We start from the raw sequence: 72089 nt of genomic DNA, 5'->3' as shown, positions 1-72089 counted from the left end.
CTCACAGTTCAGTCCCATCAAAATAAAATCCCAAAAAGTCCCCAAGCAAAGAAACTAGGGCAGAAGTTGTGGTTGTTGCAAGAAATCTGATTCCAAAAGTTGTAATTTTGAACCCACTTGAATTATTTTGAGCCTTTGATACCCTTTCTTTCTAACCCTATCCAAAAGCCCACATTACGGTCCAAAGAAAGACCTTTCGATCAATTTCGAGAAATGCCAAGTCAAGCAAGGAAAGGTAATTCATATCAGGGGAAACACTCTGGTCCAAGCAGAAAAATGTTAAAAATGAGAGAGCCTTATTGGTGAAAACCCTCACGGGCACCATAAGGCGATGGGAGGTGAGAGAAATAAAAAATGAGAGAGTCTTATTGGTGAAAACCCTCACGGGCACTGTAAGGCGAAAATGAGTTGAGAGATGAACAAATGAGAGAGGCTTGTTGGTGAAAACCCTTCAGGGCACCGCATGCCGAGCAAGGTCAAGGTTTTGGAAAAAAAGTCGGGTTATGGAAACTTCGGGGCAACAAAGTATGGCAACTGAAAGTTGATTGGTTGGACAAATTGGGCCGATTAATCCGAAATGCATGTCATGATCATTGGTACCAGTTGTTCCACTCAGATAAGTCTCTTTCCTTTTTCCTTTAGCTAGTCATCCAGTTTTGGATTTTCTTTATCCTTAACTCTTAGAGTCATTGCATTTCATTTCTTTTGGGTTTCATTCCTCTAAGATGTTTCAATGTTAGTCTTAGTCAAACAAGTAAGAAAGGGTTTCAAAGCTCACTACTAACTTCAAAAAATTGCATAGCATAGTGTGGCTAGAACATACCAAAGATAGTATGATGTAAAGTGGGATATGAAAGTGCCAGCGAAAGTTCCATCGGCAGAATGATTTAGTAATCTCATGAGAAATTCAGAGGTTCAGATAAAAGGGTCAAAGGTGTAAAACAATGGTTCGGTTATAGAACACTCGGGTCATCCGAGATCATGTGGTTTGAAAGTCAGTCGGGAAGTCAAGCGGTTCTTGGCCATGTTCAGGGGAAGTCAGTCAAAACAAAGCACGACAACGGGAAGGCCACTTTCAGCAAGAATGCCACAAACTAACCACCACATTTTAAACTGACAAGATTTTTCTTTGATTGAAATAGGGGCAGAAAGTTTCGATTGTTTCGGAGAAACCCTCCGTAGGGGAAAAGCAAGCACCAGACAGGTTTGGCTATTGATTCTCAGGACTCTCCTAGAAAATGGGACCTAGTTTAAAATTCAAAACAATCATGAGTAGAAAAATCTAACATAAATGTACCCCAAGGAATATAAGTTGGTTTCAAAGTTTGCATGTTTAAGATAGGGTTTAATTTAGAGTTATTATGACCCTCCTGAATAATGGGACCTAACTTTAAAATTTTCATTGGATAACAAATTTAGCGTAAGTTCTGGTGTAAGGTAATATAATTTAGCCGTAAAATAGTCACTCTTAAGATAAAACTTGACTTTTGATTTTCAGGAGCCTCCTAGATAATGAGATGTAGCTTTAATACTTTCCTAGATAACAAGATGTAGCGGAAGTAATACCTTAGAAGATATAACTTAGATTAAAATTGTCGTTTAATTAAGAGTTGTCAGGACCCTCCTGGATAATGGGGTGTAGTTTTAAGATCGACTTAGATAACAAGATGTAGCGAAAGTAATACCTTTAGGAGATATAATTTAGATTTAAAACGGTCGTTTAACTAGGAGTTGGCAGGACCCTCCTGGATAACGAGATCTAGCTTTAAATTTTTTAGTAATATTTGGTAATATGATTCAGTTTAACACTCATATATGTGCCCAACTACCAAATTGGGGCAGAAAAATTTCTTTGTTTCGTCTATTTTTGTTGGAATCAGGTACCCGCTTGGAGAATAGGGAGAAACAATTCAAGTTCAGCAATCAGGCGCCCACCTGGAGAGCAAGCGAATACAATTCAAGTTCAGCAATCAGGCGCCCACCTGGAGAGCAAGGGAATACAATTCAAGTTCAGCAGTCAGGCACCCACCTGGAGAGCAAGGGAATACAATTCAAGTTCAGCAGTCAGGTGCCCACCTGGAGAGGGGAATGCAATTCAAATTCAGCAGTCAGGCGCCCACCTGGAGAGCAAGGGAATACAATTCAAATTCAGTAGTCAGGAGCCCACCTGGAGAGCACGGGAATACAATTCAAATTCAGTAGTCAGGAGCCCACCTGGAAGAGCACGGGAATACAATTCAAGTTCAGTAGTCAGGAGTCCACCCAGAGAGCCGGGGAATACAGTTCAACTTCAACAGTCAGGCGTCCACCTGGAGAAAAGGGCAGCATCTCAAAGTACAATTCGAGCTCAGCAATCAGGAGTCCACCTGGAGAAAGGGAAAACATCTCAAATTACAATTCAAGGCGGCAACAAAGGAACTTCACCGGGAGAATACAAGTTAACATGGCAACAGGAGCTGCAAGATCAAGTTTGAGGATATAGATAGAATTTCTTGTAATTCATAGTCATTGTCTAGTCTAGCTTTTTCTTATTTGGAAACGGTGTAATAAGGGGTTCAGTAGGCAGTAGCAACAGTGAATTCACAGCTTTATGGTAGTCCTAGCTGCCAAACATTCCCGAACTACACTAACCTGATTCCTTTATAGCCAAGGATATGTAGGCAACCTCGAAAGCAGGGTGCGGTCAAATCTTTCAAAAATGCTTCCCACGGAGTATTCAAACGGGCAAAAATCGCTCGTATACGCTCACTTTATCTTTGCGCGAAAACTCTGCGTGTTTCCGAGCAAAGAGGGGCAGCTGTGAGCACGTGATTTTTTTCCTATATAAATTACTCCCATAAATTCAAAGCAATATAATTTCTTTCATTATTTTCAATCTTGTGGATTTTTGAGGCATTCTTCGTTAATTGTTCGCATTTTTGTCTAGGCATTTCAACTAATGAAAAATACAAAAAGGTGTTGCATATGCATTTAGGAGTTAATTTTGCATTTTAAGAATTAATTAGTAATTAAGTTATTTTACAAAAAAAAAAATCACAAAAATAGTTTAATTTGCATTTTTTTAAATTCTAACTTCAATTTTGAGTAGTTTTTCCTTTAAATTTGTTGGTCATGTAATTTTGATAATTTTTATTTAGGTTTAATTAGTGTTTTTCAGGTTAATTTGGTTTTTAGGATTTAACTTTGATTTTAGTTTAATTTCAAAAAAAAAAGAGAAAAAGAAGAAGAAAAGGAATTAAAATTAAAATAGGAGGAAATTAGAAAAGGGAAAAGAATTAGAACCATATTCTGGGCCAGTCTCATATCATTTAAGCTAGGCCCAGTCCGTTTTCCCTTTTAACCCGTTAATCCAAGCCCAACCCGTCCCTGCAACCCGTCCCGTTCCCCAAATAATTGATTAAACACAAAAGAAACGAACGGATGAGCCCTAAGTCCCAAACCCGATGCGTACTATTCTTCTTCTCCAGAGAGTCACTCGAATCCAGCCCCATTTCCGCCCAAATCCATGGCGAGTGAGCATCAAACCCATAACCACGCGTCCATCTACCTCTCCTCTACGTTCTAATGGTTTCTGACGCTCAAGATTCCCCCCTCCTCTCACTCGCTCGAATTTGAGTTAAATCTCATGATTGGAAGGTTCTGGGGACGATATGCTGGATGAGTGTGAGGCGTTGGATTGATTTCACTCAATCCGAGCCCCACATTCATCAGGGATTCATCTTCAAAAGGAGCCTTATCCGATTTTGAAGAGGGGGACTCGGGGAACAAAATTTGGAGAGAAAAAGTTGAAAGGTTTCTTTAATTTCTGGTTTTCTGATTTTATTGTTTGCTTTGAAGAGTTCTTTCAAAGTTTAAGACAAAACATATATACAATTTTTTATTTTCTGAATCCGGATTTGAGTTCCGAGGAGATAAAAAATGAAGTTCAAGCTTGATTTTCTACTGTCGTCTTGCTAATTTGCTGCTGAACCTCGCTAGGATTTGGAGTCGAGAGGTGTATTGTCGAGTCTATAATTGTTGTAAAGGAGATTTGCAATTTCAGGTTCATTTTTCCTCTCTTTTATTCTATGCGACTCTATTTTTGTTTCAGTGCTTTTGAGCTATGAGATTCAGTCTAGAGTGGTCTTCTTTGTGTTATGATCGAATTTTTGTTAAATGAATCTATTCCCAGTAGTGGTATGTGCTTGAGTATACATAGTCAATAAGAGTCGATTTGAGTAGTCATCTTCCATTTCCTATATGCCGTGACTGTTATTCGGACTCGAAGTATATTCTAAATCAAGATGTCATCCCTTTCAAATGAATGGTGTGTTCAAGTTCCGTGATTGCTAAGCGAGCATGAAACTATGACGTTTATTCTCATGATGTTTGCTTTCTGGACTTTTAGTGATTTATTCCTGCGAAATCTTCCTTATTTACCAGAAACTTTGAACTAGAATCACCCTCTTTATTTGAACAGTTGGTTTTTTTTTTCAAAGTGTTATTGGATAGAATTTTTGGTCGTGTTGTTAAGGAACGATCGCTTCATAAGATGAGGTTCTCTCTGCATCTTCTAATGCATATGATATTCTTTAATATTTAAGTTAATTTGCCTGTATCTTCTGTCTTGGTTTCAATATGTTCGACATGAATCACTGAATGGTTTCATCTTTCCCTGATTCCTCGACCATTTTTGCACGTTCTGCTGGTTTGAAATTGCCAAAGTTATCCTTGATAATGTGTGCTCTTTGTGGCTTATCATACTTGAGGGGATTAGGGGGTGTTCGTGATTCCAACATGCCCATTCTATCAGAGAACTTCTTGAACAGGATTCAGTAGAAGCTTGTGTAGTAGCATGATTTGTTTCTTACGAAATTAGTTGGTATTTGCTAGTCGAGTTCTCTGCCATTGTGCCTTATTTTCCTAGCAAGTCCCTGTTTATTTGAGTGAGTTTGTTCAATAAAGATTCAATGGTAATGAAAGGGATAGTACACTTTGTTAAAGCAGACCTACAGCTAAATTCATGATGTAGTTGCAGCTTCAAGACAAGCTTCTTATTGCTGATAGACTAACTTAGTGGGGTTAAGTGTTGATCCGATGTTGTATATTCTAAGAAGCTCAGTCTATATCAAAGAGTCATTTATTTGTAGAGTGCATCAGTGGAAATCCTACTAACAATGACCATGGAATCAAATAGAACTTGTTTATAGGTTGGATCTGATCTCATGAGTATAAAAAACTCTTTGTCGTTGCTTTTTCATTATTCCCTTGGTAGTTGTCTGGAATTGTTTGGCTTGTCAACATTCAATTATTCATTCATAAAATGATAATATTTCATTGTTTCTGATTCTCTTCTCCATTTGTTTTGGGCAAACATGTGAGCTAATGGGAAATATGCAGAAATGATAAGTTTGGAAAATGGCTTTTCTGTTTTTAAAATCTTAATTAGGGGTGTTTTTGTTGATTTTAGTTGGCTCTTTCCATGGAAGTTGCACTGTGAATTTTCATTTTGTTATATGTTTTAAGTTTGAGGCAGAAGTATAAGGGATATTGACAGATCTTATAGTAGTCTGATACAATTTGCTTGCATTGGTCCATAAGGAATTGGAAAGATTGAACTCACTAGTATTATATTAAACTGCATGCTTTAGGATTAGATCGGTTTAGATACATGGAAACGAAAAGTTAAAAGGACACAAGCATTAAAATCCTTAGAGATCGAGGTGCGCCATTTAGTCGAATTTTCATGGCCCTCGCAAAGTTGCAAACGCGTAGCTGCTTTAGGCGCGTATTTTAATAATATTACCTTCCTAAATTCGGTGCGCATTTATGTGACCCAAATCCAAATCTCAACGATGTTAAAATGTGTCAAAGACCACGGGTGCATTTATGTGACGTGGTTCGAGACGTGTTTTAATAACGTTGTAATTTTCTCTAAAAAGGAACAAAAGCGGTTAAAGTTAAAAATGCACATAGGTTTTAAAACTTGTTTTAAAATCAGATAATAGGCCGATAATAATAGTTGAGCGACCGTGATAGAACCACGGAACTCGGGAGTGCCTAACACCTTCTCCCGAGTTAACAGAATTCCTTACCCGGATTTTTGGTTCGCGGACTGTAATACAGAGTCAATCTCTTCCTCGACTCGGGATTTGAACCGATGACTTGGGACACCATAAATTATCTCAAGTGGCGACTCTGAGTATCTTAAATAAATAAATCCCGTTTCGATTGTCACTTAAATTGAAAAAACTCTCTTCCGAGGGTGTAGTAAAAAAAGAGGTGTGACACTCCTGTGCTTTGTTTTTCTACTGTGTTTTGTACCATGCTCGCATGTTTATCTTGCTGTATTTTCCTATATGATCTTTTGCTATGCTTTTCCGGTATTTTTGTGTTCTTCTACTGTATGTATTTCCTACTGAGTTCTTAAGTTTTGTTTGCCTTCTACTGAACTCTGTTTAAGTCCCTTCTAAAAGGTTTTCTTAAACACGTTTCTTTTATTGTCGTGACTATTATCTCATTATGCTCCTACACTCTGTCTGCTTTGAATGTTATTTGTATTTTCTTGTCTTCTCATAAGATTCTGAAAAAAATCTCTAAGCCTGTTGCCTCCTCATCTCTGTATTTGACTCGAGTCGGAAACCCTAGAATTTGGGGGTTTCCTCCAAGTTTGGTCATATGATCAAACTAGGGTTCTGTTTGAGGACCCTCGACTCTTTCAGACTTATTTCTGGGTCTATGAACTAAGTGTGAACTTCTTTTGTTTGCACACAATTCTGATTCTCCTACACTAGACTTTTCTATTGAATAGCATGACAAATATCTTCATGTTTAACGTGTCTGTGTGCTTTTATATATGAGGAATCTTTCTTCAAAATGGTTTTTCAACTTGTGATTGATTCAGAATTCCTTTTAATAAGTTTAATTGATTGGTACTGATTTTCCTTAAGTCGAAATCATTCCCATTTTTCTGAGCTGGTTCATTCATACGAAATCCTCAATTTCTAATTTACTAGCTGTTAACTGATTTCCTTTCCTTATTTGCACAAACCGTGTACTATCAAGATTTTGTCCTTAAATAAACCTCTATGTATTTACCCCTCTTGTATTGCTCTGGAAAAGTGTTTGATTGACCCCTTTCCTTTATTATTTTGCCCGTTTGAAATTAGAATCCCTTAATTAAAGGGAGACCTTGTGTAATTGATTTCTAAACTATTTCCTTACCTATTTATACTTGCTTTCTGCACTATAAAAGGGCACGACCCTTCTACACTTTAGGACACCTTCAATACAATACTTCTACACTTCAGACATCACAATTCTCTTCTAAACTTATAGCATTCTGATTGCTCATTTGCACTTTGGCTTTACAAGACTACTACTTTCTCTTTATTTGTTTTCTCTAAAACTGGTATGTCCTAATTTTAGTTTCAGCATCACCCCAATGTGTTTACTTAGAGTTTTTATATCCATGGCTACCTTACTGCTTATGTAGAGTTCAATATTTAACTTAATATGCCTATGTTCTACTGCCTGTTTCTACTATGAATCTTTGCTCCCTACCTCATTACCCCTATGTGTTTGTAAGTGATGACTTAGGGTATGGCAACATGAGTTGTTGTCCATGACTTGAGTTCTGAACCAGTGAGGTCCTAAACTCTAACAGGCTGGAGGGTGTGCCAGCATATCCCATTGTTGAGTATGCCCATTTGCCTGCTTCTCTTGTGTTCTTGCAAATTCCCTACTCCTCTATACCCCTATATGCACTGATTTTTAAGTTGTTCCCTTTTCCCCCTTTCCCCTTTCAGACTTTCACTTCTGCACTTGCACTCTCTCCTAGCTTCTAGGTTCTGCCCCTCTCTTGTGAGCCTTGCCTTGGGACCTTGAGTTCCCTTTGAACTTGGACATTTGAGGGCTGGCCCTTCCACACTGCACTATGTTCTTAATCTGGTAACATTTGGGTGTGAGCACTGCCCGGAGTCCATATGAGGCTCTTAGGAAACTCTGACACATCCAAAGATGAGAGAAAGGCTTTGGATCATGATCTCTAGAGTTGGTTCATCTCATATTTCAGACATGGAGTCTGAATTAGGCTCCCCTTGGTTGTACTTTTAATTTTGCTTTTCTTATTTCATTCCGAGCTGTAATAACTTGTAATAAGTATTGGGGATGGCTAGTAAAAAGGGAGGGAATCATGCATGCAAAAGGGGTAGATATCATAGGGAATCATTATACTTCTGCACTTCTGCATTTCATATAGATATCATGTTCATAAGGAATTATTATACTTCTGTACTTCTGCATTTCATATAGATATCATGTTCATAGGGAATTATTATACTTCTGCACTTCTGCATTTCATATAGATACTATGTCTATAGGTTTCTGCACTTCTGCATTATATAGAGACCATGTCTATGGATTTCTGCACTTTTGTATTATATAGAGACCATGTCCATAAGTCATTTCTGAAATTCTGCATATCATATAGATTATATGCCTATAGGACTTCCTGCAATTTGCATGTGCATCTATCATTAGGCAAACCTATTTATAGGAGTTAAATAACTAACTGCATATAGATGACTTGCCTATAGGATTTCTGCATGTCAATAACAATGCTTTTAAAGTCAACAACGCCTAGAAAGCATGCCTATAGGAATTAACAACATAGTATGAAACGTTTTCGTTCACCTATAAGTTTAAAATCGGCAATATCAATGTCTAACATCTGCAGAATCTTTTGTCAAAACTCGTCTTCCTTAAATAACTGACGGCCTCTTCTAAAATCAGTACACTTAATCTTTTATGAAACCAGTAGATATCATGCCTATAGGTTTCGTCTAATGCTTAGGCAAGCCTTAGGATAAAAAGTTATGACTGCACCAATTTTTTTTTGTTAATTACAACCAGCGGGCAGGTCTAATTCGGACTTCTTATATGAAAATATGTGATAAATCAGCCTGCTTTCCCCTTTTAAGTTTTAATCCGACCCTAATCAGTACATGCAAGACATGCTAAACTATATGCTTTTCTTTGATTTAAGGAGGTCTGTTTGAGCCGTATCTGCTTATGTGCATGCCCAATACTTGTTATACGTGCTTCTGTTTGTCGCCTTAGTATTTTTACCTTTTGAAACCACAAATAAGCCAACTTTTCCACCATTATAGGATTAGTAGTCCCAAGCACCTCCGGGGCATACAAGACGGAGGAGTCATTCTCCAAGTGATATTCGAGATTCTACAGGCTCAGCAAGCCGCTATTGCTCAGCTACAAAATCAACATAGAAAAGCTGCGAGTGGGGTCGAGCCAAAAATCACTCGTCATATCGAGCCAATGCTAGAGAGGTCGAATGTTAACTAATTGGCGACCGATCCTGCAATAATGAAAATTCTCGAGGAGCTCACCAAAAGAATTGAGTCAGGAGAGAAAAAAATCGAAGGTAGTGATAAAAAAATGGAAACATACAACTCCCGAGTTGATCAAATACTCGGGGCACCGCCAATCTTGAAAGGGATGGATTCAAAATAATTTATACAAAAGTCATTCCCTCTGAGTGCGGCTCCAAAACCCATTCTAAAGAAGTTTTGTATACCGGACATACCTAAATACAATGGGACTACCGATCCCAGTGATCATGTCACCTCCTACACATGCGCCATCAAGGGTAACGATTTGGAAGATGATGAGATCGAATCTGTTTTATTAATGAAGTTCGGGGAAACCTTATCGAAGGGAGAAATGATTTGGTACCACAATCTACCACCAAATTCTATTGACTCATTTTCCATGTCGGCAAACTCTTTCGTAAAGGCACATGCCAGAGCCATAAAGGTTGCGACAAGGAAATCAGACCTTTTCAAAGTAAGACAAAGGGATAATGAAATGTTGAGGGAGTTTGTATCCCGATTTCAAATGGAACTCATGGAGTTGCCATCAGTCATAGATGATTGGTCCATTCAAGATTTCACTCAGGGATTGAATGAATGCAGTTCGATAGCATCACGTCAGCTGAAGCAAAATTTGATCGAGTGTCCGGCTATAACTTGGGCAGATGTACATAATCGGTACCAATCGAAGATAAGGGTCGAGGACGACCAATTAGGAGCTTCTTCCGGTTCAGTGCACCCAAATAAGTCAGCGGCCAAAAATCAAAGGTACATCGACAGAGAGCCAAGATCGAACAAAGATCTATATCAACCGTACACCTCAGATCGCAGGAATAGTGGTCCAGGACGCAATTTCGCCCGGAACGATCGAAGAAGCGATTGAGGATAGAATTCTCAAGGACTCATAAGCAAAAGTGGTTTTGATAAGTACGCCGATCCCACAGAGTCACCTCGATTGTCAGAATATAATTTTAGTGCAGATGCATCAGACATTGTATCGGCAATTGGAGGAATCAAAGATACCAGATGGCCTAGGCCCATACAGATCGATCCTCCCCAAAGGAACCCCAATCTGATATGTAAATATCATGGCACGCATGGTCACAGGACCGAGGACTGCAAGCAATTGAGAGAGGAGGTAGCCTGTTTATTCAATGAGGGCCACTTTCGAGAATTCCTAAGTGATAGAGCCAAGAATCATTTTAGGGAAAGGGACGCCAATAGAAAAAATGAACAGGAGGAGCCGCAACATGTAATTCATATGATCGTCGGAGGGGTCAATATTCCACAATGGCTTGTGTTCAAATGCACTAAGGTATCAATTACTAAGGAGAAATGAACCTGAGACTATGTGCCAGAAGGCGCTGTATCATTCAACGACGAGGAAGTAGAAGGAATTTCTCATCCTCACAACGATGCTCTGGTAATTTCTATCTTATTAAATAAATTTCAAGTTAAGCATGTTTTAGTGGATCCAGGTAGCTGTCACGACCCAAAATCCCAACCCGGTCGTGATAGTGCCTCTCGTGAGGACAAGGCCAGCCAATCAATAAAACAATACATCTCTTTATAATTACTTAGCAGGAATAAGTCTAAATCATGGACAATATAATCTTAAATGCGAAATAAACGTGATAGAACAAGAAAACCCTCCCAACTCAGCTCGAAATCGGAGTGTCACAAGTCATGAGCTACTACAGAGTTTACTAATATTTTACAAAGTTTGGAATTATCATAAATAACAAAGATAAGGGAGAAAACGGGGCTGCGGACGTCAACAGCTACCTCGTTACTCCTAGTCACCGCCTGGTCTGGAAAGAATCAGCGCTCAGGAGCGAATTCAGCTCTGCCTGTATCTGCACACATGGTGCAGGGAGTAATGTGAGTACTCTGACCCAGTGAGTAATAAAAATAAATAACGACTGAAAACATGAAATCTCATAACGGCACAATATAGCGCTATCCCAAGCAGTAAAATCAGTTATACAGTAAAATAGTGAGTATCAGATAATTCTTCTTTTAAAACAGTAAAGACAAATAATTTCCACAGTAAGGATAAATCAAAAGCTTGCCCCTCGGGCTCAATATGTAAATCTCAGTATAGTATCAGCCCCTCGGGCTCACTCCCAACTCACCAGCACACAACATCAGCCCCTCGGGCTCACTCCCAACTCACCACACACAAGCAACGGCCTATCGGGCCCACTCCCAACTCACCTGGGTACCCTACGCTTACTGAGGGTGTGTACAGACTCCGGAGGGGCTCCTACAGCCCAAGTGCAATATCAATAGGCCTGAAAACCTTCACACATCACACACGAGGCCTGAAAGCCTCCTCATATAACACTCGAGGCCTTAAAGCCTCCTCACATCACTCAATATATCCTCACGTATGGCCTCGGCCTCAATCAGTCCAGAAAATAATCATAAGCCTCTTGGGCATCAGTAAAACAATAGTGCTCAGCTCAACAACATTATAAATATAATTAAATCTCGAGTTGAGTATAAATGTAGTTGAGTTCACAAAATAATATAATTCAATTGGACTGAGTTCAAATAATATTTCAATTCGTGAGGAAAATAGTGATGTAAATTCACAAAAGATTTCAGATAATTGGCACGAAGCCCAAATATGGCAATAAGCCCAATCATAGTGAAAAACAATAAATCTTTATCAATTCATGACCACTATCGAGACAACTATTCGTTGGTTCTATACTCCTGGTAAGAACTATCACCTCATTTTGAGCAAAATCATGGTCTTAGCTTCTTAATTTACTTCATATACTCATATTGCACTAATCTCAAATTCAATGATCTCGTCTCACCCAGTACGAACTGCTCAAGTAATAAGCCATCCCAGACATAATCAAAAGTCGCATATGATGCCTCAATATGCCAATAAGCTACCAATTCGAACGCGGTACAAAAGGAAAACAAACTCTGGAAGGAATTACCAATCTCACACACTAATACAGACTTTCCTTAGAAAACAGGAAGCAAGGCACACAAAATAGCATATAGAAAACTATACTCAACATCACATTGTTGCGGCATGCAACCCGATCTAGATAACATACCCATGGCGGCGTGCCACCCTATCCACACATAAATCTCACATAAGGAGATGCACATCGAGCCAAATTTGCTCATTACAAAAAAATACCGAGTATCGGTCGTAAGCATGCTAAGTGCATAATAATATCTCTGAGGGACATATAGCGTTATAAGCTACAAAACTCAAGCACAACGGAGGTGCGATGTACAATCTGAATTTCAAGAGCCAAGATGCTCATATAACGTCATTCCTACACAGATTCTCAACACATAGCAATTTCTCAAGTCGTCTCACAACTCACACGGCGCAATGTATCACTACGCGAAATATTTGACAATGAAACATCAACCTAACTACTCCTCCATGAGGACCGCGTTACTAAAATGCACACATTTGGCCTGATATAGAGCCATTATTCACATTAAATCTATCCATCGACTTCAAGCCGATTATGATCATACTGAACTAGTCTGATAACCTTTCAAAGGTCCATAATAACTCCCATTTTTCTCATAACACACAAGAACAACCATTACAATCGGGGTAATCCTTCCCAATTCACAACCCAATATGCCAAGTGCCCTCCAAGCATGAATCTTTAATTTAACGAGACCATCACAAACTTCATACTTGGTTTACATCTTTAATCAATCAAGTGATCACATGCCACACTTATATAATCTTCCCGTGGGACACACTCCCACAACCTACCACAACAATATCTGGAGAGTACCTCCAAACCATCGATCTCACTAACGCTGAAGAGCAATCAAGAGTCATTAACCGGGACGCAAAACCCTTTTTACAAAACACCGATCTTAGGTGACGCTGAAGACAATTCCAACTTACCGTAAACATCAAAACTTATCTCCTGCTCATCCGAGCTCATGACATCTTGTCAAAACTTTTCCTTCACTCGTGCCATTCTCGGCCTAATTTCCACAACCAGAACTGATTCACCAGCATGCATCAAATTGGAACTAACATAGTACATAACCGTACAATCCGCTAACCAATAGCAAGCTCCCCAACTTGGCTCGAAGCCATAGATCACAACACATATACTCTATTGCTACCGTAATACCATGGTGAGATTAAACTCACTCCTTCATAAGCTTGTGGAAACACGAATCATCGGAAATTTTAACTCTTCTGCGATTTTTGCATTCACTCACACAACAGTTAAGCCCACTTTTTAGGCGACAAATTTTTTTACTAAGTCCCAAATTTTTCAAAAATTTTGGCAGAGTTTCCTTTGTAATTGGGCCTATCCACCTGCCAGAGAATCACCAAAACCATCCTAACAACACGTCCACAACTTGACAAAGCATCACAATGTATATCAACAACATTAATCTCATTATTACATGTATTATATTATCAAAATTGATACATGGACCTGCGTTGCACCTATTTTAATCATAACACATAGAAAATAACTTTCAATCCTCCATTATTGGGCTATTCAACCGAGTAAGAACATATTCTTTCTTTAATGTTTTCGACCCTCAAGGTGGTCTCCTTGACTCAACGATTTCGTCATAATACATTTACAGAAGCGATCTCAGCTCCCAGACTTATCTAACTAGTATGACAAATAGATTCCCCTCATAAGCCAATTACCCACTAGCTTTACCTTTAGTTAATATTTTTTGTATACCTTCCACTGCCATACACATTACACAATCACTTAATCTTCCTGAGTCTAAACTCATACTGTAACATGAAATTTACTTCACTCCAAATAGGAGACATAAAAAGATTCTTCACGCACCCATAACTTGGGACTACACATCCTATCACAATAGAAATCATACACTCAATAGTTCATCTATCATCCAGTAGACCTTTCTCATCACTTCCAAGTCATATAGATACATCTCGCAGTACTATCATACTCCTCACGTAGCTATCCAGCCATGATTGCCACTAATAGGGACAATACCGAACATAAAGGTTCAAAACACTTGCTCGCACAATCAGCAGCTCAGTGCTCAAGCCATAGGCAAGATCCGGCCTCAAGTCCTACCGACTGGCCTAACATCAAACTCACCAAGATCACGTCTCGCCCTTCTATCGGGGAATTACAAGCCATCAAGGTAAATCGAATACTGAGTGCTCGTTCGCGCATACGAACATGTGGAAGGAATCGTAAGAGTTACTTTTCAAGCTGAATCAAGGACGCACGATAAGAATTCAAGAATGTGAAGTTTTCCTAAAGGTTCTGCAGCCTCTCGAAGATAAATACAGACGTCTCCGTACCGATCCGCGAGACTCTACTAAACCGGCTCATGACTCGCGAGACCAATTAACCTAGGCTCTGATACCAACTTGTCACGACCCAAAATCCCAACCAGGTCGTGATGGCGCCTCTCGTGAGGACAAGGCTAGCCAACCAACAAAACAATACATCTCTTTATAATTACTTAGCAGGAATAAGTCTAAATCATGGGCAATATAATCTTAAATGCGAAATAAACGTGATAGAACAAGAAAACCCTCCCAACTCAGCCCGAAATCGGGGTGTCACAAGTCATGAGCTACTACAAAGTTTACTAATATTTTACAAAGTTTGGAATTATCATAAATAACAAAGATAAGGGAGAAAACGGGGCTGCGGACGTCAACAACTACCTCGTTACTCCTAGTCACCGCCTGGTCTGGAAAGAATCAGCGCTCAGGAGCGAACTCAGCTCTGCCTGTATCTGCACACATGGTGCATGGAGTAATGTGAGTACTCCGACCCAATGAGTAATAAAAATAAATAATGACTGAAAACATGAAATCTCATAACGGCACAATATAGCGCTATCCCAAGCAGTAAAATCAGTTATACAGTAAAATAGTGAGTATCAGATAATTCTTCTTTTAAAACATTAAAGACAAATAATTTTCACAGTAAGGATAAATCAAAAGCTTGCCCCTCGGGCTCAATATGTAAATCTCAGTATAGTATCAGCCCCTCGGGCTCACTCCCAACTCACCAGCACACAACATCAGCCCCTCGGGCTCACTCCCAACTCACCACACACAAGAAACGGCCTCTCGGGCCCACTCCCAACTCACCTGGGTACCCTACGCTCACTGAGGGTGTGTACAGACTCCGTAGGGGCTCCTACAGCCCAAGCACAATATCAATAGGCCTGAAAACCTTCACACATCACACACGAGGCCTGAAAGCCTCCTCATATAACACTCGAGGCCTTAAAGCCTCCTCACATCACTCAACATATCCTCACGTATGGCCCTCGGCCTCAATCAGTCCAGAAAATAATCATAAGCCTCTTGGGCATCAGTAAAACAATAGTGCTCAGCTCAACAGCATTATAAATATCATTAAATCTCGAGTTGAGTATAAATGTAGTTAAGTTCACAAAATAATATAATTCAATTGGACTGAGTTCAAATAATATTTCAATTCGTGAGGAAAATAGTGATGTAAATTCACAAAAGATTTCAGATAATTGGCACGAAGCCCAAATATGGCAATAAGCCCAATCATAGTGAAAAACAATAAATCTTTATCAATTACGCGGTAAAAATATCAACTGGGATGGACCAAGTCACAATCCCCAATAGTAAATGACCCCGCACTCGTCATACAACGCGTGTCTCATCTCAACATAGCAGTATGTTGTGCAATCCGGGGTTTCAAACCCTCAGTGCATCATTTAAAATCATTACTCACCTCAAGACGGTCCAATGTCTACTCCGCTATGCCCTTGCCTCTCGAATTTACCTCTTCACCTGTCGAATCTGGTCAAAACCACAACGAATACATTACAATAGGCTAAGGGAATATAACCCAATCGAAAGGACTCAAAAAATATCGAAATTCACGAAATTCGCAAAACCCGAGCCCCGGGTCCACTTCTCGAAAAATTATGAAAGTCACATCATCGGATTCCTCGTCTCGCCACGAGTCCGTACATATAAAATTTACCAAAATCGGAGTTCAAATGACCCCTCAAATCTTCAAATCTTATTTTCAAATCCCTATGCCTAAATCTTCAATTTACTCCTCAAAAACATGTAATCTAGTCGGATTATTCGATGATAATTCAATATTATGAAGTAAAAATAATCACAAGTGACTTACCTCAAGATTTCCCAAGATTTCTTGCTAAAAATCGTCCAAAATCCGAGCTTGGAAGTCAAAAAAATGACCAAACTCAGACTGTTGGACATTAAATCTGTCCAGAAATTTTTGGTACTGTTCACGCGGGGGCACTGTTCATGCGCGTGAGGTCACTGTTCACTGTTCACTCGCACAGTTACTGTTCACGCGCGGGTACTATTCACTGCTGCAGAAAATACAGTAGCTTTTAAGAAATTTGCAGCATAGTCATTTTTCACTAAAATGGCTCTAACTCCATCATACGAACTCGGAATTAGACGATTCTTGTTCCTATGAGTCGCAAATAATAATACAAACACAACCCTTCAATCGAAACTCAATTCGGAGCTCGTTTGCCCAGTTCAATACCCATTTCGCTCGTTAAACAATTAACTCACATTTCACGTCAAAAACTCAATCGCGACTTGATGAAATTAAACCAAAATTTCCATATCAGTCCTATAATTCATGATTTAAATTCTGGAAGTCTCGAAATCAAATTTGGATCTCTAGAACTAAAAATGAACCTTTAGATCATTACATTTATGCTCAAAACGGCAAAAATCTTCCAAAAATGACCCGTTGGGCATCCGAAACACACCCGAGGCCCCCGGAACCCCGACCAATAATACCAACCAGTCCCAAAATATATTACGGACTTGCTCGAGGCCTCAAATCACGTCAAACAATGCTAAACTCATGAATCAACTTCCAATCCAAGTTTTATGAACTTTAGAATTTCCAACTTCTATTTCCGATGCCGAAACCTATCAAATCACGTCCGATTGACTTCAAATTTTGCACACAAGTCCAAAATGACATAGCGAAGCTACAGAAATTCTCGGAATTCCATTCAAACCGTCGGATCAAAATTTCACCTATCAACCGGAAATCGCCAAAATGAGCAAATTTCTTCACCGGACCTCCAAAATTAATTCCGATTGCGCTCCTAGGCCTTAAATCATCCCCCGAAACTAACCGAATCATCGGAATTTAATTCCGAGCCCTCTAACTCACAAGTCAACGTCAGGTTGACTTTTCCAAACTAATTCTTCCTTAAAGAAACTAATTGTCCCATTTCATACCAAACTCGATCCAAATTGACTCAAATTCACCAAGTACACATATTGAAACATGAATAAGCATTTAACGGGGAATACAAGACGAAAATACAAGAAACGATGGTTCGGGTCGTTACAGTAGCTCGACAAATATCATCCGATCAAGGGTCGTGGAGCAGCTCGGCCTATAAGATCAGATTGTGCATGCAACTCGGGTCTTGAACGATTTCAATATGGCCAGTGAAACAACTAAACGAGAGATTATCCTACCGGTGAACGCGACTAGAACTATCCAAGATACCAAGTTTCGCGTAATCTAGGGCGACATGAGGTACAACACCCTGTTCGGGAGGCCTTGGATCTATAACATAAGGGCAGTCCCTTCGACTGTCCACCAAATAATGAAATTCCTGACGTCGGACGGGGTAAAAACAGTGTACGGGGAGCAGCATGCTGCAAAAGAAATGTTCGCGGTCGATGAGGTAATACCGATATCAGCATCGGAAGGATCAGGCATCAAGGGTAAACAGGAAGCCAAATAGAAATCACCGCCACCAGCCTTGACCGAATCGGAGAAGCAGGAAATGGAAGAGGATGATTTTTTGACCCCTCAAACTTTTGTTGTTCCTGAAGATCCCGATGCCACTAAATCAATGGTCGAAGAGCTAGAACAGGTTATATTTATCGAGTACCTGCCCGAGCGAAAGGTATACCTGGGAACGAGTTTAACCCCCGAACTCAGGAAAAAGCTTATTCAATTTCTTATTGATAACATAGATTGTTTTTCTTGGTCCCACTTAGACATGACAGGGATCCTGCCGGAGATAACAACACATCGACTAAGCCTGGACCCAAAGTTCAAACCGGTGAAACAAAAAAGAAGGCCCAGTCCAAGGTAAAACACGCATTCATAAAGGACGAGGTAACTAAACTTCTCAAAATAGGGTCCATTCGAGAAGTGAAATATCCCAAATGGTTAGCCAATGTAGTCGTAATTACTAAAAAGGGAACAAACTTAGGATGTGTGTAGATTATAAAGACTTAAACAAGGCATGTCCCAAGGACTCTTTTCCACTGCCTAACATTGATCGCATGATCGACGCCACAGTCGACAATGATATCCTTAGTTTTCTCGATGCCTGTTCCGGGTACAATCAAATTCAAATGAACCCGGACGACCAAGAAAAGACTTTAGTTATCACCAAGTATGGAACATATTGTTATAATGTAATGCCTTTCGGGCTAAAAACATGCAAAAGCTACCTACCAACGCCTAGTAAATAAAATGTTCGAAGAACATATAAGTAAGTCAATGGAAGTATATATTGATGACATGCTAGTTAAATCCCTGCGCAGAGGACCATTTGACATATTTGTAGGAAACATTCTAGATACTGAGAAAAAAACATGAAGCTCAACCCCGAGAAATATGTTTTCGGGGTCGATTCGAGCAAGTTCTTTGGCTTCATGTTGTCGAATCGGGGAATCAAGATCAACCCCGATAAAATCAAGGTTATCGAAGACATCACTGTCGTGGACAACGTTAAAATCATGCAAAGGCTGACAGGGCGGATAGCTTCCTTAGGCCGATTCATCTCGATATTGTTAGATTGGAGTCATAGATTCTTCTCTTTACTCAAAAAGAAGAACGATTTTACCTGGACCTCGGAATGCCAACAGGCGTTAGAGGAACTGAAGCGATACCTCTCAAGCACACCATTACTTTATACTCCAAAGGTAGATGAAAAACTCTACTTGTACTTGGCAATCTCAGAGACCGCGGTAAGTGGTGTCCTGGTTCGAGAAGAGCAAGGTACGCAATTCCTGTTTATTATGTAAGTCGAACTCTAGAAGAAGTAGAAACTAGATATCCACACTTAGAGAAATTGGCACTTGCACTGATAAGCGCCTCTAAGAAGCTAAATCCATATTTTCAATGTCACCCAATATGTGTATTAACCACTTACCCTCTTTGTAATGTTTTGCATAAGCCCGAATTATCGGGCCGATTGGCTAAATGGGTCGTCGAACTTAGTGGGTACGATATCAAATATCAATCCCGAACGGCCATCAAGTCTCAAACTTTAGCAGACTTCATGGTCGATTTCACGCCAACCCTCGTACCCGAAGTCGAGAAGGAACTCTTATTAAAATTAGATACATCATCGGGGGCGTGGACCCTTTATATAGACGGCGCTTTCAATGTGAAGGCGTTCGGGCTAGGCATCGTTTTGAAGCCGCCCATGGGCAACACTATTAAACAATTCATCAAAACTTCTAAGTTGACTAACAATGAGGCCGAGTACGAGGCCATTATTGCATGTCTCGAACTAGCTAAAAGCCTAAGGGCAGAATTCATTGGAGCCAAGTGTGACTCTTTGCTGGTAGTAAACCAAGTGAACAAAACCTTCGAGGTTTGAGAGGATAGAATGCAAAGGTATTGGGACAAGCTACAAGTGACTTTTCACCATTTTAAAGAATATAACTTACAGCACGTACCTCATAAGCAGAACACTGAATCTGATGCTCTTGCAAATTTGGGGTCATCAGTCGAGGAGGACGAAATCAGCCCGGGAATTGTCGTTCAACTCTCGAGTTCCTTGATCGAAGAAGGTCACGCTGATATAAAATCCACAAGCTTAACTTGGGATTGGAGGTATAAATATATCAAGTACTTGAAAAACGGAAAGCTCCTATCGGACCATAAAGAATCGAGGGCTACTAACAAAAGTTGCTCGATTCACATTGGTTGAAGATGGAATATTGTACAAAAGGATGTTCGATGGACCATTAGCGGTATGTTTGGGACCAGGGGACACCGATTATGTTCTACGAGAAGTCCATGAAGGTACTTGTGGGAACCACTCCGGTGCATAACGGAAGAATTAAATCACGAGGCTATGAGCACAAGCCTCGAATTGTTAGACAAAAAATGGGAAGCCGCCCTCTTTCGAATGGCCGCCCAGAAATAGCAAATCGAAATATATTATAATCGAAGAGCCAATCGTCGACACTTCAAAATAGGGGACTTAGTTCTGAGGAAAGTCACCCTCAATACTCGAGACCCAAACGAAGGGAAGCTCGACCCAAATTGGGAAGGGTCATATAAGGTCTTCGGTGTCATCGGAAAGGGATCTTACAAACTTGGAACAATGGAGGGCGAACAATTGACAAACAATTGGAACATATTACTCCTCAAATGATATTATTGCTAAGGTATGACTTTCTCCCTTTTCATTTGTATTTGATACTAACTTATTGCAGGTGTTCGATCAAAGTCGAGAATCTCTTCAACATGAAGACCTTAGGTTTCAAAGCACATGTTGCACTCTTTTTCCCCTTAGATTGGTTTTTATCCCAAATGGGTCCGGCAAGGTTTTTAACGAGGCAACAATTATATGTGCTACCTGGGGACAATTCAACAGTATCCGAGGCTTCTTTACATTCAACCTCGAATATTGGGGGGCATCACTCTCGGGTGTTTTGTTTTCAAAGAAGATGCTTCGTGTCAATATGGTCTCGATAGAAATTTTATAAAGGGTCAAACAGTCAAACGAACTGTGCCCATGTAGGTTTCCCGAGCCCTAATGACAAATATGTACACATGAATGATCTATTGAAAGAAGTACCTTTTTTCCTTATCAGGTGTTCCATGCCTTAGTAAAATTCCACTTTGCAATTTAGTACTTACGACATTTTACGGAAACCAGCTCAAGAGCCAATCGCAACTAAAGCTCGAGCAATTAACCCCGTACTCGGGGACTATCGTCCGAAAATCGACATGCTCGAATGTTAAACTTCGAAACCTCAAGACCATAAAAGGGCAATCCTTGATTTTATAGGCCACGATCACCCCACTCGGGGACTAATACTTCGAACAAGTTTGAAGTATAATCGATAGACAAGCCCAATGGTCAAATATCAAATTAAAGGCTACGACCAAACCTACACGGTACGGAGATGTCCGAATTCCATAATCAAGCAGGCCTTTAAATATTTTTATAAAACCGGTTAAATAAGGCTACCCTCAGCAAAATTACAAAGGGTTTCGATAACATCAACCCTCGAAAACCTTAAGGGGTACTAAAATTTTCAAACTCTCGAACAAACTTATGCTAAGGCATAACAAAGTTTTTGATAACTCTAACCCTCGAGAATCCTGATGGGCAAAGATTTATCTCATGCTAAGGCATAACAAATTAAAACTTATAAAGCCGAAAAAACAAAAAAGCCACTATTTAGAGGCCATATCGACCCGATTAAAGAGCCTAAGGGCCATTACATTATTGAGCTCGAGAACTTGCTCTCGCTTAACCAAAACCTAGGGGTTTTTACCACTCTGAGTTCGAGCTAAATACTCACTTGACTATAGAAACTATAACAATCAAAATTGGGGTAATCAAGGAAATCAAGGCAATTTGGGTGGCAACAATAATAGTAATTAGGGAGGCAATAACAATAAAGAGGGTTTGAACAACAATAATCAAGGGAATAAGGGGTCGGGCTTTCAAAGACACCCGATGTATGAACAATCGAACAACCCATTCCATATCTATAACAAGGTCCTAGTTTTTCCAACAATGAGATGGGACGGATTGAAACCATGTTAGAGTAAATGATGAAGAAAAATGCCAATTCCGATGCCCAATTAGCCTCCCACAAAACTTCTATTTGCAACTTGGAAGTCCAACTTGGCCAAATTTCGCAAGCTTTGAATACTCACCCTATGGGGGCACTGCTAGGTGATATGATAGTAAACCCAAAGGGTAGGAACAATACGGGCCATGCTATGGCGGTGACTACAAGAATTGGTAGACGTAGAGTTGCTAGTACCTCTAATCCAAGAAAGCTTATGAGTGATGATGTGTTGGTGCAAGATGATAAAGATGGAACATTGTACAAAAGGACGTTCAATGGACCATTAGCGGTATGTTTGGGACCAGGGGACACCGATTATGTTCTATGAGAAGTCCATGAAGGTACTTGTGGGAACCACTCCGGTGCATAACGGAAGAATTAAATCACGAGGCTATGAGCACAAGCCTCGAATTGTTTGACGAAAAATGGAAAGCCGCCCTTGTTCGAATGGCCGCCCAGAAACAGCGAATCGAAATATATTATAATCGAAGAGCCAATCTTCGACACTTCAAAATAGGGGACTTAGTTCTGAGAAAAGTCACCCTCAATACTCGAGACCCAAACGGAGGGAAGCTCGGCCCAAATTGGGAAGGGTCATATAAGGTCTTCGGTGTCATCGGAAAGGGATCTTACAAACTTGGAATAATGGAGGGCGAACAATTGACAAAGAATTGGAACATATTACTCCTCAAATGATATTATTGCCAAGGTATGACTTTCTCCCTTTTCATTTGTATTTGATACTAACTTATTGCAGGTGTTCGATCGAAGACGTCGAGAATCTCTTCAACACGAAGACCTTAGGTTTCAAAGCACGCATTGCACTCTTTTCCCCTTAGATTGGTTTTTATCCCAAATGGGTCTGACGCGGTTTTTAACGAGGCAACAATTATATGTGCTACCTGGGGACAATTTAACAGTATCCGAGGCTTCTTTACATTCAACCTCGAATATTGGGGGCATCACTCTCGGGTTTTTTGTTTTCAAAGAAGATGCTTCGTGTCAATATGGTCCTGATAGGAAATTTTATAAAGGGTCAAACGGTCAAACGAACCGTGCCCATGTAGGTTGCCCGAGCCCTAATGAAAAATATGTACACATGAATGATCTATTGAAAGAAGTACCTTTTTTTACTTATCAGGTGTTCCATGCCTTAGTGGAATTTCTACTTTGCAATTTAGTACTTACGATATTTTACGGAAACCGGCTTAAGAGCCAATCGCAACTAAAGCTCGAGCAATTAACCCCGTACTCGGGGACTATCATCCAAAAATCGACATGCTCGAATTGTTAAACTTCGAAACCTCAAGACCTTAAAAGGGCAATCCTCGATTTTATAGGCCACGATCACCCTACTCGGGGACTAATACTTCGAACAAGTTTGAAGTATAATCGATAGACAAGCCCAATGGGCAAATATCAAATTAAAGGCTACGACCAAACCAACATGGTACGGAGATGTCCGAATTCCATAATTAAACAGGCCTTTAAATATTTTTATAAAATTGGTTAAATAAGGCTACCCTCAACAAAATTACAAAGGGTTTCGATAACATCAACCCTCGAAAACCTTAAGGGGTACTAAAATTTTCAAACTCTCGAACAAACTTATGCTAAGACATAACAAAGTTTTTGATAACTCTACCCCTCGAGAATCCTGATGGGAAAAGATTTATCTCATGCTAAGGCATAACAAATTAAAACTTTTAAAGCCGAAAAAGGGAAAAAGCCACTATTTTGAGGCCATATCGGCCCGATTAAAGAGCCTAAGGGCCATTACATTATTGAGCTTGAGGACTCGCTCTCGCTTAACCAAAACCCAAGGGTTTTTACCACTCTGAGTTCAAGCTAAATACTCACTTGACTATAGAAACTATAGCAATCCGATTTTAATAAAATTTTCACAAAAGCAACGAAGTGAGTCAAATTTCTCACAAGACCTGAAGTATATCGGAATTATCATAAGGTGGAAGCAAAACAAAGTTTTCACGAAACAGAAATCAGAGACAGATCGGAAAGAAAAAGGATCTTTCATATATATGAGAGTATTTACAAAGACCACTCAGGGTCTTACATAAAAATCCAAAAAGAAGAAAACGTTCTAAGTGCCTAATCTTCCCTCGGGAGCTTCATTTTCATCTTCTTTGCTCTCGGATTCACTTGCGCTCCTGGAGTCATCCTCACTAGATAGAAAAGCTTTGGCTTCGTCCTCTAACACTTTCGCATTCTCGATATCGGCTGTTAGGTCAAAGCCACGAGCATGAATCTCTTAGAAAGTCTCTCTCCAAGACTGGCACTTAGCATGATCGGCAACACATGATAATCGAATCTTAGCATTGTCAGAGATGTCCTTTGCTCGAGAGTTAGTGGCTTCAGCATCAGCATGGTAGAAGGCCACGACCGCTTCCGCCTCGGCCTTTATTTTTTCTCCCTCAGATGTGGCTTTTGCAAGCTCAACGACCAACCGAGATTCGAGCTCTTCGATTTTCTTGGCTCGGGCCAAGCTCTCCTCCTTCACACTTTGGAGTTGACGCTCAACCAAAGACAGCTAGGTTCGGACCGTATCTTTTTCCGAGGCGAGGCGGTCCATGTTCTGCTTCCACCCCAAAGTCTTTGCCTCTTTCACCTCAGCCTCCTCACGAAGTTGCTCAATCTTTTCAACCATCTGATGAACCTGCAGGATCTGAGCGTTAGTCGCCAATATCAAATTAATATGTCAAGCTCCCAAAAATGTATGTTACCTGCTCGATGAGATCGGTCTGCTCTTTATGAGCTCTCGCCAATTCAGCTTGGAGGTCCCTGATCTACTCTTCTTTTTGCACATAGAGGAGTTTGAGGGCGTCTCTCTCCTCGGTGAGCCTTTTGAGATTGGCCTCACACCGGTCCAGCTCTGCCCAGGATTTCGAAAATGCTTCTTAGTGAAGTGTCAAGGCCTATGAAAAAAAAGGAAAGTCAGATAAGAGAAAAACAAAAAGACAAAAATGATATTGATAAAGGGGGCTAAGGCTTACCTGACTCAGGAGTCGATGAGCCTCGTCAAAGATGCTCGATGTGTCCAGAGCGGGAACGTTTTCGACCCCCGTGAAGCAACCACGGAAAAGGTCCTCCCCTTCTTGGGTCATTCCCGCATCGGGGGTCCCCATGGCCCGAGCTTCCTCAATTTGCCATCGGAGAATGATGGGAGGGTTGGCGAATCACTAATGTCTATTGCCACAAGCAAGTCACTTGGGGCATTCCCTTCATTTCGAAGGGCCTCAAAACTAACCCCTTAGGATACATCCACTGATTGCCCCTTTGGCAAAATTGTGAAGCTGGTCTATTTATAATGTTTGCCGTGATGGTTCAAGGGCACTAGTGGCCGACTAGCAACTGACACAAATTAATGACCTTGAGAACCGTGCAGCACGACGGTTCAATCGCCTCCATCGCCTATGTCATGTGGCTGACATCATAATTGGTCGAAGGGCAAAATTAAAGGCTCAGTTCATTTCTTCTCATTACACTCTAAGAAACGAGAGAACTATTTATATACGGTCAAAATCGGTCCTACCTGATTTTGCTATTTGATCGAGACAAGGGAGTTGCGTCAGGGATGACCTCGTAATGAATCAGACCCGAGCTCGAAGATGAGGCAACGAGTCCAAAGATTGAAGTGTCCGTAGAGACCGAGGCCAACAATAGTCGAGACTAAGTACAACCGACTTCGAGTGAAATGTAATAATAGAAAGGTGAGATATCTGTAACCGATCGGAGATCACGGCAGAAATCTCGGAGCATATCAAATCAAGGGCGGTTATTTGTACCAATCATAGGATTTACTTCCATAGTTAGAATTGTACTATATAGGATTCCTTTAGTATATAAAGGAGGCTCCCCATCATTTGTAGAGACCTTACATTGATACAGATCAAAGAAATATAATTTTTCTCTGTTGTTCATCAATTCATTGTTCACTGATACGAATATATACACCCGTTACTTTTCTGCTATTTCACTTACAGTTCATCGGAGTTGTGTCGCACCCCCCGTTTTCCCCTTCAGTCGGAGAGGAGTCCGGGTTTCGACATTCATGGGGTGTAATGACTCATTTCCCTTTGGGAATTGGGTGTTCTGAAGAGTCGCCACCTAACGATTTTAAGGTGCGTTAGGGCACCTATAAGGTTCAACTACAACTATGTTTGATAACCAGAGATAGAGCAAGGGCTTGATATTATCCTAAGGGGAAGGTGTTAGGCACCCCTCAGAATCCACTAGTGTGGTTCCCGACCAGATAGTTTTTGTGAATTTGCAATTAGCAAGTAAACAAATAAAAGCTCAAGTAATAGGGGATTTAAGTCTAAATACACAAGTGCAAACAATTATTGAAAGGCAGGGCTTTGGAAAAGAGTTATAAGCTAGACATACTTGTAAAAAAATAAAAGGGGGGTCCTAGGTTTGTTTGTAATATGGATCACCTCAATGCAATACCCAATATGACACTCCTCAAAAGAGGGAATACACGTGGTATTGGCGCACCGGTCATCATATCCATATCTACTCTTCCCACCCCGTGAAGGTATTAAAGCGCGGTTTGGTCTCGACCTCTATTGCATGCTACTACCCGTCTCATTCCTATCAGTACCAGAGGAATTTAGGACTACTATTCCTATAAGAGGGATGGTTTAGGCTGACCCTTAGGTTTAAAGGTAAAAAGGCTAAGGCGACATACAAAAACACGTATGACTGCATCTTGAGGGGGGAACATATAAACAATTAGAAGGCTCATGTATACCTCCGCAAACAATGTATATAAATAGCATGACTTAAATACAGTTAAGGTCTGAATTTTAAAAAAATCATAAAGTAGAGTTTGAGTCAGAACCAGATTCATTATATAACTCAAAAAAGAAGTCTGAATCAGGCTTGCCTGCTGGTTGTAGCAGTTGGTAATTAAACAAAGGTAGATTCCAATTTTATTCGAGTAATTACCTAAGGCTTGCCTAGGCGTAGTAGTGATGTCCTATGAGTATGATATCTATATTGATTAGGAATGCAGTAGAGCAGTGATTAATTTTAAACGGACAACTTGAGATCCTATAGACATGCTTTCTAACGGTATTAATTTAAGGCATTGTTTGAAGACTTATTAAAGAAGCGGCAAATTAATTAACTAATCCAATTCAGAATAAACAACGTGAACTAAACGGCTTCTCCAACTACACTGGTTTTAAGTTCTATAGGCATAATTTCTATTATAGCTATTTAGATCTTATAAGCATGGTATATAAGTATTAAAAGCTGACTTTGGACTTATAGGCATGATTTCCAGGGAGACGAATCTGAATATATGCTGTATTGAAAACTGAACTTCAATTACTTTACACCCTATATGCATGCTATCTAATTATAAAGATGGTTTTAACCCTATAGGCATGATCTTTATTATTAAAGCCATTTAGATCCTATAGACATGGTTTCTAATTGTGTGAAAGTAAAACATGCAAAATTTATTTTAAACCAGAGCAGATCCTATAGGCATGTTATCTAACGGACCATATTTGAATCAAAATAGACCCTATAGGCATGTTATCTACCCAATTTACCCACAATACACGGCTACCCACCCTTTTTCACTAATCACCCCAATATTGTTTATAAATTATTACAGACCAAATGATTGAATTACAAAAGAAGTGCAGAAATAAGAAATTACAACCAAAGGAAGCCTGATCTTGACTTCCTCTCTATGTTATGTAATGAACCACTTCAATGCCAATATTTCAAAGTCTTTCTCATACCTGGGTGTGTCAAAGTTTCCTAAGGACCTCAAAGGATCCTGGGTAGTGCTCACATCCAGATTTGCATAACCAGACAGAATAAGTGCAGTGTGGAGGGGCCAGCCCTTATGTGTCCAAGTTCAGAGAGAGCTTAAGGGTCCTAAGGCAAGGCTCACACAAGAGGGACAGAACCTAGATTCTAAGAATATACTGGAAGTGTAGAACACATGTTGAAAGAGATTTATTTTAAAAACTGGAATGATAGTCCATTTTGAAAGCAATTAGTAATAGAGGTGATTGAAATCAATTGCAGTAGTAAAACTCATAACTACACAGAATCAGTAGTCATACAAAGGGGTCAAGGGATTTTGGGGATACATTGTCTATAAGCACATGACCCTAGCAGGGGTCTGATTTGGTCATGCACAGCAATAGCTGATGCTGGCATGGTCACAAACCAGCCAAAAGAATACAAACACATAGAGGGGATATGGGGGTTTGGGATTCATAAAACAACAAGTACACAACAAGTGACTAACAGAGCACACACATAGGGGAGCATTAATCTAAGGGGGGAAGGGAGCATATTACAACATGCTAATAATGTAACTTGAATGCAGAAAGATAAGCATAAGTAGGCAAGAGTGAAAGAAACTGAAGCAACTAAAGAAACATGTTGTTGTTGAGGCTTAAAAAATTAACTAGGACATACCAGTAGAGAAGCAAAGTGCAGAAATGAAAAGTAAGAAGGATTCCACAGCCTAACCTTGGCTTTCAGCCGGCTAGACAAAGCAGTAGCACAAGTAATAGTAAAGAAAGAGAGTTTTGAGTGCAGGTGTGTGTTCTGAACTCAAATTGTTCGTGTGTTTAAAGAAGAGAGGATAGGGTATTTATAGTTTTGAAAACGAGTAAAGAATAAGGTAAAAAGTAAATACAGACATGGAAACAATCACAATTAGAATCAATCAATACAAGTACTTCCCTTTAATCAGGAAATTACTGCTCAAACGGATACTAACAGGGTCAAATAAAGGAAAGAAATCAGTTTGGGGACAGATTGATTCTTGCCATATAAGGGGGAAGTAAAAGAATTAAGTAAATAATTGAGTCTAAGTACAAAATATGCTTAATTTTGGGAAATGATTCAACAAGGTAAAACATCACAATAATTAAGGATGGGAATCAATCAATTTTAAACGAATGAGTAAAAATTAGGGTTTATAAGAGAACCCTTTGCAATCAGTCGTAATATTGAGGAAATCAAGAATAATCAAGAAAGAATCATGACTCTGCACTTCAGCATATAAATAGAACGAACAGAAATATCAGACATGCAAGGCCAAACGCATTGGCAAAAGAAACAACTGGATGCATACAAACATGCAGCAGTAACAAGAGTAAGCTAGGGCTTAGTAGTCAACCAAGTCAAATAGTCAGGGCTCACACGTAGAGTCAAAGTGAAGAAACCAGTCCAACATGTAAAGAGAGTCAGAAATAAGTAAAGATCTCGCAGTAACAAGTAAGGAAAACCTTTTAAGAAATTAGGGTTTCCACAATAGTAAGAACTCAGAATCAGATAAGTCAAACAGGGAAGAGGATTCAAACACAAAGCTTAATCGAAACAAGTATACACACACACAAACAAATGCATCTTCAGAACTCGGATAAACCAAAACACTTAGGGTTTTTAACACGAGGAACCAGATAAAAGAAAAAATATAAGCAAATCGTTAAACAAAGCAAAACATTACTGAAAAATCGGAGAAAAGATCTTTGAAAAGAGTCTAAGAAACCCTAGTTTGAAAACGAAGAGTCACTTTGAAAGAAAATCGAAAACCCTTTTTGAAAAACATCAAGAAGTTCATAACACGCACAAATCTAAAACAGATCTGAAAGAAAAATCGAAAAACTCTTAGAGCTAGGGTTTCAGAGAACCCAAAGAAAGTGATAGAGACTTTGAAAAGTTACCGATCTAGCTAGAAAAGTAAAGGATCTGACTTGAACAACCATAAATGGCCGGAGGAAGGCCATAGATAGAAGTTGAACCAAGACTGGACTAGATCCCTTTGAGATCTATCCATGAAATCACGAAAATAGGTAACCAACAGGCATAAGAGACGAGTACACGCCTCAAATCGACATGGGAGCCCATGAATTAGGTAGGGATTGCAAGGGATTAGGGTGGAATTGGGCGGCGGCGGCTAGGGTTTATGTGAGGCTGCAGAGAGAATTGAGAGGAGAGGGATTCAAATGCGGCAGATGGTGAGAAATGAATTAGGTTAAGAGGCCATTTGGGTTTAATTATGGAAGGGTGAATGGTGGCCGTTGATCTGAATGATCAATGACCTAGATTAAAAGGGTAGGTGGGAAATCCGGGTTTAGGTAGGGTTAAAATTGGGCTAGGATCGGGTTTAATTCGGAATTGGGCTGGGGAATTGGGGTTCAATTTAGGCCAAAATTTGAATACAAATGGGCTGTTATTTAAATAGCCAATTTTCCTCTTTTTTTTTTAAAATTATAAAAAGAGTAAATGATTTCTAAAAACTAAATTAAAAGGGCTAACATGATTTATAACACATAATTAACAATTTAAAAATACAAGCGTCAATTTTATGAATATAAGACACAATTAAACGTTAAAATGGCTAATATTGTAATTATGTGCAATTTAGCCTTAAAAATACTAAATAAAATTGTAAAAATACGTAAAAATTATTTTAGCCATATTTTGGCATAAATATGAAAATACAATAGATGAATTATCAAAATAATAATTTTGAAAACAATTATTGGAGATTTTATGGATGAAAAAGGAAAATAAATCAATTTAAAAACCTTAAAAATTATGGAAAAAATAATAAAATACTTTGACATGCTTATGTATGCCTTTATATGCTATTTTGAAGTTATTTTGCATATTGAAAATATATAGGGAAAAATTGGGTATCAACAAGTTGCTTTATCATTTACTATTCTTACTATTCCACCTCGAGACTATCCCGAGTCGAGGTCAAGACCTGACTAGCATACTAGTTTGATTTATTTTATTCTCTAATCTATTTATTTATTTTCTTGCTTATCAATTGGTATTGGACGAAATCACATATCTTTAAAACCACAATATAAATTTATTTGTTATCCGAATTTGAGGATAAACAGTGAGACTACAATATCTATTGAAGCAAAATGCCAATCTTTCTCATCAGATGGAGCAGTTATTTGAAATCTATATCGATGATTAAGAGTGAGATTTAATTTTAGTATAACCCAATCGTAATAACTATTTTAATTAAGAGGTCCCGTAATTAAACCTACCAACAAACAAGAAAATGGAAATGGCCAAAATGCTACGCCCTTAAGGGGTCGTTTGGTTGGAATACGGCTTATGCCGATATAAGTTATATTGAGATAAGTTATGCTGGAATTAGTTATGCTGAGATTATTGTTTATTCACTGTTTGATATGTTGTATTAAGAATGACAATTGCATAATTTCTAAGAAGAAGGTATAAGTTATACCGTTGCTAATTACCCCACCTTCTAGAAGGTATAAGTTATTCCGGTGTTAAAATTAACACCGAAATAACTTATACCTGATTTGCTAACCAAACAGAGTATTAAGGTGATATTAAATTTTTATACCACCCTTATTCCTTCTTATACCTCATACCAAACGACCCCTAAATGGGTGTTTGTTCCCCTTCATTTCTACTCTTAACACTCTTATTTCTAGTAGACATGTACTTAAACTAGTAGGATCCAACTCCCTTCCATTTCTCAGTCTCTACATTTCTCCAAGTTCCTACTTAGATTTGAAACACTTGTCATGGTTAAAAATTAATAGATGAGATTTAATTGAATAAACTAAAACTCTAGCCATAGTTAAAGTATTTATTTCCTTCTATAATCATTCCCAAATAATATCTTTACAATTCCATAATTATAACTACACATTATCTAACATTCCTTCTCTATTTCTTGTAGTGGTTTTCTTTTCATGAGTTAATTATTGTTCACTTCTACAAAATCTTCTTACATTCTCATTAAAAAAAATATTAGAAGTAAATTCCAACATTTGACAATAAAAATTAAAGAATGGTACAAATCTATTTTGAGGAAAATACAAAATAACAGAGAAATGGCAACTCAAGTTGAGCATCAAAATGGATTTGTACCATTCTTTAATTTTTATTGTCAAATATTGGAATTTACTTCTAATATTTTTTTATTTTTTAATGAGAATACAAGAAGTTTTTTTTTTATAAGTGAAAAGAAAAATTAACTCGTGGAAAAATAATTACTAAAAAAAAGAGAGAAGGAATGTTAGATAATCTTAGATACCACCGCACAACAACTTAAATAAAGCAATATGTTATAGTTTATAAAGTAACATCTCAAAAAGCAAAGAATAAGAGCAGTAATAAGCTAAAATGGAGAGAAAAGAGTAGTAGAATTATAGCAAGTTCACCGTTTAAAGAGAACAAAGATATTATTTGGAAATGAATAAAGAAGGAAGTAAATACTTTAATTATGGTTAAAGCTTTAATTTATTCAATTAAATCTCATTAATTTTTAACCATGACAAATGTCTCAAATCTAAGTAGGAACTTGAAGAAATGTAAAAACTAGGAAATAGGGGAGTAGGATCCAAACTAGTATGCATCATATTTTATAATTACCACCTACTGAAAACAAACCCCATACCTAGTAAAATCCTGTATGCAGCTACAACCTACATTGGCTTCAAACTAAACTTCGGATAAAGTTAAATGAACACGAAACATCAGAAGTAAAAGAATCAATGTACATTATTGGAACTGATCTTCTTGATTCTGGTATACGAATGAACTATTTTACAAATAACACTTTTGAATAAAGCTATATACTAATGGACATGGATGCCTGCATTTTTTTCTTTTTGGTAAAAATGGACATGTATACATGAAAACATTGTTTAGCGAAAAAAAAAGAAGAAGAGAAGTTCCTCTTTGAAGCTGCAGCTACCTTGAGTTTTTTGAGTTCCCAAGATTAACCATGTTTTCCTCCAGCATTGACCATGAATCCTTGCATTTGGATTCAAAATTTGGTAAATTCCCATTGCCAGTGTTGCTAGGAGCCCAAAAGCCATGAAAACCAAGTGGGAAATTCAAGTGTCTTGGGACTTCAAGTCTTGCAACCACTTCATTCTTCTCTCCAATTCTTTGTGCATCCAAAATTACAAGATAGCACCTTTGTGTTGACACTGCATACTGCAAATTTCCACATAAGAATACTATAGTAAGTATATATGCTGAAGTTTGTTATAAAAATTTATGTTTAACTTTTGTACAATTCTTTTACACTACTAGGTCATTACGTACGCGTAGCCTTTCATAAACTATGGGATTAATGTATTTGAAAAAACAAGGTAAGTTACATGTTACAATAGATTAAGTGGGTGTTTGGACATAAGAATTGTGAAATTTCGAAAAAAGTGTTTTTTTTTTCAAGTTGAAAATGGTATTTGGAAACTAGAGTTGTGTTTAGACATGAATACAATTTGGAACTGTTTTTGAAATTGTGTGAGTGCTTTGACAAATAGTTTTTTCGAGTTTTTCAAATTTCGAAAAATTCAACTCCAATTGAAAGATTGAAATTTTGATGGCCAAATGCTGATTCTTTTATAGAAAAAAAGAATTTTTTTTCTGGCGAAACGGGCCCTAAAATATTGTGACCGTGTAAATAACAAAGTTAAATGCAAAAATAAATAACGATGAATGAATTGCTTACTTCAACGACAAGAAGGTATCCATCATCTTCTGTAGTTCCCCTTGGGATAAAAACAGGCTCGCCAATGAATCTCCTTCTACCAGCTGACCACTTACGAACTGATTTATCAGCAGTGTTTAGTTTCACAACTGTGTCAAAGGGAAAATGTGGCAGTGCTTGGCGAGAACCGGAAGAAGTTGCTGCATAAACATATTCATTTTTCTTGCCAGAATAATCTGGATTCATGGCAGGGAAATCTGCAGCTTTATCCCACTGAGGGTTTAGGTCATTTACTGAACTTTTCATGCAATTCCCATTTGTATCCAAGCTTATGGATACCTGCAATAGCATAATTATTATTTCAAGAAAATCTCAGAAATACTTTATATATCTTTTGGCTGTGATAGTACTGCCACAAAGATGATATAATTTTGGTTATCCGAGTTGATAGCCCCAACCATTTTTTAGGTTCAATTGGACCCATTTAATTAAATTCGAATATGTACATACATAAAAAAATAAAACTAAATCCTAAGTGCTCACATAAAAATTTAATATAGCCTAACTTTTTATACACAAACAAATTAAGTTAAATGTGATGCATATATTGACATACACACTTAGACAGTTAGACCAGAGAAGAATAAGATTTAACTTGATAGTATAAATAATTCTTACACTATTATGTGTAATTTTATTTTAGTAGGTTGACAACCTTATCACATTACTAATTTCATTTATGATAAGTAGTTACTTTTTCGTATATAAAAAATTAACTCTAAAATATCCCTAAACAGTTGCAGGAGAAAGAAAAAGACCTGAACTAAGTGCGGCAATAGCTTTTCTTCTCCTCCTTCTACATTCATCATTGAAGGATCAAGTTTGCCACTTTGCCAATCGTAGCCTGGAAACACATGGAGCAAAAACAAAATTTCCATTTATAATATTTAATTGGAAAATAGCAGAAATTCTAAGGGCATCAATTGGAGGAGCTAGTGTTACTACTAGTATTTACCAAACATTTTCTGGAAATTGAACCATTGATAAGAGCAACCAGAAGCCTGAATTTGTATATCCACATTTCCATTCTCATCTTTCTCTTCAAAGGCATTTCCAACATGTAACACCCACATTTGTCTAGGAACTTCTATGGGTTTTCTCCACTCTCTTTGTGCAATATTATTTCTTTGCTTATGATCATCAGGAAATCTAGGCAGCAAATAAATTGGAGATGTTGCTTTGCTTGGATTTACTGATAGTGCAGATATCATTGGCGACAATCCACATACTGCTGTCATTGACCCTGCACTTCCAAATTTATTGCTATTAGACATAATCGTTTTTAGTTCTTAAGTGAATTCATCTTTATCTAGTGTGTGTGTTATATGTATATTATTTTAATATACTAGTTTTAGGGTACGCGCTTTGCGCGTGTACCCTGTATTAATGAGTATTTAATTTTTAAAAATTAAATAAATATTATTAAACGTATGTGAGTTATAAACTAAAAATTAAAAAAAGCCATGAGTTCTTTAACAGTTTGTTTGGATGGTTGTTACGTATCGTTTCATAATGTATCGTAACGTATTGTATTGTAATGTACTGTATCGTTTAGTGAATACAATGTTTCGATAGATTGTGTCATTTTGTCATCGTTTTATGGTATCGCACATCAGTAATATGATGAATAAACTTGCAATATTATAAAGAAAAATTATGGTACGGTATATAGAAAGGTAGGGTAAGTGATAAAATAAAATTATTTAATAATAATGAAGGATGAGATTAAGAGAAAAAGACAAGGAAACGACGCAACCACACCAAATCGGTGGCTACATAAAGTGGCATATTTCATCGTTACGTAACGATAGATTTAACGATACGATACAATAAAATTTAAATAACAATTAAAACAAACATTGTAGTTAAAGTAACAATACGATGCGATACAATAGGTAACAACCATCCAAACAAGCTGTAAAATAATGGATGATAATCCCATATGGTTAATTCGGTAAGAGAACTATTGTTTGTTGGAATAAATGCAAGATTTAGTTATTTGTTTCAACATTAGAGGAAGTAGTTTACTTTTACTGATTCAAATCGTTAATATTAGGTCATCCAATATTTAAATGTTATTCTGACGGTCAAATTCTTTCTTTCTCTTTTATATTGTCAAATATTTTTTTGTTACTTGTTGAAATTATCGAGTGTAGTATTTAAATATTATACGAAAAAAATGATTGATGGATAAAAAATAATGTTTGAATAGAAAAGTAGTTCAAATATTATATGAAAATATATTATAGTTCATATATATATATAATTCAGAGGTAATACGAAAGGAATTACACTAGTGTTATATTGTTCAAATATAAGAAAATGATTTGTATAAAATAATTAAAATCTTAATTTGATTTTAGATTCCTAGATATTGATACTTTTTCCATAGGTCAAATAATTTTATTTCACAAAATATCTTATTTTAACTATATTAAATATTCGTCCAATTAACAGTAAAAAGTTGCAGAACTCTAATAAAAATCAACTTGGAAAAATAACTTCTTTATTAGAGGAATAGATGCTATTCTAGACAAATTGTATTCTTTCGATTTTACCATTATGGATTTGTATATGAATCGAATTTAGTCCATCGCTAGATAATTTACATAAATTCGAAGTGGATATAATTTTAGTTGAAGTTAAAGTTTATTATAAGCCAATGTCTAAATATTGTAGTATATAATTTATATATAAGGTAAATTTTAATTGATTGTAAAGTTTTAAATATAGGATCGTTTACTCAATTCAGATAAGGAAAGTTATATCAGTTCAAATAAGAAAATATCTAATAATCAACATTTTAGTAGATTTAAATCCTAAATATTAGAAAAATAATTTGAATTACGATTTTGTTCAATGTGAACTCTATTTTAAAAGGATAAAAAAGGCGAACGACATTTCGCTAAAGGTTTTCGTACTTTTAATATAGTATAGATAGATAGATATGGATATAGATGTATATAATATATATTTTATCGGTTGTTATTTTTGGAAGCGACTATGCAGTTTTTGCTTTAAGAAGTTACCTAAATCAAAGCTTCATTCCTTTTTTTACTTCTAAATCTGAGATAATAATAATTTAAAGTTCTCTGGTAAATTCTGAAGGTTAAGTAATTACCAGGAATATCAAGCTTGATGCGATTTCCAAACAATATGTAATGAGTATCTGTAGAAGCCCAATCATGTATCATTAAGTGATCTGGTATGTCGAATTCTTGGCTTTGCAGCAGCTGGAAGTTGGAATCGAATTCTAGAGAATAAAACAAATTAAACCAAAAGTATATATTAGAGACAAAAACGAAGAACAAAATTAAACCAAAGAAATTAACATGATTTGGATTTATTTACTTTTATATTAGCTTTGTCGTTCTCTTGTTATCGTAGCATTGCATGTGATGTTGATACAAACAAACATCAACATATGAAGTTGGATCATTGGAAACATAAAAATTATACTTTGTTTATCCTTAGCTCTGTCTTTTCTCCTCCTTGTTTTAGATGAAAGGCATCCATTTAGTACTGTACCAATTAAGGCTCTACGAATATCCTCTTTGTCTATCTATACTATATTAAAAATAGGAACCCTTTAATTGAAAAGTTAAATTACCTTAATAACCTTCTAAAACCTAAATACCCTATTTAAATATATATACAAAGAATAAAAAGATCCCAACACTTAGCAACAGTCCCAAATGAAAAGACGCAACAAATAACGAAACGATAGCAGCTTCTTATTTTGCAGAATGCATCTCTGCTTGGAAGCATTAATTGAAACTCTTGGACAGGCAGTGAAGAAAATAAGTGTTAATTAGCATTCCACATCAATTATGATCCAACGGTTTGTTGAATAAAAAGTAAACGGTCAAACACCTTGAAGAAAAGGTTGGTTCCTCTTGAATTCGTCTTTCAATTTTCATGTTTGTGTCTAACTTAAGTCCCACACAATTTTTGATAACCAACTCAACCTGCACATTTTTTGCACTTCCAATATATTCTGCATGCTTCAATTAAGAACATTTAATAATAGTCAATTAAAGCATATACTTTGATCCTGAATACATATAACAACATCTAGAGGAAAATTTAAACCATAAGGAAGAAATCAGAGAACAATGTTCGGCTAATAGGTTCGCATTCTGCAGTTTAAATTGTGATCTCTTGACTACCATCCGTTCCACTGGTTAGTGACTAATGTAGGGAAAAAACTTTTTATTTTGCTATTATACTGTAAGGAAAAAAAATCATGTAACCGAACAAGCTCATGCCAATACTTTCTCTCAACTTAATGAAGTACCACTGATCCTCCCTTCTACTATGGCTTTTATATTATGATACAAACGAAAGGTGTGGGAATATTGAGCAGATTTGCAAAAGCAATGGCGGTTTTGCACTTGGCATTACATGAAGAAAACAGACACACCAACCATACTTCGAAATTGGAATTAGTGGTCCACTTGGAATTTATGTTCTTCTCTCATATAGTTTATCTAGGACTTTTTGCAGATTTTTAGAAATAATGTCAAGTGAGCAACAAGTCTTGTGCAAATAAAGATGGAACCATTTGGTCAGGTAGATATAAAACTTTTTTTGCAGCAACCTATGTAATATATTTTGGCATCAAATAGTCTCCCATAAAGATGTCAACTTCAGGGTGATGATTGAAGAAGAAAGTGATAAAATCGAGTTCTACTTTCTTTACTTTACTTATTAGTTATTTATTGATGCTTTGTGATTTTTGAGATCTTATTTCTACAAATGTTAGAATAGACATTACCTACGAAAATGAAACTTGAAATATTTTAGCTTATGATCAAAAGTTAATTCTAGACGTAGTGTCTAATATTATTTTGAAGAATTAGAAATGAATGCAAGGTTAATTGTTCTGCAACTTGATGGCACTAAAGTTTTCTCATTCAAAGTAGATATGCAGTGTTACATGTTTTAGGAAACAAATATGATTTTATCTAAAGAAGACAACTTCACAGCCATGAATGAAAAAGAGAAATGGCAACAAAGCTGACCAATATGGAGAATTTTTCTATATCTCAAGAGATTGGGAAGACTAGATAAATAGCTTTAACAAATTGCTTTTAAAAAAATCAATGTTTCCATTCAGTTGGCAAGCATTTTGGTAATGAGATACAATTCCGTGAGAAGATTTGTGGAAAAGGAAAAGGATAAAATCTCTGTTAAGTATCTTCGGAATAGTTAATACATAAGATATAGTCAGAGCGGCTCTTCCATAAAGCAAGTAAAGCAACCACTTTAGGTCCCATATTCGTGGGGGGCCCATCTTTTTTTTATACCTACCAGATTATGTATAAGTTTAAAAAAGAGTTTTGTAAAATGAAAAAGTTTGATTTCTTTCTTTAACAAATACAAAGAAGAAGGATTTGCAACTGCTATGATTTCTACCAAGGAAATTGCACTTGAAATAAATATCGAACCTGAATTAAGTAAGAAACGTGTGATATATTAGAAGTAACAATTTGATGCGAATATTGCTAATGAAATCTCAAAATCTTTTGAAGAGTCCTTTAGAGTTGATTACTTTTATACATAATAGACAAGGCTATTTTTTCACTTCAAAATAGATTTTGAACAATGCGAAGCATATGAAAATATTTTTGGTTTTCTATTTGGCAGTAAAATCTAAGATCAATAGATATTGAAAATTTGAAAAAATATTGCCTTAATCTTGAATGTTCCTTAAAGCATAATAATAAATTAGATATTGATGGTTTAGATTTATTTTATGAATTAAAAGTATTAAGAAAAATAGTACAATTACAAGATAACAGTTTAATTGATACACTTAATCAAATAAAACGATTTCATTTTTTTTTTTCAAATGCCTAAATTGCTTATAGAATAATGTTCATAACTTATGTTACCGTTGCTTCAGCGGAAAGAAGTTTTTAAAATTAAAATTGATAAAATCTTACCTATGAATAACAATGTTACAAGAAAGGTTAAATGGATTAGCTATATTGTCAATTGAGAAATACTTATTAGGAGTTATTGATTATAAGAAATTATTAATAATTTTATATCTAAGAAAAGCTAAAAAAACAGACTTCAAATAAATAATAAAAAAAATTAAAAAATTAAGGCCCTTCATAAAGTTTGGCTTTAGGCCATAAAATTTGCCGGGCCGCCCCTGATAGCCACACAAGTGATATGTGTCAACCATGCCCAGGTGAAGTTTCAATATGATTCTTCAATCAATGTGTATCTTTGTTTATTCAATTGACGATTATGTTACATACTTGAATCTCTTGTATTCCATCAGTTCTTAGGTTTATTTAAGCTACCGCCGAAATAACATGTCATTATATTCATATAGCATGTAAGATAGTTTCTACGCTAATTTTTACGTAAACATGAGTCTTTGTTCAAGGTCTTAACATTTTGGATAAAGTCTATGTTAATTATTATCCAATTTTCTAAAAGCCGGTTTCATATTTTTTCTATAACTCTACCGGTCCATGTACCATTCAATGGTTTCTTCCAATATTTTGATAAGTTAACTATTTTCTGTGTATGTGACGCTGTTTAGTATGTCGGATTTATTAGATATTGGTTCTTGACTCATTTTTTCACATAATAAGAATAACTGTGAAGTGTCCAATCTTTGTTAATTTGTTGTATGTTTTGTAAGGCGAATCTTTTTCTATGAAATTGTTTTTGAGAAATATTGACAATATTAAAAAGTATGTAATAGATACTTGATATACACGTGCAACGATATATATATATATATATATATAGCAATTTATTTTAAAGGTAATTAAAAACAATTTACCTACATGTCTAGATATCTGTTTCTCTTTTCCCCCCAACATTTTCCTGCTGTTTTACAGTGGAAGTTACCATGGAAACGGTTGCGGAGCCACATATACCAAAGGGTGCCAACCGACACCCCTTCGCTGGCAAATTATATTCTATAATTCGATAATTTTTTAAAAATCTATATATATATATATATAGACTATATAATGACACCCTTAATTTTTTGGTAAGATTTTTTTAATATTTTGACTTCTCTTAATGAGAATTCTGGCTCCGTGAAAATCTAAACTTTATTGAAACAAGCACCAATAATTAGTGCAATGGATATATACTTGTTTCTTATAAACATTGTTTCTTTAATTCTTTCCCATTTAAAGACTTGTTTACTTTCTAAAACCAAAAAAATAAACGAAAAATCAATTCAAATTCATAACCAACTTAACTCACCGTAAAATGTAAAATTACTCCGAGGGAGTAACATATCCTCTGCGTTGCATGACATGATCAATAGTCTGTTTCTACGAGTATCAATCTTGTAATGGGACAACAATCTCTTTGGAGACATCTTAAATACCCCTGAAAATACCCACCAAAAACATTTATCACGATACTCACCTTATATATTTAAAAATAAAAATAAAAATAAAAAGGACTCTGCAACAATGAGCAAGTCAGGTAACTCAGTATAAGAAGTTAAATTACTGTAATAGCATATACGTTATAAGAAAAAAATGTGTTGTAGTATATAGTAGTACATACCATATAATACGGGCTTCAAGATTTGAGCAGCAACATCCAAAAAATCACCATTAAATTTTTGTTCTTGTGCTAATGATTTGCAGTTGTTGATGAGCTCAAATTTCCCAACAGTTTTCAAAGTGTTAGAATCAATTTCATAAGGATCACCACCTTCCCACAAGCAAAACAATCTACCACCCCATTGTAACACACTAGTATTAGCCACATTCTTCATTACCTTAGTGTTACCAACCATCTTCCCACCTTTCAGGACCGAGAACGGGCCCCGGTGAGTGAACCGCCACTTCCCGGTCACTGGGTCCCGCTCCTCGGCCTGAGCCTCCGTCTCAATGTACCTAGCCATAAACTTAACCTGACCTGAACCACTATCAATTTCAAATGTCCTTAGATAACCATGGCCATCTAAAGGGTGCACCGTGGACCCATGATCATCGGCGAAAAGGCCCGGTCCGGTGAGATAATACTTCCCCGAGGGAAAATCGGTTGGTATGGCGCCCTCCACGACACGAAGGGTGATGGGTTCAGTGGCTTCTGAACGTTGGGACACAAAAAGGAATTGATAATCCCAAAAGGCAGTAATTGTATCATCAATTTCAGGTACTGGTGTATAAACTTCATGAGTTGGTGATGTTGTTATTGTTATGGCTCGTGGTACGTGGCTTGGCAATGTTATGTGGCTCGCCGTGGAAGGCAACTTTGCTGGTGGCAGAAGTTTTGGAGGAATAATATTATGGCAAGCTTTGGCCTGCATTTTGGCTAGTTTTATTTCAAGAGAGCTGACAGTGATACAAATTAACAAGCCATCGAACTATACCTATATATAATAGTATGTACTTAAGTTTACATCACCCTCAACCCCACTCCCCCTTCCCTCCCTTGTGTTGGATGGAATCAGAAATTTCATTAACTGAGGATTCGAAATATGAAGTCGAAAACATACAAAAGAGTCAAGGTAATTCAATAATATCTATTGTTTATATATGAAAAAACTTATAAAAGGGATACAGATGAACCCTTGCACGCAGTGGCGCAATTAGAATTTTTACCAAGGTCGGGTGTCAAAATATAAAAATATTAGATACACCAAAAAGTTAAGGAGATTCAACATATAATAATATACGTAAAACAAAAATATAGTGTAGTTTTTCGATAAAGGAGTGTCGAGCACCCCTTGATTGCACCCCATAGCTCCGTTCCTGAGCGGATCCAATTATGGTTCAAGAATTCAACGAAATTCAATGTTTTAAAGACGAACTATATATATTTGAGCATTATATATAGCTTCTTCTTTTTTTTCTAAAAGAAAATATAACATATATTAATTAGTAGGAAAAAAATATATAAATAGAGTTAGATGTATATTTTAAAACTTAATCTTGTAAGTTGAAACTTAGCATAGTTAAATTTTGGATTCGTGAGTGTTCACATCACCGTCCCAAGGGAATTAAAAAGAAAAAGTAGTCATTTGGAGTGGGTGGTGGGGGAGGAAACAGTCAAAAGCTTTCTTTTCATTTGGCTTCTATTTAATTTTCTTGGCAATGACGAGTTGTCCTATGCTTTGGTAAGATCGTATGGAATTGTAAAATGTCTTGGTGGGACTATGTCACCACATTCAGATTTTGTATGTTACTTATAATATTCAGACAATTAAGGTGGTGGGCCTTTTATGCCTCTACCTTTTTCTTAATTGGAAGACAAACTCCTATTTACTTATAGTATGAGCTGAGTGCAGAAATGTATGTATATATTGTTTGTTTGTTGTTTGCTACCTTTCTTCAAATTTCAAGGAATATGCTGTCTTAGTTAAAATAGAACACTTCTTCGAATTCCAAAGAGAGCTACATAAATTTCTCCATCTTTTAGCTTCTCTATCTTATAATGCTTCTTTTAACTATCCAAAATTTTATAGTACCAAGATAATCGATAACATAAACACACAAAAAGATTTTATATATAAAGTTCGAAATATGACCAGGTGCACGATTATAATTGGTATCTCTATGGCACATAGATTATATATAAATGTGTGTGGAAATTAAATAGATTTTTAGTGGTAGAAGAATCAAGTGTCTCACAAATTAGCATAATGTTGTATATGTGTCATGATAGATTATATTGAGTAATGATGAATCACTATTATATTTTGTTGTCGTACAAAATCAAAGTTTTGCATGAAAATGATTATAATGATGAATATATCACTTCCACTTTTTCTTTCTTTCTTTGCCAATTGGTATATACCACATTCAACCCAAGTTGGCCAGAAAACAAAAATTTATATATCCAACCTTATGCAAGTGTAATCATCACTTTGCAGAATATACTTAATTCCAACGGCCAGTTAATTATATTTACAAGTACCCTTAGTAGTAATAATAGTGACATTAGTGCACCATACACATAAGCAAAAGGACAATTGATCCATGATTATATTTCACACTACTTAGTATTAATACTATATTATGCATAAATATTGATACCAATATGAGATGTCGTGGTTGATTCCATCAGCATAATGACAAAAGAGGGTCCACATTGTTTGTTTCATGGCCGTCTAATGAGGAATCTTTGTGATTTCATGCATTCATCAACATCCACCATTTCTATAATATAATGTTTTTGAACTACTCCTAAAAATATATTATACATAGGAGCTTTCCAATTTGGGGTTTGTATTGACCAGGGTCCAATCAATGTTATGTTCCAATAGTGTGGATCTTGGGTTGGTGGGTAAGACCACTTTTTATTAAGGCTTTCAAGAATCAAGGGCAACCATATTGGAGACGAAGGGCACAATAATATCATTTACAACAACAACAACAACAACAACAACAACAACCCAGTATAATCCCACTTAGTGAGGTCTGGGGAGGGTAGTGTGTACGCAGACCTTACCCCTACCCTAGGGTAGAGAGACTGTTTTCAAATAGACCCCCGACATTCTTCCCTCCAAGAACTTCACACCTTGCTCTTGTGCGCAAAGTCTTAATTTAATTTACCACCCTTGCTTCTTTAAATCATACATTTTTGGTGCCATAACATAAGGAGAAAACGATTTCACTAATGACCGCATACGCACTTTTCTTTTAGAAAAGCAAAAAAAGATATATAGGTTTTGTCCATGAAAAGACCATTCTTTCTAGCATGGTCTATGAGAATCAGACTGGATTCGCGAAAGATAGGCTCATTACTGAAAATTTTCTTCTAGCACAGGAGATTGGTCATTGTATCCAGGAAGGTAAGGAGGGTGGCAACGTAGTCATGAAACTGGACATATTCCAAGCCTGTGACAAAATATCCTGGACCTTCTTTACTCCTGTTCTCAGGAAGCTTGGCTTCAACGAATATTTTATTGAGTTTTATCCATAGGCTAATATCAAATAATTGGTATTCCATTATTGTGAATGGAAAAAGGCATGGGTTTCTCAGATCTTCTAGAGGTTTTAAGCAAGGCGACCCCCTTTCCCCTATTCTTTTCATTATTGTAGTCGGGGCTCTTTCTAAGTCTCTAATATAACTTCAAATGTTTCAACATGAGTGCAAATGGTCCACAAATCAATCACCTATGTTATGTTGATGACCTGGTCTTATTTTTCTCCATTAAAAGGTAGTCTATTAAACTCAAGAAGAAGATTGTGAGCTATCAACAAGCTTCTGGGCAGGAAGTGAACAAGGATAAAAGTTGCTTCATCACACATCATGATATCGATTCAAGGATTAATAGAAGAATTAAGAAGTGGACATGCTACAATTATGCTAGCTTTCCTTTCGCCTAACTGGGTTGTAATATCTACACATGCAGGGAGAGGATTAATCTTTTGACTGATCTGGCTACTAAAGTGGTTTCTAAAGCAGCTGCTTGATGGTAGGCTAGAAACTCGTATTTTAGCCATAAGATTGCACTCTAATTACTTCATTTTACGTGTGTCTGAGCTTAAACGATATTGTTTTACGTGTGTTTGAGCTTAAATGATATTGTTTTACACTTATTATGTATTTTATGCCTTGTAGGAAATGATTTCAAGCTATTAAAGTAATTTGGAGCTAAATCGAATAATTGGAGCTTTAAAGTTTGAGTAGAAGCCCAAGCAATTAAGCCGACATCATGTTCGGGGGTCGAGGACCAAGTCCGAATGTCAAAAAATGATGAAATGAATTTACTCTGTAAAACTTCCACAGCCACGCCGCATTTGGCGTCGCGAGGCGCGACGCGACAGTGCAAAATATGGCTAGAACGTAGTTTGCAAAATGTTCTGGAATTCTTCGCAAAAGTGCTGCGTGCGCGAAGCGGGGTGCGATGCGGTAGTACAAAATTGTTAAGTGTTTTCCTATTTCGGCTAAAAAGGGTAGTTTCATCTGGATTTGTTTTGAGGACGGCTTAAATACACCAAAAATACCATTTTACAACATCTTTTGACCTAGAGAAGATTGGAGAGCCACCCAAGGAAGAAGACATAAGAATTCATCTTAGGACATGTTGGGTTCTATAGAAGTTTCATTAAAAACTTTTCCAACATTACCAAACCGTTGACTACATTTATAGAGAAAGATGTCAAGTTTGTTTTTTCAATGTGGAGTGCTTAAGAGCATTCGAATTGATGAAGGAAAAGCTTGTGAGTGCTCCTATTATGGTGACGCCTGATTGGAGGCAGCTACTTAAGATAATGTGTGACACTAGTGATGTAGCTGTGGAAGCAGTTCTGGGGCAACGAAAAGATAAGATGTTTAGACCCATCTACTATGCAAGCAGGACGTTGAATGAGGCTCAAGTCAACTATGCCACTACCAAGAAAGAGTTTTTTACTGTGGTCTTTTCTTTTAACAAGTTTAGATCATACATGGTGGGGAGTAAAATTATTGTACATACTGATCACTCAGCCTTGAAATACCTGTTGAATAAGAAGGAGTCCAAGCCGCGTCTGATGCGGTGGGTGTTGCTGCTCCAAGAGTTTGACCTGTAAATCAAAGATAGGATGGGCATAGAAAATCAAGTTGTAGATCATTTATCTTGAGTTTAATGGCCTCTAGTTAAAACAGTTGATGTAGAAGAAGAGTTCCCTATGAGCAGATTTTCTCCATTGCTGCAGTCTCCGAAAGGCAGCCTTGTTATGTTGATGTAGCCAGCTTTTTGTCTAGTGGATGTTTTCCTCGTGACCTCTCTCGTGATCAAAGAAAGAAGCTACAAAGTGAGGTAACAAATTATTTTTGGAATGACCCTTTCTTGTTTAAGCTTTGTGCAGATGGTGTGAATCGAAGGTGTGTTCCTGATAGAGAAATGGCAAGCTTTCTTTCTCATTGCCATGATGGAGCAGCTGGAGAGAACTATGTGGGAAATCATACAGCAGCAAATGTCATGGAAATCAGTTTCTATTGTCCTACTTTGTACAAAGACGCACATGCGTATATAGCTACATGTGAAAAGTGTCAAAGGGCAGGTAACATTAGCAAGAGGGATGAGATGCCACTAAACTCCATTCTGGTATGTAAAATTTTTGACGTTTGGGGCATTGACTTTATGGGTCTGTTCCCATCGTCCCATTTTTATGAATATATCCTAGTAGCCATTGACTACATCTCTAAATGGGTTAAAGCAATCCCTACTAGGATCAATGATGCTAGGGTGGTATCTGAGTTCTTACGGAAGAACATGTTTACCCGCTTCAGGACACCTCGAGTGATTATCAATGACAATGGGTCGCATTTGTGAACAAAGTTTGCTGCATTATTGTCTAAGTATGGGATCACACATATAAAAAGAACCTCATACCATGCCCAAACTAGCGGGAAAGTTGAAGTGGCTAACCGTGAACTTAAACAAATTCTTGAAAAGATGGTTAGTGCTTTTCGTAAGGATTGGTCTGCAAGGTTGGATGAAGCTCTATGGGTGTATAGAACTGCGTTCAAAACAACCATAGGGAATTCACCATTCAAACTAGTGTATGGAAAATCATGTCACCTACATGTTGAGATAGAACATAAAGCTTATTAGGCAATTAAGATGCTTAATCTTGATCTTAGTCTTGCAGGTGAACATAGGTTGCCATAACTGAACGAATTGGAGGAGTTTCGACTGGACGCGTATGAAAATATACGGATTGTAAAGGAAAAAACAAAAAAATAGCATGACATCTGATAAAGCCAAAAGAGTTTCATGAAAGGTACAAAGTCTTACTATACAATAGTAGACTTAAGTTGTTCCCGGAAAATTCAAATCAAGATGGACAGGTCCATATGCGGTGAAACACGTCTCACCATATGGCGCCATTGAAATGCAGGATGAAGAAGGGAACAAAAACTTTAAGGTGAATGGATAGAGGTTGAAACCGTACCTTGTTTGAGGATTTGACAAGAAATCCTCTAGCATCATGATAAAATGAGCCTAAGTGATGGAGTCAAGCTGACGACTATAACTCAAAACTACTTCTATCCCTTTTCTTACTTTTGTAGAATAATTAGATAATTGTAGTTTAGGATTATTAAAGATCAGGAATTTGGGTACTAGTTTAGGCAGGTATAAGCAATATTTAAACATAAAATAAGTACATAATAGAGTCAAGATGTAACCTGTGGCCTAAAACGCAAAATTCCCTAGAACTCTAAGAAAATTAGCCTAGAGCGCCGCATGGGGCGATACACCAGGCCATAATGTTTGCCTAGCATGAATTGCGTAACGGTTTGGAAATCTTCACTACCATGCTGCATGGAGCGCCGCACCCAGCAACGCGACCAAAATGTTTGGCTGCTTATGTTTTCTACACTTAAGTCACCTATTTTTCCCTTCCCCTTTTTCCCATATCTCTCATACTCTATTATTTCAATTCTCTCTCTCACACTCCAAATAACTCTCCTTTCCTCCATTTTCCTTCCTCAAATCCTCCATCTTTCCATCTCCCTCTCATTTACATCACTCATCAAGGTAAGTTTTCTTTTCTCATCTCTTCTCTTTTAGTAGTAAGCTAAGTTACTTTAGTTCATATCTCTAACCCTAGGTAGTTTTTCAATTTCTTTTGGTCGAAATTCTTGTATAAACTTATGGGGTTTTCATTGTTCTTATGATTAGGGGTGATTTTTGCGTGTTTTGATGGTGCTTAAACTATTTTATATGGAGTTTGGTGGGATGGCCAATATGGCCGAAAATTGGTAGAGTTTTTGGTAGTGTTGTTATATTGTTACACTTTGGTGTTGTTGTGATTATTGTAGGGTGATTGATTAGTATGTTTGAGGAGTAATCTTTCAATAGTTGGAGTTGAAATTGTGAGGTACATTTTATGCCTACCATGTGTTTGATTAAATGCCTCAATGACATAGAAGGTGGCATTGTAGTTTAATTGGGGGATAATTGTGAGGAAATAATGTGATGCTTGATAATAAGAGTAGGGTGGGAGGTCATGCTTGTATGTTGTAAATCTTTAATATGTTAGACCTTAGTGCTAATCAATTGACCACCCTAGGCTAATTTGAGGCTACGTGCTAATTGAGATGTCTGATTCAGGCCATGTGTGTATTTTGTGTAGTGATGCATTAAAACTTCTGAATTTCGTAGCAGCAAATTAGTATAACTTCTTATTTTCTTTTCTTAAGTTACTAGTTTAGCTTCTTGATTTTGGATTTTGTATTTTGTGTTAGCATAGTCCGTGATAATGTTGTCTCACTATCATGTTAGTGGTTGGTGGGGTTATTGAATACGTGTGGAGCGTGCTTTCAATGGGGTAGTCTAAGTCCCCGATATATATTGTACTTGTGAACATGCCAATAACATAAGTGTGGGGTGGTTACCCTGTTTGGTCTTGTTTTTACTTTACATATTTTGGCTAATGTTGTTTGTCTTGTGTAGGTACAATGTCTCGACGTCCTAGCAAATGTTCTAACACAGGTTCCTCAAAAGCAACCTCTAGTAGCCATCGAGGAGGTAGGCGTGGACCTCACCCCAACCCAGTGAGGAGGAATAAGAGCGCACTGACCCAGATACGTATGTAGTACCAGACTGTAAGTATGGCATTCGAATTGTGCTAGCTCATGCTAGGATGTAGTTCCGGACCTTTGTTCTGGCAGTATGTCCCAACCCGGAAGTTAGTATTGATGATAGTAAGCTCATCAGGAAGTACTCGAAAATTTACAACAACATTAGATACTTGAGCTTTGAAACCTTGTTCCGTCCCACTGAATCGGTGAATGTGAACATGGTTAAGGAATTTTATGCTAACTGGCAACCTGAGGCCAGTTTAGATGCAGTGTATGAAGTCCAAGTACGAGGCAAGATGATTCCATTTTCTTCCCGGGTAATAAACCAAATCATGGGGTCCACAGAGCGTTCACATAAGTTGTTCCTAAGCATGCTGCGTCGGCCCCCCTATCGTGATATTAAATGCTAGCTGTGTGGCGCGGGGTCTCTTGCCACCTAAACGCGAGAAGCAAATCAGTTCCACAAAGACATGAAGAAGTGTCATTTCTAGCATCCTGCCAGAGTCATTCTACGGTTGATAAATGCAAAGATCATGCCTACTCAGAACGACGCTGATGTCTCTCGGGTGAAGGTGTGTCTCATTTATGCTATCTTGACTCAGATGAAGTTTGATCTGGGTAATATTATGCTTGAGCTGAGTTGATAAGTAAGGATTTTAACCTATTATTTACTCTCTTTTACTTGTGTTTTGAGCCAAAAATGCGTGAAGGTATTCCTGAAAACTAATGTAATATGCTTGCTTGCAGGAATTGTTCAAAATGACCAAAAGGAGTCATAATCAACTCATAAAAGAGTCAAAACTTGAACAAAAACCAAGACCGGGCCAAGAGATCAGAAACGCGGACAACACAAATATTGTGCGGCCGCAAAAGCCACAACGCGGTCATGATCAGAAATACGCGGTCCACGAAAGGGAGATTTAGAGAGTTATATTTTTAGGCTAAATGACAAGCGCAATCCGCGTCGTCGCTGCAGAAGTCCATTACGCAGTCACGATTGAAATTATGCGGTCTGTGAAACTCAGCTTAACCCAGATCTAGATTTGTAGAACGCGGACCGCGATCAAAATTACGTTGTCGCGCTTAGAATTACGGGACCACACAACCTCCGTAGGGGTATTTTTGTCCAAAAATTTCAGCTTAGTATAAATAGATCTTTTTGACATTTTTAGGTTATGTTATGTATTATCTGAGCACGTGAGACGGCTGTACATTCCATTTTGGGCAATTTTGTACTAGAATTATCTTTCAACATTAGATTTTCATCTTTTAATCTAGTATTATGAATTTTATCTTCTTTTCATCTTTGATTTCTGTTATTTCCATGAGTAGCTAGACCCATAGCTAGGGTTGTCACCCAACCCTAGTGTGGGTATTTAATGGGTATTGAATTCTAGGGCTTGAATGTGTATGAGTTAGTGATATTTAGCCTAGTTCTTGCTAGAACTATAGAATTAGTGGTTGCAAACACTAATTCATACCTTTATGACTTAATCTTTACTTGAGAAAGAGGGACTAAGTCTAGGAAAACTAGGCTAACAAGGAATTGGGGTGAACTCAAGAAATTGATAGCCCCAATTAAAGGGTTAAACTTAGAGATAGTAATACTCGACTTGAGCTAATATCACTTGAATTGCATGAATACCCATTTGGACTTGAGAAAGCCAAATTGGGCAAAATTACTCAAGCTACCGAGAGGTATAGAGTGAGTACCCGGTTGTGATAGCTATATTACGATCCCAACTAATCATGAGCTTGCCCTAGATTTTACTATCCGTTAGATATCCACCTAGGTAGAAGTCACGACCCGAGTACCTTTAAACACTTGAAAAGCATCAACAAAAATATTGTCCTTAGTTTCAATCATTGCATACAATAGAGTAAAGTTAGAAGTAGAAATCAAACCCAAAACTTGTGAAAGTGTAATTAGACTCAAAGCCCACATCTAGCTTAGATATAAACCTAATTCCAATTATTAACTCCATGTGGATTCGATCCTGACCTAGTTGGGTTAAAACTGCATCGACCACCCTCTCTACTCAGTAGTAGTGTAAGCTTGGACCCGATGAATTTTTGGCGTCGTTACCGGGGAGTTAGATGGTTTTAGCTATATATCTAAGTATTAGTGTGCTTTGTTTTTCTTTCCTTACATTTTTCTAATTTTGTGTGTGAATTGCTTTTAGGTACCAAATGGCTCTTAACAACGAAGCCATCAGAAATTTGCCATTGGGGGAGGAGGTAGATGATGATCACATGGATGAGATTCAACCCAAATCTCAAGTACAAAGGAGAGGCCGACCGCCTAATAACAACAACCTAAACCCTCCCGCACCTCCTCCAAGGGCATCACACTGGGTGTTGCCCAACGAAGGTTATGCAAGTGCAATAGTCCTGCCCCGGATTAGGGCGGACAACTTTCAAATAACCAATGTCATGCTTACACTATTGGAACAGAGGGGTTTCTTTACCGGAGCACCACACCAAAATGACTACAAGCATCTCAAAGGTTTTGTTGACACGTGCTAGGGGAGCAAGCAAACTAACATCTCCGAGGATGCATTTAGGTTAAGGCTTTTCCCATTTTCTCTAAGGGGGAAGGCTTTGGATTGGCTAGAAAGGTTACCCAACCATTCCATCACCACTTGGGATGAGTTGGCCGAGAAGTTCATCGCAAACTTCTTTTCCCCGGGACATATGTCAATGCTAAGGCCACAAGGAGCTACACAAGGAGCTACATGACCACGACCAAGCTATAGGTGAGTTGACAACTACCATGAACCAATTGGCCAAGGCTCAGTTGAAACAAGTTCAAGGGCCAAAAAAAGTGAATGCCATGGAAGGAGTGAATATGATGATTAACAAGAGAAGGCAACGAGGTCAACAAGTTCAACACAATCTGGATCAATTTGAGCAAAGTGGTAGTGGGTACAATCAAGATGATTTATATGATGATCAAAGTGAAGAGGTTCAATATGTCAACAATTATCAAGGTCATCGGGGCAATACTCTGAATCAACAACAGTGGAGATCACAGGGAAACCAAGGAAATTGGGGCAATCAAGGTCAACAAGGAAATTGGAATAGCGGAAACAACAACAACCAAGGTAATTGAGGGAACACAAACAATCAAAATTGGGGTAATCAAGGAAATAAAGGCAATTTGGGTGGCAACAATAATAGTAATTAGGGAGGCAATAACAATAAAGGGGGTTGGAACAACAATAATCAAGGGAATCAGGGGTCGGGCTTTCAAAGACCCCCGATGTATGAACAATCGAACAACCCACCTCCATATCCATAACAAGGTCCTAGTTCTTCCAACAATGAGATGGGATGGATTGAAACCATGTTCGAGTAAATGATGAAGAAAAATGCCAATTTCGATGCCCAATTAGCCTCCTACAAAACTTCTATCTGCAACTTGGAAGTCCAACTTGGCCAAATTTTGCAAGCTTTGAATACTCACCCTAAGGGGGAACTACCAGGTGATATGATAGTAAACCCAAAGGGTGGGAACAATACGGGCCATGCTATGGCGGTGACTACAAGAAGTGGTAGAGATAGAGTTACTAGTACCTCTAATCCAAGAAAGATTGTGAGTGATGATGTGTTGGTGAAAGATGATGATAAGCAAAGCACTGATGTGAAAGTAAATGATGAGAATGTGAATGATGAAGTGAGGATAGACATTGGTGACAATGTGGAGGAGACACAAAATGATGTGCACTTGTCTAGGGAACATGTGATAGGCATACCGAAAATGGTAGTGCCCAAAGCGAACGCTCCTTTGCCAAGCCTCCTCCGCCATATCCTCAAAGGCTCGCAAAGCAAAACAATGAGAAACAATTCAAGAAATTCATTGATATGATGAAAAGTTTGTCCATAAATATGCCTTTGGTTGACACTCTAGAGTAAATGCTAAGATATGACAAGTTCATGAAGGACTTGGTAACAAAGAAAAGATCAATGAACTGTGAAACGATCAAAATGACACATCAAGTGAGTGCCATTGTGCACTTCATGGCTCCAAAGTTAGAAGACCCCGGTGCCTTTACAATCCCATGCACTATTGGTAGTGCTGATTTTGCCAAGGCTTTGTGTGACTTGGGTGCGAGCATTAACTTGATGCCCTATTCTGTGTTCAAGACATTGGGGATTGGGCAACCAAGACCCACATCCATGAGGTTACAATTCACGTATAGGACAATGAAGCATCCATTGGGGATAATTGATGATATGCTAGTTCGGGTCGACAAGTTCATACTTCCCACAGATTTTGTGATACTTGACTGTGAGGTTGACTACGATGTGCCAATAATATTGGGGAGACCGTTCTTGGCTATAGGGAATGCCTTAGTTGATGTGGAAGCAGGGGAGCTCACCTTCTAGGTGGGCGATGAAAAAGTTGTGTTTCATGTTTGCAAGTCAATGAGACATCCTAATAGCAATGAAGTATGTTCGTTTATGGATCTTGTGACCAAAGTGATTGTTGATGACACAAGTGTTGTGATTAATGTGGAAGACCCATTAAAAGCTTTGTTATTGAATCATGATGTGGATGAGAAGGAAGACTTGGTGGAATATGTTAATGCTTTGCAAGGAATGGGTTTATATACATATGAGTCCCGAAAACTTTCCTTGGACTTTGAGAACCGGAAGACTCCACCAACAAAGCCCTCAATGGAGGAGCTTCCTACATTGGAGTTAAAGCCCTTGCCTTCACATCTCAGGAATGATTTCTTAGGCCCTTGTTCCACTTTACCTGTTATTCTTTCCTCATGCTTAACTAACGTGTAGGTAAATTCCACCCTTGCAGTACTCCAAAGGAGGAAGAAGTCAATAGGTTGGACATTGGTGGACATTTAGGATATAAGCCCCGCCTTTTGCATGCGCAAAATCATATTAGAGGAGGATGCCAAACCCTTTGTGGAACATCAAAGAAGGTTGAATGAGCCCATGTAAGAGGTAGTCAAGAAAGAGATCATCAAGTGGTTGGATGCTGGGGTTGTCTACCCCATTTCTATAGTTCATCGACTTCACTGGTACAATGTGTCCCAAAGAAGGGGGCATGACTATGATTACAATGACGACAATGAGTTGATACCCACAAGTACTGTCACCGGTCGGAGAGTATGCATGGATTATAGGAAGCTCAACAAAGTGACTCGAAAAGACCATTTTTTGCTTCCATTCCTTGATCAGATGTTGGATAGGTTAGCCGGACGTGCTTATTATTGCTTCTTAGATAGGTATTTCGGATACTATCAGATTCTTATTGCACCTGAAGATGAAGAAAGACCACCTTCACTTGTCCGTATGGCACATTTGCATTCTCAAGGATGCCTTTTGGTTTATGTAACGCACCGGCTAATTTTCAGCGGTGTATGATGACAATATTCACAGATATGGTAAAGTTACTCGAGGTTTTCATGGATGATTTCTCTGTTGTGGGGGATTCTTTTAAAGAGTGTTTGGATAATCTTGATAAGGTATTGTCATGTTGTGAAGTGACAAACTTGGTGCTTAATTGGGATAAGTGTCACTTTATGGTCAAGGAGGGCATTGTCCTCGGCCACAAGATCTCCAAGAATGGTATTGAAGTGGATAAAGCGAAAATTGAAGTGATATCAAAACTCCCTTCTTCTACTTCCATCAAAGGAGTGAGGAGCTTTCTAGGTCATGCAGGGTTTTATCGTCGGTTCATCAAGGATTTCTCAAAGGTGGTGAACCCCTTGTGCAAGTTCTTGGAGAAAGATGCTAAATTTGTGTTTAATGATAATTGTATGAAGGCATTTGAGCTACTAAAGTATAAGTTGACTACCACTCCCATCATTACCGCACCAAATTGGAGCTTACCATTTGAGCTCATGTGTGATGCCAGTCACGTGGCGGTAGGAGCGGTATTGGGTTAAAGAATCAACAAGATATTCCATTCGGTATACTATGCTAGTAATACCATGAAAGACACACAAGTCAACTATACGGTGACCGAGAAAGAACTCTTAGCCATTGTCTTTGCTATGGAAAAGTTTCGCCCATGCCTCATGGGTACCAAAGTGATTGTTCACACCGATCACGCAACGCTTCGTTATTTGATGAGTAAAAAGGACTCAAAGGCTAGATTGATGTGGTGGGTACTTCTTCTACAAGAATTTGATCTTGAAATCATAGACCGAAATGGGAGTGAGAATCAAGTGGTAGACTATTTGTCCCGTTTGGAAGAGAAGGGGAGGCCACATGATGGCCTTGAGATCAATGATTCGTTTTCGAATGAACAACTCCTTTCCATATCATTGACCGGTATGCCTTGGTTTGCTGATGTGGCTAACTATCTTGTGAGCGGAATTGTCCCGAATGAGTTCTCTTCAAACCAAAGGAAGAAGTTCAAACGGTAAAGCTTGGATGATTATTGGGACGAGCCTTATCTTTTCAAAATTTGCACTGATGGTGTTATCTGGGGATGTGTTCCAGAAGAAGAGCAATTGGGTATTCTTGAAGCTTGCCATTCTTCGCCCTATGGTGGTCACCATGGTGGGGCAAGAACTGCTACAAAGGTCCTAAGCTGTGGATTCTATTGGCCGACCTTGTACAAATACGCTATCGAGCTTGTTAAGCGGTGTGATGATTGCTAAAGGGCCGGTGGGATTTCCAAGAAGAATGATATGCCTCTCACTAACATTTTTGATGTATGGGGCATCGACTTTATGGGTCCATTTATGAGTTCGTGTGGGAACACCTATATTCTTGTTGTTGTGGATTACGTTTCCAAATGGGTTGAAACGGTGACTTTGCCCAACAATGAAGCATGGAGTGTGGTGGCTTTCTTAAAGAAAAACATATTCACAAGGTTCGGCACCCCAAGGGACATCATTAGTGATGTGGGTTCTCATTTTTGCAACAAAGCTTGTGATACTTTACTCTCCAAATATGGTGTCACTCACAATGTGTAAGCCCCCTATCACCCCAGGCAAGTGGACAGGTTGAAGTCTCCAACAGGGAGATCAAGAGTATTCTATCCAAGAGTGTCAATACAAACCAGACTGATTGATCAAGGAAATTTGACTATGCTTTATGGGCCTATAGAACAACTTACAAGACTCTAATTGATATGTCTCCGTATCGGTTGGTGTTTGGAAGATCATGTCACATCCTGGTGGAATTAGAGCACAAGGCCATGTGGGCGTTGAAGAAATTAAACCGTGAGTGGGATGTAGCTGCCAATCTTCAGGTGGAGCAATTGAATGAACTTGATGAGTTTCGGTTCCATGCTTACTCCAGTTCGTCCTTGTATAAGGACAAGATGAAGTACCTACATGATAAGTGTATCTGGAACAAAGAATTCAAAGAAGGTGACCTTGTTATCTTATTCAACTCTCGGTTACGGATGTTTCTGGGAAAGTAAAAGTGGAGCGGTCCCTTTGAAGTGATGCATGTGACTTTTTTTGGTGCTCTAGATTTGAAAAACAAGAATGGTGAGATCTTTAAGGTCAATGGGAACCGGGTGAAGCACTACCTTGGTATGGTTGATGATGGCCACGTTGTGGCATTGATCCATTTCAATTGAATGATGGTAACATGCGCCGTGCCGCGGCGTTAAATCAAGCGCTTCTTGGGAGGCAACCCATATGCTTTTCTTTCTTTTGATTTCCTTCTTATATTAAGCATTATTTTGGACTAACTAGTTGTGAAGTGTGTGTAGGAATTGGTTGTGCAGTGCAGCAAATTGACAAGGAAAAATTTGTCTAAGTGGTGAAATATCGCGGACTACGCTCAAAATTATGTGGACCGCACAAGTACTTTGCGGCCGCACAAATTTGTGCACGGTCGCGCAGATGGATGATTGAAATTTCCAACTCTCTAAAGTTGGCCTGTAAAAAGTCCTTAAGAGTTCGCAACCGCAATCAAATTTCCACGGACCGCACAAATTGCGCAGTCGTGGCCATTTTTATGCGGATCGCGCCCAGGAGTCTTATGGTGAGCTACAAAAGGGTAAAGAGTGCGGACCGCGACAAAATTTTGCGGCCGCACTCAGGTAAGTCGGTGGGGTCACTGGTTCAGAGTATAAATATACCTTTTTGGAACTATTCACACTTTACAAACCCTGACTTCTCACACATACCTAAAGCACTGTGCGCCCGTTCTTGCTTTCAATCTCATCCAATTTTCATCAGGTGTTCATTTCCTACTACTTTTCACAACTGTTATGTTCACGTCAATGATTTAATTTCATTCTTTCTCTTTTCTTTTCTCTTTGTTTTAAATTTTCCTTTTTAGTTAGGGTTAGATTCATGCCTTAATGTCAAAATGATGCTTAAATCTTGCTTAGAAACATATGGGTAGTGTTAAAATGCATAATGGGGACTGGGGTTAGTAACTTTGCATGCTTAATTACCATATATTTTGTAAGATTAGTGAAAACCCTAGTAAGCAATGTTCATCAGTGCCGAACTAATTTGAATTTCGCTGCCGCGCACATTTTTGTGCGGTCCGCGATAGGGTATGCAGCCGTGTACAAAATTGTGCGGTCCGCGATAACCTAGTTCCAAAGTATTGGCATTTGCTTAGATTTTGCGGTCGCGGTCACTTTTGTGCGGTCCGCGATTGATCTTTCGCGGCCACACTTAATTTTATGTGGACCGTGCATTTGAACTTCAAAAAATCAGTCAGTTGTTTTCGCGGCCGCACCCAAAATTGTGTGGTGCGTGATGGGTCTTTCGCGGCCACACTTATTTTTGTGCGGTCCGCGATTGATCAACTTCAGAGAACCATTAGTCTGAGCCTGGTCTCTTTGCGGTTGCATTCACTTTTATGCGGACCACGATGGTCAGTTCGCGGCCGCACTCACTTTTGTGTGGTTCGCGCTGCCCTGTTTTGAGAAGCATTGTCTTTCATTTCATCTATAATGCTTTAACACATGTTGAACCCCAATTCTATCCTACTTTCACTACTTATGTGTTGTAGACAATGGTGCATTCCCGAGGCCGAGGTGATACTTCCAAAGGGAGGGTAGAACCGTCCCGAGGTTGGGCTCAAGGCAAACCAACATACCTCTGTCAGTTCAAAAGGTAATCAGCAAGAAAACAATTGCCAATAGAGCCCTGGACACTTCTGAGACTAGTGAGTATGTCCCATTCGGGGAGGCTTCTAAAGGAAACTTCGGGCAAGCACAACCGGAAGTCCAGTCCCAACAAATCCAGGGGAGATTGCATTTGGTTGATGAGTCCTCCTCTTTTGAGGGTTCATCTGGGGGTTCGGAAGAGGGTAGTAAAGATTCTGAACCCTCTTCCGCACATTCTCCCTTAGTTCCAATCAATTCAGATGACGATGATGAAGTCCCGGATGACAGGAAAGTGGGTGATACAATTGAGGGAGACCTGACTCGATTAAGGAACCTAGAGGTGTGGGCTGATAGGTTTTTCAGCGAGAAAGCTTATGCAAAATTTTGGGAATGGTAGACCCAAAGGTCGCTCACGCTTGAGCAACAATTCATAACCAAAAACCTGAGCCAGCACAATCCAAATATTCTAAAGAAATCCTTGGGGAGAAAAGGATGGAAATGGTTCTTCGGTCGTCTGCATAATGCCAATGAATACCTTGTAAAGTAGTTTTATACCAATGTTGCCCACATAAAAAAGGGTACAAAGGTGACGAAGGTTCGGAACTTGAAAATCCGGTTTGATGGCCAAACACTAAACAAATATGTAGGGTTGAGGAGGTTAAGGCGGTGTAATACCTAGAGAAGCTAGCCTTGGGTGAGGCAGTTCGCCCATGGCTAGCTGAGTTACTTGATATTCCTGGGTCGATACGTATGGCTCACAATAGGAGTGACAATCATCAGAAACACCCTTAACTTTGAAGCAAAAGGGTGTCAAAGATCTTATCCCTACCCCAACTTCTGGACTGAGTATTTTAAAAATCAAGGGATGGAGCCGAGATTTTGATGTGGAGGTGAAAGCTAAAAAGCGTTTCTCATGGTATCACCTCTAGGGAGCGGACAACCCTAAATTCAAGGGTAAAGCCACTACCTCCACTGGCTAGTCTGAAGAGCCAGGGGTAGTGGCCACTGGATCAGTTGTCGAGCCCTCTACAACAACCGATACTTCTATCGGAGCAGCAGTCATGCCTCCTCCATCTTCAGTGTCACTGTCAGTTCCTTCATCTTTTACCTACCCTCAGACTGTACTGAGAGTTTCCCAGACAATGTCCAGTCTCAACAACTAGATGCATGCAGTTACCACAAAGATGTCTGCCATATCCAGTGCAGTGGTAGCACAATCTTCAGTCCTAGCAGAGCTTCAAGTACCTCCATTAGTGGAGGACTCATTGAAGAAGATTCTGGACGACCAGAAGAAGACCAACGAGACTCTTGATGCACATGGGAATGTAATCAAGGATTTGGGGAAGCAAGTGAAAAAGTTGAAAAAGACTCAAAAGGAGTCGGTCGGGAAGTTGGCTAAGGAGGTTAAGAAGATTGCACATGCGGAAGACTTGCCAATGGAAAGATTGCACATGCAGGAGACTTGCCAATGGACCTTCTCGTGGAGGAGATAGTCTTAGCAGCACATGCAGCAGAGCCTGAGGAACCAGAGGCAGCAGTCGGCCAGTCTGAGGAGCCAGCTGCAACATCACACACTACTGAGGAGTTGATTCAGATGCTTAGCAACCTCGTAGTCCCCTAGTCAGAGGATGAGGAGGTACAGTTAGAGGATGCTGAGGACTCGATGCATACAAAGACCATATAGGGAGTTTTCTTTACTCTCTACCCATTTTTCCCTATTCTTATTTGTTATTAGCATTGAGGACAATGCTATCTTTCATTTGGGTGGTGATTTATTTTAATTTATGACATTTGGTATGTAAATTACACAATTTTTCTTTATCTTTATTTATCTTTATTTCACTTTTGGTATGTATATATTCGTTATTTTCACTTTTGGTATGTATATATTTTTATCATTTGATGTATATATTCATTTTCATTTATGTATATATTCGCTTTACCTCAGGTTTGTATATATTCAGTTTAATTTCCGTAGTTTACTTCGTAACTTCTTTCGTTATTTTCCCTTATTAGAATAGCTTCTTATGTCCTTTGGTAGCTTCTTTTTAAGTTTTTAGCTTCTTTTTTATGTTTTATGTGAACAATAATAGTTTTCTTAATGTCATGGTTCTTTCCAAAGGTGGATGTTGTGTGAACCGGGTGGTTCTTCCCAACGATGGATGGTGTGACAACCTTTTTAAGGGATTGAGTCCATTTTATTTTTGTTTTGGTGTAAATAGTAGTAATGAATAAAAGTGTCTCAAGTAAGCTTCACTTGGTACTAACACATTTACCTTCGACCTTATGGTTAGAAACAAGTTGATTGGCAAAGAATAGTTCTAGTTGTGGCCTTTAGACTCTTGTGTTGACTAAAACAATCATTGAGTGGTTTATTTGAGCCATTTGTGATGTTCAATCTTAGCTAGGGTTGTTGTAAGCCCTCGACTCTATCTATTTAACAATCCAGCATCTTGAGAGGTGAGGTATTGAATTGCAAGTCCATGTTTCTTGCCAATAAGTCTAGAACTTGCCCTGAATGTTTGTCTAGGCGAACTTATAAGTGCAGCTCGACTTGAGAAATGATTGAAGGCTCTCCTTGATCCAATTTGAAACTTGAAAGCTTCCGTATCCTACCAATATGATATCCCTAGTCAACCCCTTTGAGCCGAAGCCCTTTTTCTTTCAATAACCACGTTACAAGCCTTTATCCATTCTATAATGACCCTCTCTTGGCATAAACAATTGGCAAAAGCATAATTTTGGGGGCGAGATGAGGAATGTGAAAGTGATAAAAGGTACAAGAACAAAAGGAAATGAATAAAAGGGAAGGAAAAGAAAAGAAAGAAAGGGCAAAAAGAAATATGTCAAAAAGAAAGTGAAAATTGAAGGGATTCAAAGAAAGCAATGATGAAAGGCATGGAATGATTAGAAAAGGAGAAAAATGATTGTTATGAGCAAGAAAGAGTGACAATGTGTCTCTCTAGTTCCTCTAATAAAGAATAAAATGACTCAAAGAGTCAAGAAAGTATGAGCCGAAATGAGAAAATGAAGTGCTTACGGAAAGAGGAAACCATTATATGCCCATAAGTCCTATCTTGATCCAAAAGCCTTCGTTACATTCTCACAAAATCCCTATATGATCTCGAGTTGAGTGAGCTTATATTAGTGCTGATTTACATAAGGGGAAAGCTTATGGTACTTAGAGCTGGACTTGTGTCAGTCTTTTGAGAGAGATGATCGTACTTTTTCACAATCCTTGTTTTTGAGTGTTACAATTCTAAAGTGAGAGTTGCTTATGGAGAGTAGAGTAGAAGGAGTTTGGATTCCATAATGACTTATGTAATAGAGCGAGCTTCTTTGATGAATTAAGTCAACTCTTGATGCTCTAGTGTCGCATTAGAACTATGGTACTCAAAAGGTCATAACATTGTGTTGTTGATAATTTATTTGTGTTGAGGGTAATTCTTAGTCCCATTTGATGCATGATTGATTCACTTTGGGCCTGCTGAAATATCCTTTTGTTTTAGTGGAGGTGAGAATTACCTTATTTTCTTGAGGACAAGCAAAAGCTTAAATTTGGGAGAGTTGATAAGTAGGGATTTTAACCTATTATTTGTTCTCTGTTACTTATGTTTTGAGCCAAAAATGCGTGAAGGTATTTCTAGAAACTAATGTAATATGCTTGCTTGCAGGAATTGTTCAAAATAAGCAAAAGGAGTCATAATCAACTCGTAAAAGAGTCAAAACTTGAAAAGAAACCAATACTAGGCCAAGAGATCTGAAATGTGGATCGCACAAATATTGTGCGGCAAAGCCACAATGCGGCCGTGATCAGAAATACGTGGTCCACGAAAGGGAGATTCAGAGAGTTGTATATTCAGGCTAAATGACAAGTGCAGTCTGCGTCAAAATTACGTTGCCGCAGAAGTCTATTATGCAGTCGCGGTTGAAATTATGCGGTCTGCGAAACTCAGCTCAACCTAGATCCATATTTGAAAAACGCGAACCGTGGTCAGAATTATTCGGCCGCAAAAGCAAGAATGCAGCTGCGCTCAGAATTACGCGGCCGCACAACCTCCGCAGGGGTATTTTTGTCCAAAAACTTCAGCTTAGTATAAATAGATCTTTTTGACATTTTTAGGTTATGTTATGTATTATCTGAGCACGTGAGAAGGTTGTACATTCCATTTTGGGCAATTTTGTACTAGAATTATCTTTCAACATTAGATTTTCATCTTTTAATCTAGTATTATGAATTTTATCTTCTTTTCATTTTTGATTTTTGTTATTTCCATGAGTAGCTAGACCCATAACTAGGATTGTGACCCAACCCTAGTGTGGGTATTTAATGGGTATTGAATTCTAAGGCTTGAATGTGTATGGATTAGTGATATTTAGCATAGTTCTTGCTAGAACTATAAAATTAGTTGTTGCAAACACTAATTCATGCCTTTACTTAATCTCTACTTGAGAAAGAGGGACTAAGTCTAGGAAAACTAGGCTAACAAGGAATTAGGGTGAACTCAAGAAATTGATAGCCCCAATTAAAGGGTTAAACCTAGAGATAGTAATACCTGACTTGAGCTAAAATCACTTGAATTGCATGAATACCCATTTGGACTTGAGAAAGCCAAATTGGGTAAAATCACTCAAACTACCAAGAGGTATAGAGTGAGTACCCGGGTGTGATAGCTATATTACGATCCCAACTAATCACGAGTTTGCCCTAGATTTTACTATCCGTTAGATATCCACCTAGGTAGAAGTCACGACCCTAGTCCCTTTAAACACTTGAAAAATATCAACAAAATATTGTACTTAGTTTCAATTATTACATACAATAGAGTAAAGTTAGAAGTAGAAATCAAACCCAAAACTTGTGGAAGTGTAATTAGACTCAAAGCCCGCATCTAGCTTAGATATAAACCTAATTCCAATTATTAACTCCCTGTGGATTCGATCCCGACCTAGTTAGGTTAAAACTGCATCGACCACCCTCTCTACTCAATAGTAGTGTAGGCTTGAACTTGATTAACATGTCTCGAGTGCAACCACTTGGGGATCGCCACTTGTATTGCCCGAGTATGATCATGCGGCTTCTACAGACACACCATGTGGAGGAGGTGTCGCGCCCCCTTTTTTCTTTCCTCCCCTTTTTACGGGGAAAAAAAGGTCCGAGTTTCGATATTTATGGGGGGTAATAACTCGTTTCGACATTTATGGGGGGTAATAACTCATTTCCTTTTAGGAATTGGGTATTTTGAAGAGTCGCCACCTAACGGATTATGGTGCGTTAGGGCACCTAGAGCGATTAACTCTTGGATTGGTTTGCGTTACCGGAGATTTCGGGTAATAGCTCGAAATAACCTTGAGGGGAAGGTGTTAGACACCCCTCTTGGTCCACAATTGTGGGTCCCGGCCGAATTTATATTTATGAATTAGTCCTTTAATAGATAAGTAGTTGAAATAAATAAATAAATAAAGCATGGTGGCCATTGTATGACTCAAATAATAAGACACGGAATTTGAACAAGTTGTGTGCATAAAAAAAGTAAAGTTTTTAAGCAAAGGGGATTTGGGAAAGAGGGGTCCTAGGTTGGTTAGCCTACAGGATTACCCCACGCAATGCCCGGTAAACACTCCTCAATGAGGGACTACACGCGACATTAGCACGTAGTCATCATATCATGTTCTACCCAAGTCCCTCCCCTTGGTCATAGACTAAAGTGTTCTAATAACCTTGACAATGTCCTATGCGTGCACTACCCATCCCTTCCTTGTGGTCCTGGAGGTATTTTAGGACCTCTAAATCTGGGCAGTTTTAGACAACCCCTAAGGTGTTTTAAAAGGAGAAAATTCTAGGTGATAGGCAAGAACAATTAGGACGGCATATAAAACAAGTTAGAGGCTCACAGTTACCTCCTCAAACATACCACTTGAATGCACGTCTTCAAACAATATTCAAAGAGAACAAATCCTAGAACATGATATCTAAGTGAGCAGGGGTTATAAAGTACTGAATTAGGCCAATATGTGAAGGATCATATTTAACTTGTCTACTGATTAAAATTGTTGAATCTGAACAACTTTAAGTAGCAGAAATGCAATTTCAGAGTTGCAGGATTTAAAAATGCCCTATAGGCTTGCTTAACGCAGAACAGTGATGTCCTAAGAGCATGATAACTATGTCTGATGTAGTAAAACAGTGAGCAGTTTTAAACGGGCATTTGAGGTCCCACAGGCATGCTTTCTAGCATTGGTGAATGAAGACAGTGTTTAATAGATCGATTAAAGAAGTGGACAATTGATTAAGACAATTTCAAATGAAATAGCACGAATTAGACTAAATTGATTTTAATTCTATAGGCAGAATTTCTGATTTTTATTCCCTATAAGCATGATATCTAGCTGTTGTTAGAAACTTATAGGCATGATATCTAATGAAAACAAATGTAAATACTCGTTGTAACAGAAACTGAACTTGATCACATTCTATAGGCATGGTGTCTACTTATGAAGTTGATTTTTAAACCTATGGACATGTTTCTATTATTGGAACCACTTAAACCATATAGGCATGATTTCTAGCATGGTAAGGCAAACATAACAAGTATAAAATCATATAGGTATGGTTTCGACCCATATTACCCCACAGATATGTAACAACCCACCCCTTTTCACTAATTACCCCAATATTCGTTTACAAATAATTATTACAAATCAGATGAATCAATTACACAAATAGATAAAAGAAAAAGAAGAAGTTACACTATAGGGAGCCAGAAGCAAGCCCAAGTGATTTCCCAAACCTCCAATAGCCTCAAATGCCAAATTCCATAAACAATATCATTGTCTAGGTGCCTCAGAGTTCTCTAAGGATCTCAAGGATCCCGGGAAATGCTCATACCTAGACTTTATAACCAGAACTGAGTAAGTGTAGTGTGGAAGAGCCAGATCCAGTACATCAAAGTTCAGAGGGATCTCATAGGGATCTCTAGGCAGTCACACACTGGAGGGGCAGAACTTAAGGACCTAGGAATAGAGTGGGGTGCTTAACATAGTTTTGAAAAGGTTTTGACAAGAATAACAATACTGGATTGATTCAATAAGTAAAGAACTTTTCTGAAAATAAGGACTGATCAGTAGTAAAACTGTTTGAAAACAATGTAAACATTTTTAAAGGAAATCAACAAGCAAACAGGCTGTCTACAGGGCAAACAGGTCCAGCATCTCTTAACAATAGAATTCACACATGGGTAGTGGGAATTGGGGACATACATAACACATCAATGTCATAGTGAAGCACATAACAACAGGAACACAGAAGCTTTTCTAAAGTTTTATAGGATTAAGAAATTAATCATACAACTGGAAGTAGAGACATAGAGAATGAATCACAAAACAATCATGTGGAAACATATTACACTTGGACAAATTAAACATAGAAACAGGGTTACCTAGATATATTAGGCAACTTAGCAAAATAGATTAAACCAAAACCTAAGTAAACAGATTGATCAAAACATGTTGACATACATAGGACAACTCAGGTTGAGGCATGCTAGATAAAGCAATAGGCAGATCCTTAAACATACTAATCACAAGTTAAACGGGGCAGAATTCATACATGCTAGTGATTGAGCAGTGTAGTATAGGCATGCTAGGAGAAACAATGATTTAGACATGCTAGTTACACATTGAACAGCCAAATAGTAAGTAGGAATAAGACTAGAAATCAATGAACTAAAGCAATTACAGAACACATAGGGTGTTGGACTTGAAATTGAATTAGGACATACCAGCTAAGGAGAGCATACACAGAGTATAAAGCAGGTGTAGTGCAATAACTAGCCTTGGCTTACAGCCGGCTAGTTCAGTAAAAGTAGCAAGTTAACAAGAAAGAGCAGAGAGCTTTTAAGTGTAAGAGAGAGTTATTGAACTAATGTTCATGTCTGGAGGTGAGAATAGAAGAGAATATATATAGTAGTTGAGAGCATAGTAAAATAAGGTAAAGGAAATAAGTCTTCAACAATTAAGGAAGCCACAGAATCAGTCAGGCACAAAATCAGCAAGTCTTCCCTTAATTAAGGGGTAATTAACTATCGGTAAAGAGCATGACATATTTAACGAAAGAAAATCAAGTAAGACTTAGGTACAGAGTAGACGATTAGGGGTAAATACACAAGGGTTCAATTAAGGAAATAGTTAGTGAAGAATCAGTAAATAACACAATTAATCAAATAAGGTCAGAAAACTAAATAAGGTTGCAAAATATGGAAATAATCGAGAATCAGCGTATAGGTATTACCATAGCAAATCAGTGAATCAAGGACTCGAAATAACACTGATTTGAGGAAAATAACATAGGTTTCCATGAATAAGCAAATAAGCCAAGTTTAAACAGAAAGAATTGAAGGTTTAAAGGAATGTTTTCAAATCAAACCAAGAAACTGGGAATTTTAGAATCAGTCAAAGAGAAAGTCATGAGTTAGTGTTTAGCATATAAATAAAGTAAGACATGGATAGTCAAGAGTCGACATACAACTCTAGCAAGCATGAAAGTTAAATAATACTGATTCAATGAAAAAGAGGCAAGTCTTGAACAGTCAAGATGGACACAAGCATATAGAATCAGTGTAAATTTAGGCTAAGAAACTCAGTAGAAACATATCAAGGCAAGATATTTACGAGAAATCATAGAAACTCAAAAACGAGAACCGGCCAGTCATGCTGATACATAGAACTAAACAAAGAACCCCTAAAAAATTAAGGCTTTCAATAGAGATGAGTTAAAGATGTAGTAAACTCATAGAATCAATCAATATATGCAAGAAATGGAAGTTTAAACACAAAGAATCAGTTAAAAAATGTTTTAAAAAGAAGTTCTGAAAACCCTAGTTTTAGAAGAAGACGAAAAACACTTGAAATCACATGATTCTTGTAAAGAACCTCGAGGATAGTGTAAAATATTCAAGAAACAAACTCAAATTATCCTATATCTGTACAGATCTCTGAGGTATAGAAAAGAAATTAGGGTTTCGAAAGAACCCATATAGAGATGAAGAAACTTGTCCCAAAATCCAAGGATTGTAGCAAATATAGAAGAATTTTACTTGAAATCACACTGGAATAGCCAAGAACAGGCAGGAGATGAACCCTAGATGCAAGCCAGCATGGCCTTGGTCCCTTGAAGACCTTAGAGAAGGCAAGCATGGCACGAGAGAAGCATGGCAAGAGACGATGAGAGGTCACCGAAGATGGCCGGAGATTGGGAGGTCAGCGGTTGAAGATTAGGGTTAGGTTGAGAGTGTTTTGAGGGAAGAGAGGATTTTAGGGCGGTGGAGGTGGAGAAATGGTTAGGGTTGGGGGTCGTTTGGAATAAAAAAAGGAAAAACAAATTTGGGCCGTTGATCTAATGGATTTTGGGTTGGGTAGGTGTAGTTAGGGCCTGGGTCGAGTAATTTAATCTGAAATTGGGTTGGGGTATTGGGTTGAATTGAGGCTAAAATTGAAATACAATTTGGCTAAGTCTTAAATAGCCAATTTAACCCTATATAATTTATAATAATAGATGATTTACAAAAAATAATTTTGTGTACTAAAATGATTTAAAATATATATTTAACATTTTAAAAATATAGAAGATCATTTTTATGTATATAAATGTAATTATACAGTAATAGGGCTAGTATTGCAATTATATACAAATTGGCTTTAAAAATATAAATGCAATTATGAAAATACACAAAAAATATTTAAGCACTATTTTGGCATAAATATAGGATTTAGATGGTTAAATTTCCACAACAACTAATTTGAGGGATAATTATTGGAAATTTTATAAGTAAAAGGGGAAGAAATAAATCAATTTAAAGCCTTTAAAAATATAGAAAATTAATAAAAACTGTGTGCATGCTTATATATGCATATATGTGCTATTTTGAAGGTATATATGTATATAAAAATATATATATGGAAATATTGGGTATCAACAGGAGGAGTTCCATTATGATAGGCCGATTCAGGTGATGCGGCCTCTTAGGCCTTTTGATGTCACATCTATGACGGACCCAACCATTGTTGTTGCTCCTATAGACTAGAGATTTGTTCGTGTAGAGGTGACATTGCAGTTGCTATTTGTAGATATGCGCCTTCCCGCTGCTCGGGATGAGATTGACATGGCAGAACTGCAGGAGAACTACCCCCTCTCCGCTGTCACTCAGCAGTGGTTGGGTTTGGCTGATGGAGTAGAGATGCCACCGGATGAGGATGCCAACTCTATTCCCTCTAACGATGAAGAGTACATGTGCACCTTTGAGGGTGTTGATGACGAGTAGGCCACGTGCCTCAGGGAGTTACCTTTTCACTTTTTGTTTTACTATTTTTCATTGAGGACAATGAAATTTCTTAGGTGTGGGGTGAGGTGCTCCTATGTAGTTGTATTTGTACTTGTTTTTATTCGCCAGTTGGTGTTGTTTTGATTTGCTTCTATTTGTTTCTTGCTTTATTAGATAATATAGTTATTGTTTAGTTTCGACTTTTTCCGATAATGGATTTCGTCGACTAGTTTCTTGAGGGAATGATAGTCTATATTGAATTTTTTTAATCTATTTGAGGTAGTGTAATAATTCCACAATGGTTCTTTGCGCCATGGTTCTTTTTCAGGGGTTTTGTTTGAACAGGTGTAGTGAGTTTTTTTGTTATTAGGAATAATAAAGTATTGTATTGTGTATTAAATGAAGATGATTTTTCTTGATGTTGTTGTGCCTTGAGAGTGAGTACCTTAGTTGTGATGCTAAGGCTCAGTTCTTGACTCATGAAGAAGTACCTTAACTTGTTTGATTGTGACTCTGTTTAACTGCTTTGGCTAGAGAGTCGGAATAGGTTTGGTCCTAAGTGAATTATGTGCCAATGTGTGTGGGGGGTTGTGTGACATTCTGTGCATACCGATTGATGTCTTGAACTTGCCCCGTGTATTTGCAAAGCGAAATAGTAGTCTTGTTCAGTCTAGAAAGTGATATAGGCATTTCTTTATTGAGCCGGATAATGCTTTTACCTACCAAATTAATGGGTATCTTAGTTAGCCCAGTTGAGCCAGTAATCATACTTCTTTCGCAACCACATTACAAGCCTTGCCCTTTTGGATTGACTATCTATTTGAACCTTTTACCTCTCTTGAGCACTTAATTTTGTTATGAGCTTGTAAAAGCTAAGTGAGGTATGGTCGGGTTTGTGATTGGAGCCATAGAAAAGGTAGAAAGGTGCAATGTTTGAAAATATTGAGAAACACTTGTAAGGAATTGAAAGAAAAATAGTTATGTATGTATTAGAAGATAATAAAATGGATTCCTTGCTAGTGGTAGTTTAATTCTCATCTTGTTTATGTTTAAGAAAATTGGGAGCTTGATGTTGTTATTATAAAGGTTGGAGTTTGATTCAACATAAATATGAGTTTAAATTCTGAAATTGTTGTATTAAAGTGCTAAGGAGGTATCACTATTTCATATATATATATATATATATATATATATATATATATATATATATATATATATATATATCCTACCCGTCCCGCAGCCTGCATTACAACCAAAATAAAGTCCTACGTGATCGTTGACTAAATAAGCTCAATTAGTAGAGTATTACATTACGAGCAAGCTTATGGTACATTCTCTGTGGCACATGAATTTTATTTCTAAGAGAGTTAATTCTTTCTATCATGAGTTCTTATTTATTCTTGAATTTTATTGTTTGTGTGAGGGCACATAATTTACGAAGGTAAGGTAAAGTCTTTGACCTCTGAGTTAGAGTAAGTGAGCAGGTTGTGAAAATTGCATGGTGTTTGTGAGTTGAATTTTGAGGCAAGGATGTCATAATGTGGTGCTTAGTCTATTTTAAATATTCTTGGCATGATGTGTTAGGGAAGTTGTTTGATAAGAAGATCGTCTCTATGTAAAGTGCAGTTTGATTGCTCGATGACGTGCAATGGTTTAAGTATGGGGTGTTGATGGTAGGCTAGAAACCTGTGTTTTAGCCATAATATTGCACTCTAATGACTGCATTTTACATGTGTATGAGCTTAAACGATAGTGATTTACACTTATTATGTGTTTTATGTCTTGTAGGAAAGATTTCAAGCTATTAAGGTAATTTGGAGCTAAATCGAACAAGTTGGAGCTTTGAAGTTTGAGTAGAAGCCCAAACAATTAAGTCGGGATTACGTTCAGGGGTTGAGGACCAAGTCAAGATGTCAAAAAATGATGAAATGAATTTACTCTGTAAAAATTGCACAGCTACGCCGCATAGGGCACGACGCAGCGCGACAATGCAAAATATGGCTAGAATGTATTTTGCAAAGTGTTCTGGAATTCTTCAAAAGCGTGCTGCATAACGCGGCGCAATATTACAAAATTGTTAGAGTGTTTTCCTATTTAGGCTAAAAAGGGTAGTTTCGTCCAGATTTATTTTGGGGATGGCTTAAATACACCAAAAACACCATTTTACAGTATTTTTTGACCTAGAGAAGATTGGAGAGCCACCCAAGGGAGAAGACTTAAGAATTGTCACAACCCAAAATCCACAGATCGTGATGGCACCTAACCCGACCCATTAGGTCAGCCAATTAACAATTAACACATTTTTAATAAAATAAATTTGATCAACAATTGATATATCTAGATTCCAAAAAAATCACAAGGATTGGTAGCACAAGACATGAGCAATAAGACTAGATTATTGTAAAAAAAAGATACAAAATAAATTCAACTTCTGTTGGAATGTACTTAAACAGAATTCAACTGTAGAACTACCCAGGGACAAGTGGTATCCACATCCAGAAGGCATGAACATCTTCAGGGTGAGCTCCCGACATCACCCGCAACTCCGCTCCAAATTCTGCATGCAAGGTGAAAAGGTTTAGTATGAGTACAATTGACCCCGTGTACTCAGTAAGTATCTTTACTAACCTCGGTGAAGTAGTGACGAGGCTTTTTAGTTAAAAGATACTCACTAATATAACCCGTACAGAATACTAGAAATAGAACAATACTAGAACATAACAGAATATCGTACAAGGAAACAATTATGCGAACTAGTAACTGATTTCTAGAAGTACCATGATTAATATTCCTCAATATCACGACCAATATTTTCCTTGGAGCAATAACTAGCAAATCACAGTAATAATCCATAACTTTCATAGCGTGAGAAATATACTCAAGACATCAAATCTAATGACACGACAACACCCTTCGTGTATTTATATCGTCCTCACCAAATATAGAGGTTATTTTAAGCGTGTGTATTGGTCACGATTGCTTAGTGCGTGCTATTACTCATCCCGTCCTATAGGTCCTAGAGGGTATTTAGGACCACTATTCCTATGAGGTGAGGACTAGGTTGAACCCTTAGGTTTAAAGGTCAAAACACTAGGCGACATGCAAAAACAAATAGGACTTCATGTAAGGAATCATATAAAGGCATGTAAAAGGCTCAAATATCCCTCCACAGATGGACACATGATTAACACGTCTCAATCACATTTAAGGTCTAAGGAAATGAGAGTTAAAAGCTGGAATGTTCAAAAATATGTTAAGATAAGAGTTGAAGAGTTTAAACAGAATTTGCAAAAGGAGTTGGACGCACACTTTCTGAACTTGAGAAAAGGCAGGAGATACGTAACAATTTAGAAATCGGAGAAAGAATTTTAAACATACTCAAAAATATATG

At 37.8% G+C, this 72089-nt stretch overlaps 1 protein-coding gene across 1 annotated transcript; it reads right to left on the bottom strand.

The window, feature by feature from the left end:
• Positions 1-32783: 32783 nt before the first annotated feature.
• Positions 32784-42161, bottom strand: LOC107771847 (carotenoid cleavage dioxygenase 7, chloroplastic-like). Its single transcript, XM_016591298.2, has 7 exons — positions 41360-42161; positions 41048-41176; positions 36927-37058; positions 34761-35048; positions 34564-34649; positions 33767-34084; positions 32784-33246 (listed from the first exon to the last, which is right to left on the bottom strand). The coding sequence occupies exons 1-7, from the start codon at positions 42108-42110 to the stop codon at positions 32998-33000; spliced, it is 1953 nt and encodes a 650-aa protein (XP_016446784.1). The 5' UTR covers positions 42111-42161; the 3' UTR covers positions 32784-32997.
• Positions 42162-72089: the final 29928 nt, after the last annotated feature.

The sequence above is a fragment of the Nicotiana tabacum genome, chromosome 7 (assembly GCF_000715075.1).
Source record: "Nicotiana tabacum cultivar K326 chromosome 7, ASM71507v2, whole genome shotgun sequence".
Taxonomy (NCBI): Eukaryota; Viridiplantae; Streptophyta; class Magnoliopsida; order Solanales; family Solanaceae; genus Nicotiana; species Nicotiana tabacum.
This window is presented reverse-complemented; position numbering and strand designations above follow the sequence as displayed.

What these genes read in the sequence shown, in the direction of transcription:
- LOC107771847 (XM_016591298.2), bottom strand. Translation starts at nt 42,110, where the DNA reads ATGCAGGCCAAAGCTTGCCATAATATTATTCCTCCAAAACTTCTGCCA. An exon ending in CTTGAAGCCCGTATTATATG is followed by an intron (nt 41,177 to 41,359) that starts GTATGTACTACT and finishes GGGTATTTTCAG; the next exon opens with GGGTATTTAAGATGTCTCCA. An exon ending in CATCAAGCTTGATATTCCTG is followed by an intron (nt 35,049 to 36,926) that starts GTAATTACTTAA and finishes TTGGAAGTGCAG; the next exon opens with GGTCAATGACAGCAGTATGT.